This window comes from Cucurbita pepo, chromosome 6 (assembly GCF_057944985.1).
Source record: "Cucurbita pepo subsp. pepo isolate OVF chromosome 6, ASM5794498v1, whole genome shotgun sequence".
NCBI classification, from domain to species: domain Eukaryota; kingdom Viridiplantae; phylum Streptophyta; class Magnoliopsida; order Cucurbitales; family Cucurbitaceae; genus Cucurbita; species Cucurbita pepo.
This window is the reverse complement of record NC_141803.1, coordinates 6431540-6503628: the sequence shown is the minus strand read 5'-3', so window position 1 is coordinate 6503628 and position 72089 is coordinate 6431540. Positions and strand designations below refer to the sequence as shown.

Below are 72089 nucleotides of genomic sequence, written 5' to 3'. Positions count from 1 at the left end.
TAAATCTAAAGTCTTAAATTTGACCCATTTACCTATTTGAAGGACCGGATGGAATATGATTTTATTAGGTTGTTATATGTAACGATTCAGATTTTCCATTTTTGCCTTATTTTGTTAAGATTTTATTTTTATTTCTATAAATGACAAAATATTATGTTATGCATTTATTCCATTAGTGGTGGAAATTGTAAGGTTTGGGTTCTGGAATAAAATAAAATCAAATAAAAATAGAATAAATAATTAAATGTAATCTCCTCGAACAAGGATTTACTGCCAGGCCTAATAGAAACATTTCTATTTCTCTAAATTTCCTTATCCTAAAACAGTGGTATGCCTTATTGGAAAATGTCTTGAGATTAGTTTTATATTCTTATCCCCAACCTTTTACATCCCTTGAAAACGATCTCTCCAAACTTTTCTCCGGAACGTTGGGGTTGCTCTTCGGAGGAAGAATCGAGTGGAAGTAAAGTATTGATGTCAGGATCATTGTGTCAAAGAAGGTTGACCGTCGGAAATCGGTGTTGAGGACGTTGTGGGATCGTTGGCGTGTCGCCGGAATCGGGGAGGCGGAAACTAAGGTTTCGTCGCTTGTCGGGTAAGGAAGGCGAGGTTTTTGGAATTGGGTCGAGCCGTAGACGCACACCCAATAGCTCCGGCAGCTTCGCACGCATACACAGTGCGGCTCGGATCGCACGTATACGAAATCGGCTTGGTTCCGTCAATTTCCGCAGCTCGACTTGGCGGCTTAGTTGGCCAGCTTGGCAGCTAGGCTTAGCGGCAAGGTATCACTATAATATATCGATTCCAAGATTTTTGGTCATTCCGGAAGCATTTCTACCCTTAGTTTTACCATCCGAGGTCAGTATGGTTCCTAACCGTCAAAAACAGGTTGTGTTGGGGGTTTATTTTAATAAATAGCATGAGGTTGAGCTAGGGTATGTTATGAAAGGTTCGTAAGTTTTTATGTGGTTATCATAGAACGTATTTAACTGCTGGAATTAGCTCGTTGTGAGTGACTTCAACCAAGACCATCGAGGTAAGTGATCTTACGATTGGAGTTAGCTTACTACGTGTTGTATGATGGTGCATGCCCTGTGGCCCCTACATGCACCATATTTATGTGATATGACTTTTATGTGATATGACTATGTGATGTATAAATTATGTTGACTGTTGACTGTTGATTGTTTATGTTATGTGAAGTTATAATGATATGTTAGTAGTATATGTCATGAAAAGGTTGATCGATGTCATGTATACAAGTAGTATTCTTGAGTCATGTCATGAGATGTTTATGCAACTGGAATGCACTTTCATGTTATGTAATATGTCATGTAATGCAAGTCATGTGAGATGTCATGTAATGTAAGAACGTATATGCGATGTTAGCACTGCTTATGTAATGTCATGTTAGATATGTTAAGGGACCTCATGCATATATGTATGTCACGTGCATCGGGATTCTTCCCCGTTATGTTACGAAAGAATGAAATACGATATTTATGTTCGTCATGATATCATGCGGGCTTTTTTCTGTTTTGTGGTGTCCGGCTACGTGTAACACGTTGTGCTCAACCAAGTCAGGCCCAGGGGGTATGTTTACGAGCCCGCCTGGTGGGTCCATGTACACGTACATGGGTCGTGTGTGAAGGAGTACCACACACCCAACCCTACCCATAATAGGAAAGCGCCCAAGGGTATGGAAAGTTTATGAAAAGTTAGTTCCCGATCATATGTTGCATGTGTTTGCATTCCTAACTCCAACAGTGGGGTGACTTACTAAGTATTTCATAAAATACTCAAGCCACGTGCTACCTACATTTTTCAGGTAAATGCAAGGCGCCAATGTACGGTTGACGGTGGAGCTGAGGCCACCATGGAAGTTGGAGAGGGGATATTTTTAGGAGTTTACCTTTATTGAAGTGTTTTAAGTTATATTTTGGAGATATGTTGTTTTGGATTTATGAACGTTTATGAATGACTTTGTTTTGTTTCCAAAGTTATTTATGATGAGCTTCCGCTTAATGAGTTATATATGCATGGGTGACATCACTAATTAGGTTAAAGAAAATTAGGGGCGTTACATTATAACTCTTTGCTAGGGTCGAGCATATCGGGAAATTATGTTAAAAGAAAAGCTTTAGAAGAAGAATTATGTCTAACCATTCAATTACCTTCCAGAAACCTTAAGCATATAATTAGGGGTGTTACATTATAATTCTTTGCGTCTAGAATTGCTTCAGCACCACACAGTTCAACATATTGGTTCAGACATGTCATCACCAACAAATTTGCTTTAATGGTTCAGCTACTCGGTAAAATAAAATAGATTAAGCATATAAGCAAACCAGATTTACGTACTTTAATCATATTGATTCACATTGAACTATTTCAGGTTAACTAATTAGGGGATCGTTCGGTTGATAAATGTTCTTAGAATTTTATATATTATATTATTTAATTTTAAATAATTAATTAAGTCAAATTATTAAAATAATTTTAATGGTATTTTTTGAATTTATTTTGTTATAAATTTTAATAATTATTTTCAAATAAATGAATTATATGGTAAATTATATTAAATGAGTTAAGTATATTGTAAAATTATAGAAACTTTATTTTAACTTAATTTTTATTTATTAATACATATATTTAGCGGTCAATATTTCAAATAAATGATTTTAATAAAACTGTAAATAAATAGTAGGATAATCTAATTTAAAAATTAATTATAAATGCCATATTTAAAAAATTATATATAATTTCATTATTTCACTCCTTCCAACTCATTTATAATAATTTGAAAATAATTGATAAATAAAATAAAAAATAAATAACTAAAAGGAAACCCTAAAACTACACACAAAACACAAATAATTGAGCAATAAAAAGTTAACAGAGTTATTAAAAAAGAAATAATAATCGAATTTTTTTTAAAAAAAAAATCATATTTAACAAAACATCAAAGAAAATAAAAGAAAAATTAAAAAATGAATCGAAAAAAATAAATAATTGGAAGAAGAAATAATACAAAATAAAAAGAATTAAAAAAAAAAAAAAAAAAAAAAAAGCAAAGGAGGTATGAGTTTTAGGTGGGGTCTCACAATTCACCTCTTTTTGGGGGTCTAGTGTACTCGTTGGTATTCGTTCCTCTTTCCAATCGATGTGGGATCTTATGATCTGTTGTAGAAGGGAATGAAACAATTTTTTATATGGGTGTGAAAATCTCTTACTAACATAGGTGTTTTAAAAATCTTGAGTGGAAGCTCAGAAGGGAAAGCCTAAAGGAGACAATGTCTACTAGCGGTGAGTTGAGCAGTTATAAATGGTATTAGAACCAGACACCTGGCGGTGTGCTAGCTTGGACACTGGGCCTCGAAGGCAGGTGGATTGTGAAATCCCATATCAATTGGAGAGAAAAACGAAACATTTCTTATAAGGGTGTGGAAACCTCTACCTAGCCGGCGTGTCATAAAAATCTTAAGGGGAAGTCTGAAAGTGAAAGTCTAAAAAGGACATATCTTTGTTCTTGAACTTGTAAAATGAGTTGTACTACGATTTTACATTGTTCCATGGAAAGAGACAATAAGATTTTTATTTTAATTCTCAAGAGCTGCTTGGGAAATAGAGCAAGTCGAGTTTGATCGAACTACTACAAAACTACGGTGTTATATTATTTACCTTCTTTTCTATTTAATTGTAAAATTATTATTGTTATTTATGACATATTATAAAATTTTCATTTTATTTTTTTGTATTTTGAATTAAATTATTTTTTATATACTTATGGTATTAATTATCATTTTTAATTATCATTCTAAACTTTATAACACTGAAATTATTAGTAATTAAAAGTATTTTGTTATCATCAAAATATCAATTAATTAATTAAAATTTATTAATTTTAGAGATTAAGGGTCGAAAAGCCAACAAATCTTTGAATCTTAAATATTGAAGACATACTCGATTCTAGTATATCATCCACAGACTAAAACCAAATCAATATATTTCTTGGAGTAACACGGATCTTTTTCACTCCCATTGGAAACCAATCTTACACATGGAGGAGTCACACTTCTTGTACCTTGTCTCAGTGCTTGCTTCAGTTCATACAAACTCCTATTGAGCTTACACACCATATGTTCCTTGCCTAAGGCTGTAAACTCTTTTGGTTCTTGCATGTAGAACTCCTCATCTTGATTTTCATGTAAAAATGTTGTTTTTACATTCGTTTGCTCAAGGTCCAAAATCTCTGATGCAAGAATACTCCGCAAAATTCGGATATTAATTAATTGATATCTTTCCTTTCCTTTGTGAATATCACTTAACTACTAACCAATACTTGAACCTCTTTAATCCATCTGGTTCAGTCTTGATCTGAACGCCAATTTTTTCGACAGAGCTCTCATTATAGTAGGAAACTCAGTCAATGCCCACGTATTATTCTTTTCAAGTGAGCTCATCCCATCATCTGTGGTTTGTTCCCACTTGGTTGAAAATCCTCCGTCTATAGGATCTCATCAAAGAACTTTGGGTCTCATTCATCAATCAATAACAGACAGCGTAATGAAGGTGAATATCTATCTAGTGCTCTAATACTTCTGGATGATTTCCTCAACATCTGCTTAGGTGTCACTTGCTCCACGTCTAGTTCTTCAGCAACAGTCTCTGGAGTTTCTTGAGTTTTTGCTGTAACATCACTAGGTGAGTTTTTCTACAACTCAAGCTCAACTCCCATTTGCTTTCTAGTCTTAAAACTTATCTGATATGAACCACGACCAAGGAATTTTCATACCTCAAGGTCCAATTACAAGGATGAGAGCCAATAAGCTACAACAAACCTTATACAGTTATATTCAAGCTATGGTGAGCTCATCAAAGGAAATTCTAGAAGACGTTGGAGACCTCCCTTATATGTTATGCAAAGTTGAGCTTCAAGAAAGAGATGAATTAAATGCACTTTAAGGTGCATTTAATGAACTCCGCTCAGTTTATGAAACTAGTCCAAGGATGACTAATAAGCACATTTTATTAATTGCATTATTTAATTATAGTTTAACTAGTTGTTTTTCATATTTAAGCTAGTTTTAAATATAGGAGTTGGTTATATTGTAACCCTTACAGGTTACTATATTCCACCATTAACTAACCATTTTAATATGAAGGTTATGGATATTTCTCATTTACTAGCCCATTTAAGTTGGGAGTTATGTATGGTTAAGGTCGGGAGTTATGTATGGTTAAGGTCGTTTTACTTTGATTAGACATCAGATTTTGGATTTAAGAATAGAATTTCTATTTTAGCTTTGTTGAGAGCTAAACTTTCTTTGCAAGTTCTTGTGTTTAGAACTTGTATGCTAGAGTTGGTATTGATCAAATCTCTTGTGGAGTGATTCGAATCACAAGTTTAGAAACGAGTTTTCTTTACTTTTGATCTTGATCATCAAGGTAATCCGTTCCATACTTTCCCTTGGGTTGATTTCCATATCATTTGGTATCAGAGCTTCAGGCTCAAGATCGGATATATGTTTCATTGCGCTTATCTCTTTTAATTCTCTTATAATTTTTTTTTCTTCTCAGTTTGTGTAGAATGTTCATATTCTATCACAAAAATATATAACAAAAAAAAAAAGAAAAAAAAAATATTTCTTATGTTCTTTAAAGTGTTAGATCTCGATCTTATCAACACTTTGTTCTTCTTTAAGATCTTCTAAATCAATTTTCTTGATGGTAAATTGATTAGATTTTGCCAATCAGAAAAAGAAAAAAAAAACCATTCAAAAAAGAAAGCTTATTGATGTTAAATATCTTTCTTTTTTCCTCTAGATTATTATATGTAACTCTCATATGTTACTACGTCTAAATTAGTCCTTAATCATTTTCTTTCTTTAATTCGTTTCTTTGTCGTTATTCGGATTGCTCCTTTAATACCCTTGTTTATGTGTTGAGTGTGCTGTCTATTCACTTTGAATTACACTTTGCTCTATAACATAGCTTATCTCACATCCCGATTTGTTTTTTGGAGTGTGATTTGTGTGTGCTCAATTGTGAGGGTGAGTTTGTAAGGGAATGACACATTGATTCGAGTGTTGAGTGCTAAACACGAGTGAACTACATTTACGAGTGAATACACGTGAGGGAGCGCTTGTGAGGTCCTTTTTTTCTTTTACCTTTCTTTTGTAGCATGGAAAATCCAGACGACAATACTGACATTACTGATGCACGATTGAGAGAGGCACAACAACGAACCATGAAAAGACTAATTCGAGGAATAGAAGAGTTGACTGATCGAATAGGAAGATTGGAGATTCAGAATCAAGCTCGACAGAGGATTCCACTACCTGCACCCTCAACCGATACATATGAGGGCGACAATTCTGATCACCATGAGGATAATCCACATGCGGTTGGTTATGGCTTGATGCGAGGGAGAGACCATGGAAGAAGGTATCATAATTTACAACAACGAGTTCCTTATGATGATAGAATTGATCGTAACGTGGGGAGCATCAAATTAAAACTTCCCAAGTTTTATGGCAAAACCGATCCAGAGGAGTACCTTGAGTGGGAGAAAACGATAGAGTCGGTGTTCAAGTGTCATAATTTTGTGATGAAAAGAAGGTACTGTTATGCATTGCTCAATTCAAACAATATGCTCAAATTTGGTGGGATAAATTGATATCAAGTAGGAGAAGAAACCTTGAAGCACCAATTGATGGTACGAGTTCAAAGAGTCCATGAGGAAGCATTTTGTTCCACAATATTTTCAACGGGACATGGCGCAAAAGCTTCAAGCATTGAAACAAGGACGCAAATCTGTGAAAGATTATTACAAGGAGATGGATACATTGATGGATCGACTTGATCTCGATGAGGACATGGAGGCTCTCATGGCGCGGTTTCTTAATGGGTTAAACACAGAGATTGCAGACAAGACTGATTTACAGCCTTATTCTAATATTGAGAAGTTGTTGCACATTGCAATTAAGATCGAGAGGAAAATCCAACAAAGGTCAAAACGATATTCTTCTAAAACTTTTCCCAATTCTACTTCTACATGGAAAAAGGATAGTAAGAACATTGATTATAAGCATAGAAATCAAGAGATTAATGAGAAGCCTCAAGCTAAATTTGAGAAAGGGGAGAGTTCTAGAACAGGGAAAGAAAAAGTAGAAAATTCTAATGTTCGAAATAGAGATTTAAAGTGTTGGAGATGTCAAGGGGTAGGACACTATAGTAGAGATTGCCCAAATGCAAAAATTATGACCATCAAGGAGGGAGAAATTGTTACGGATGACGAGGCACATGACGACATAAATGAGGAAACTGATGAGAGTGAGGAGTTTAGTGAAGAGGACCCTACACATATATCTTTGGTTACTCGACGAGCTCTAAACACCCACATTAAGGAGGACAGCCTAGACCAACGGGAGAACTTATTTCAAACTCGGTGTCTTGTTCAATCTATACCTTGTAGTGTTGTCATTGATAGCGGTAGTTGCACCAATGTTGTGAGTTTCATTCTAGTCAAAAGACTTAATTTAAAGACACAACTACATCCGCGACCCTACAAGCTTCAATGGTTGAATGATCATAGGGAAGTACGAGTAACTCAACAAGCTCTTGTTTCTTTTACTATTAGAAAATATGTTGATGATGTTTTATGTGATGTTGTATCCATGCATGTTGGAGATTTACTACTGGGGAGGCCATGACAATTTGATCGTCGGGTAATGTATGATGGGTATGCAAATCGATACTCTTTTACTCACAACGGTAGAAAAACTACTCTTATTCCATTGTCTCCAAAATATGTATTTATTGATCATTGCAAACTTGAAAAGAAAAGGCAAGAGGCTGATGCAAAAGCAGAGATTGAAAAAGAATCAAGTGAAAAAAAGAGCTTGAGTGAAAAGCAAGAGAGTAACACTCAGCCTAGAGAAAAAAAAGAGAGAAAAGTCAAATCAGTAAGCTTGTATGTTAGATCAAGTGAGGCTAGGAATGTTTTGCTCTCTAACCAGACTATTCTTGTACTTATGTGTAAGGGGTCTTGTTACTTTACTAACATGCTTAACCCTTCTTTGCCTAGTGATTTTGTTGTGCTTTTGCAAAAGTTTGAAAATTTATTTTCCGAGGAGATGCCTAGTAGTTTACCACCACTTAGAGGGATTGAACACAAGATTGACTTCATTCCTGGCGCGCCCATTCCAAACCGACCAGCTTATAGGACTAATCTAAAGGAGGCTGAAGAGATACAAAGGCAAGTAAGAGAACTCCTTGCTAAAGGGTATGTACGTGAAAGTTTGAGTCCTTGTTCTGTTCCAGTTATTCTTGTACGTAAGAAAGATGGTTCTTGGCGTATGTGTGTTGATTGTAGGGCTATAAACAAGATAACTATAAAGTACAGGCATCCAATTCCTAGATTAGATGATATGCTTGATGAATTGCATGGATGTAGTCTTTTTACTAAGATTGATTTAAAATCGGGTTATCATCAAATTCTCATGCATGTTGGGGATGAGTGGAAAACAGCTTTTAAAACCAAGTATGGTCTTTATGAATGGTTGATTATGCCTTTTGGATTAACTAATGCACCTAGTACATTCATGAGACTAATGAACCATGTCTTACGATAATACTTAGGTAAGTTTGTGGTTGTTTATTTTGATGACATCCTTGTTTACTCTAAATCTTTAGATGATCATATTATCCATGTACGCAATGTTTTGACTACTTTAAGAAACAAATGTTTGTACGTAAATTTAAAGAAATGTAGCTTTTGCATGAAAAAAGTTAACTTTCTTGGGTTTGTAGTTTCATCTAATAGTGTTGAGGTTGATGAGGAGAAAGTGAAGGCTATAAAAGATTGGCCTACACCTAAAAATGTAAGTGAAGTAAGAAGTTTTCATGGTCTTGCAAGTTTCTACCGTAGGTTCATTAAGAATTTTAGTACAATTGCTTCACCCTTGAATGAACTTGTTAAGAAAAATGTATCTTTTATATGGGAAAAAGATCAAGAACTTGCTTTTACTACTTTGAAAGAAAAATTGAGTTATGCTCCCTTGCTTACGTTACCTAATTTTGAGTCTACTTTTGAAATTGAATGTGATGCTAGTGGAGTAGGGATAGGTGCTGTATTAATGTAAAATCAAAGACCTTTAATGTTCTTTAGTGAGAAGTTGACTGGTGCATCTTTGAGGTATCCTACTTATGACAAAGAGCTTTATGCTTTGGTTCGTGTATTGCAAACCTGACAACATTATCTTTGGCCTAAAGAGTTCATTATTCATACGGATCATGAAGTTTAAAGCATTTGAGATACAAAATAAACTCAACAGACGACATGCTAAGTGGTTAGAATTTATTGAAACATTCCCTTATGTCATAAAATATAAACAAGGTAAGGAGAACATTGTTGCAGATGCTTTATCACGAAGGTATGTCCTCCTCAATACTTTGAATGCTAGGTTGTTGGGTTTTGAACACATAAAGGATTTGTATCAACATGACATGTTCTTTGCTCCTTTTGTTGAATTTTGTGAAAAATGACTCATTGTGGATAATTACTTGTTAGATGAATTTTTGTTCCGAAAAGGCAAACTTTGCATACCATCTTGTTCCATCCATGGTTTATACTCCCCATTACCGGTTCCTAATGGTCCTTGGATTGATATATCAATGGATTTTGTTTTAGGTTTACCTAGGACTAGGAAAGGTTATGATAGCATCTTTGTTGTGGTTGATCGATTTAGTAAAATTGCTCATTTTATTCCTTGTTACAAAACTGATGATGCAAAACATATTGCTGACTTGTTCTTTAGGAAAGTTGTACGATTGCATGGCATTCCTAAAAGCATCGTTAGTGATCGTGATGTAAAATTTTTAAGCCACTTTTGGCGTGTTTTATGGGGTAGGTTAGGAACTAAGCTAGTATATTCAACTACTTGTCATCCTCAAACGGGTGGACAAACTGAAGTTGTTAACAGAACCATGACTGCTATGCTTAGGGCTATTATTAATAAGAATCTTAAGACTTTGGGAGGATTGTTTGCCATTTATAGAATTTGCATATAATAGGCATGGCACTACTAAATGCACACCTTTTGAAATTGTTTATGGCTTTAATCCTTTAACCCCATTGACTTGTTACCTATACCGTCAAAAGAGTTTGTGAATTTTGATGCAAATGTCAAGGTTGAGTTTGTTCATAAACTGCACAAGCAAGTAAAAGAACAAATTGAGAAACAAAATTCCAAGGTTGCCACTCGAATTAATAAAGGACGTAAGATTGTCATCTTCAAGCCAAGAGATTGGGTTTGGGTGCATTTTCGAAAAGAAAGATTTCCTACTCAAAGAAAATCTAAGCTTTTACCACGAAGAGATAGACCTTTACAAGTTCTTGAGCGCATCAACGACAATGCTTATAAAATTTATTTACCAGGTAAGTACGGTGTTAGTGCAACTTTTAATGTTGTTGATTTCAGTTCTTTTGATGTAGGTGATGGCTTGGATTCGAGGACGAATCCTTCTCAAGAGGGGGAGAATGATATGAACCACGACCAAGGAATTTCCATACCTCAATGTCCAATTACAAGGACGAGAGCCAAGAAGCTACAACAAATCTTATATAGTTATATTCAAACTATGGTGAGCTCATCAAAGAAAATTCTAGAAGACGTTGGAGATCTCCCTTATATGTTATGCAAAGTTGAGCTTCAAGAAAGATATGAATTAAATGCACTTTAAGGTGCATTTAATGAACTCCGTTGAATTTATGAAACTAGTCCAAGGATGACTAATAAGCACATTTTATTAATTGCATTATTTAATTATAGTTTAACTATTTGTTTGTTATATTGAATCTAGTTTTAAATATAGAAGTTAAGGTTATATTGTAACTCACATAGGTTACTATATTCCACCATTAATTAGCTATTTTAAACCTATTATTCCACCATTAACTAGCCATTTTAATACGGAGGTGATGGGTATTTCTCATTTACTAGCCCATTTAATTTGGAAGTTATGTATCACATAGGTTAAGGTTGTAAAGGCTATATAAAGCCTCATTTTCTTTGATTAGACATCAGATTTGGAATTAAGAATAGAATTTATATTTTAGCTCTGTTGAGAGCTAAACTTTCTTTGCAAATTCTTGTGTTTAGAACTTGCATGCTAGAGTCATTCAAGTGGTATTGATCTAACCTCTTGTGGAGTGATTCGAATCACGAGTTTAGAAACGAGTTTTCTTTACTCTTGATTTTGATCATCAAGGTAATCCGTTCCATACTTTCCCTTGGGTTGATTTCCATATTATTATCTTTTTTTTTTTTTTTGGTTCTTGTTTAGGACATTTTTATCAAAGGTCACGTCATAATTTCTTAGAACTTTTTATTCTTGTCATCTAAAAATCTGTACTCGAACTTGTCAGAGTCATAGTCAATAAAGTAGTACTTAACAATCTTGACACCAAGCTTGTCTCTCTTCTCTAGATCAACGTGAACATACGCAGTGCAATCAAAAGTTCCCAAGTGATAGTACTTAGTTCTTTTCTTGTTCATATCTTTTTTGGCAATTTGAACTCCAAGGTACTGACAACCCTCTATTGATCAAATAGGTCATTGTATTCACAACATCAGCCCACAATATCTTTGGTAGTCTAGAATGAATCCTAATGCTCCTTGTCCGTCCATTCAATGTTATGTCTTTGGTAGTCTTGTCTATCAGAAACTATCATCATTAATTTAATTCCCTCAGTTGCACAGAATGTTTTAAATTCTTACTTGTCGTACTCTCCTTGTAATAACCCAAAAATTAGAAGGAAAAAAAAAAAAAAACAGAGAAGTTGTCTCACATCGCTTAAAACTTAGAAGTTGGGGTCTGGCCTCCACTATAAAAGGGAGGTCCCTCACTTCATTTTAGCATCCCACTTAAACGGTTAAAAAAGAATACCGTTTTTTACGGCTCAAGGCCAGCATTTTTGGCTTAACTGGCTTGGGTCTGATACGCATGACCCCTTTCCTTCTAGTTTCAATTCTTTGGAAGCATTTAAGGTTAGTACGACTGCCCTTTGGCTAGTTAAAAATTTGCAATCGAGTTTAAATTATTTATGCATAATTAGGCTTAGTTAGTTTAAATTATTAGGAGTAAGTTTTGTTAGGATCGCACAACAATGCACACACTCGATCTAGATGAACACAGAGAACATGATAGAGAAAATGTAAGTAGAACTCTGGCTAAATGATTTATATTGATGACTTAAGTATGTACACAAAGAGAATATAGAGAATACAAAAATTACATCTTCAAAGCTCTAAAGATGAGATATATATATATATATATATATGGTTTAGCTTGTTATATTTAGCTTTACCAGATATAACCATCTATTATATATAACTATTTATGACAAATAATTTTAATTCATTTACCAAATATAGCTTTACTATGTATAAGGTTCACTTAGTTATAAATAAGCCGAAGTCTCCCTAACCTAACAAGTTTTATATAAGGTTCACTTAGTTATAAATAAGCCGAAGTCTCCCTAACCTAACAAGTTTTATGCATAATTAGGCTTAACTAGTTTAAATTATTAGGAATAAATTTAAAATTATTTTATGCAAAATTAGATTAGTCAATTATCACAATAGTTCTAATTTATGATTGTTGGACTTCTTAGGTAGAATTAAATTTCAGAGAGCAGCGTTAAGTAGCGCTAGCATCAAGTAGTCATAGTAGCTTCGGCCTAGGCCAGCCAAGTAAGTGGCCCTATCATCGTTTGGTTATAATTGTGTGCTTTATGATGACATGTGCCCGTGGCTTCGCATGTGTTATATGTCCGTATATGCAAACTATTATGAAATGATATGTATATGTTTTATGATACGTGAATGTTATGTTGTACTTGATGAATTGATATGTTTATGATATGAAATGTTAAGATATGATATGTTGAAGACATGCTCATGATATGTTATGTGACTGTTATGATATATGATAGATATGTGCATGATCTAGATTGTTATGTTTGAAAGCATGAAAACGTTAGGATAGTCATCATAGGAAAATAGACTGATATGCATAGGTCTCATTCATGAAATTGTATGTGTTTGCATTGAACCCCAATAGAGGGGTCACTTACTGAGTATTTCTTAAAATACTAAAGCCACATGCTACTTCTATTTTAGGTAAAGGCAAGACATCCCTGTATGGCTGACGATGGCATCACACGAGACCATGACACATGCATAGGGTAGATTCATTTATTTTTCTAGACTTAGTGTAACGACCCGAGAAAAAAAAAGAAAAAAGAAAAAAACTGAGCACCGGAAAACTCGCGAGTTTTCCGGCGACCGCCAAGTTGCACGGACCCCATGCGAAATGACAACCACACCTCGCTCAGCCTTCAGCCCACGACTCCTAGAATCGATCAGAGTACCTGGAACATAGAGAAAAGGACGAAAATACGAGAGAGATAGAAAGAGAGAGAGAGAGAGATTTCGAATAACGTTGGCGAGTTTCCAATTCCTCCAACGAGCCCCAAACCACCCTAAAAACGACGCCAAATGCTCAGTTACTACCACGAGAAGGATCCCTAACGAAAGAACAATAACTCAAGGTACGTTTTGTGCCTTTTCATAAGCGTTGTCGTCGGTAACCGAGGTCGGAAAATTGGATTTTCCTAAATGTTCTTAGATATGTGGTTTTATGAACTTTTAGGTCGCTAAACTCCCAGAAAGAAAAGAAGGACGACAAACAAAGAGGAAAAGGAAGAAATAGGACTGAAATCGGCAACGAAAACGCCGCAGAAAGGAGAGAGAAAACGTGTCGAAAAATCTGCCGAGTCGAGTAAGGAAGACGAGATCCACGGATCCGGGTCAACCCAAACCCAAAACTCGAGAGAGCCATCCCGACTTCTTTCCCTCGGCCTTTACCTTCGGCCTAGCCCAACTACAGCGACCCAAACCTCAAACTAGCCTAGAAGCTACGGTTTAGCTGAACCAACCCGAGACAAGACCCACGGTCCAATCGAACCCGCCTACAACCCAAAACACTTGCGACCCAGCCAAGTAAGCTGAGACCCAACGTTTAGTCTGGCCCAGTAGCCTTTTGCAGCCCGCGACCCGAATCGGACTGTGACCCGCGGCTCTACCCAACGTTACCGTACGACGTGGCTCATTCTACTGCTGCCACGTGTCACATAGCGACACAAGCGGTCCTTTGGCTCGGCTTGGCGCAAACGGCTCGGGCTCCCTCCAGTGACGCTCCGGCAGCTCCCAGCGGCTGTCAGGCTCAGCTCACCTATTTTTGGCCCGGTTTCCACTGTTTTGACGCTCTCGGACCTTGTTTCGACCCCGATTAAGGTATCCGAGGCTGTTGTAGAGCTGTATTTCACATTTATTGAATTATTGGTAAATTAATTGTGAAATACTAATGGAAGGTGGTGAACGGTGGGATAAGAAACAAACCCCGGCAACGTAGGAAGCAGCTCTCACGGAACGGGAGCTTACGTTTAGCTAATTAGGGAATACTTCGGCTAAGGCCAACCAAATAAGTGGTCATACTATAGGATAGGCTAAAGATTGTTTGAATTATGATGATGTGTGAGTATGATGTTGTGATGTAATGTCTGTTAAATGTACACTATTTAAGTTTCGATGCATGACGTACATGTTATATTTGATGCACCTAATGGCTTCTATGATGAGTATGATGTATGCATGACGATGTTATTAACATGATGATGTTTTCCATGTTGAACATGCCTTATGATGTTGTTTGCCATATTGCATCATATCGTTAGATCGACATAGGACACAACCCTAAGAGTATGAAAATGATATTAATGTAAATATCCACGAGCACGTGTTACATAGTGTAACCAAGAGATGAGACTAGAGGGTTGGTTCAGAAGAGATGTATAATAGGACTTAGAGGGACCTCATGCATATTGTATGTTCATAAGCATAGGGCTACTTTCCCTAGAGATGATGAGTGCGAACGCGCACCGTATGATGAGCGCGAATGCGCACAGGTGCGAATGCACATAGATGAGAGTGTTCATGAGGCGCACGACACTATGGGATTCCGCTGACCTCTGAACGTCGCTACAGATTAGCTTGACTAGAGGGTCCAGGGGGTGTGCGAACGCCCTGGAGATTCACACTCGCACGTGTGAGTCGTGTGTAGGGAAGTATTACAGATCCAATTTGTCCGAGACTTGAGACCACCCTTAAGATGATTAGAGATAGGTCCCTAATTCAAGATTGCATGTGTTTGCATTAGCATGGCCCCTATAATGGGGTCACGTACTGAGTATTTCGAGAAATACTCAGGCCGTGTGCCATTTTATTTTTCAGGTAAAGGCAAGGCTCCCATGTACGGTTGATGGTGGCATCGTGATTTGAGACTGTGGCGCGTGCATAAGATAGTTGCATATTTAAAATTCCTAGTCTTGGTTAGGATGGGGTGTTTATGATAAGATAAGGAATCAATACAAGGGGAATAAGATTCGGATTACCTTGTTGATCTAATATCTCAAGACAAGAACATTGTTTGAGATTCGAACCACTCCACAAGCAAGATCGATCATGTCTAGCTCGAATGATTCTTGTTGATCAAATATCTCAACGCAAGAACACTTGATTGAGATTCGAATCACTCCACAAGCAAGATTGATCATGTCGAGCTTGAATGATTCTACATGCAACCTAAACTACATAGAATTGCAAAGAAACTTAGCCATTGGCTAAAGAAAAGCACAAATGCTTCTTTTACTATATTTTCCAAGTCTTCTTACAAATACAACATACATGGCTTTATATAGCATCAAAATGAAACTACTAAAGGCATTCCAAGAGTTGTAACATTCATAATTAATGCCATAATGAGCCATTATGTAAATGTAACCTAAAAAATCTTAAAATACAATAACTCTAAATTACTCTAAATTGTAACCCACCCAAAATTTACAACAATCAAACTTCATTCTTCTTCAATGTAGCATGAGTTGAAACATCTTTTGATAATTTTGACAACCTTTTCTTCACATCTTCATTGAAGTATATTGTATGATTGATGTCTCTTGGTTCATATCAGTTTACGTTTCATTTATTTAAATTATTTAAGTTATAATTATTTTATCTTATTTTGAACTCCAGCATGATGTTTGAAACACGTAAGTTCGACGGTGTTTTCTAATGTTTTAACGTATTTGGAAGTTTTAAATTTTTCCGCTAATAAAGATGAGCATTCTTAGAGTTATATTCTGCATTAGAGATGAGCATGAGACGTTAGTAGCGACTCTAGATATGTGGAAATTTAGGGTTGTTACAGTTGGTATCATGATATGTGGAAATTTAGATTCTGTAGACTAGCCTACGATGTAGGCTTGGCACGTTCCATGGTCCCAACGTCGATGCCCCGTCACCGTCAGGTACGCCTTGCACAAGATAAGAAAAGAGACACATTTTTGAACTCGCATGCATTATTATGTTAATATTACTGAAATTGTTGTGATATTTCACGTATTTTTTTAAGAGTATGATGTGATGTGTTGCATGCTGAGTGATTTTATTTCCAATATGATGTGAACTTAGTATATGTGATGTATAGCATAAGTTCATAAGTAATGAGCCTTAGACTTAAGAGATGCTATCTTGGTTTCTAGGACCATGCTACCTAGATCACACCAAAGAGTAAGATAAGAAAGGGGATCGCCTCCTGTTAAAGGTAGAGGATGAGGTGAGGCTGAAGAGAGCCAACCTCGAGAAGGATCAGAGACATAATTTGAATTAGAATCCTTATTGCATGTATGGTTGGCAAGCACCCCTGCGAGGGTAGACCTAGTAACTAAGGATAAAGTAAAGAATGACCAAGTAATAGAAGTCGACCAAACTCTAAGCGTAGACCTAATAGTAGTAAAGATGGCCGACTTCGACATAATACTAGGCATGGATTGACTAGATTCAAACCGTGCTAGTATAGATTGTCGCAAAAAAAAAAAAAAGTGATATTCTCACCACCGGTGAGACCTAGCTTTAAATTTAAATGCACAAGTACCGGGACTACCCCAAAGGTAGTCTCGATGATGAAAGTAAAGAGATTAGTTCAACAAGGCGGTTGGACCATATTAGCAGGTGTCGTAGACGTAAGAGGAAAAGAAAAGACCCTAGAAAACGTGCAATAGTAAACTAGTTCCTAGATGTACTTCCTGACGAACTACCTGAAATACCCCTTTCTCGAGCGGTCGACTTTGTCATCGAACTCGAACCAGGAACTCAAGGCGCCAGCAGAGTTGAAGGAACTCAAGGCGCAATTACAAGACTTACTGGATAAAGGGTTCATTCGACCTAGCGTATTCCACTAGGGTGCGCAAGTGTTGTTTGTTTAGAAGAATGACGGATTGATGCATTTGTGCATCGATTAAAGAGAGCTAAATAAGAGAACCATAAAGAACAAATACCCTATGCTAGAATATAAGACTTAATCGATCAACTTAGAGAGGCAATGCTATTTTCTAAGATAGATATGCGGTCAGGTTACCATTAAATAAAGAGTAAAGGAAAAGACGTACCAAAGATAGTAGTTAGAACAAGGTACGATCACTACGAGTTCGTAGTGATGTCATTTGGCCTCACCAATGCTCCAGCTGTGTTAATGGAGTTAATGAACCGAGTGTTCAAGGACTGTCTAGACACTTTTGTGATCTCATTGATGACATCCTAGTGTACTGGAAAATAGATCTAGAACACCAGGAACACCTCCAAAAATTCCTAACCACCCTAAGAGAGAATAAGTTGTACGCCAACTTCTCCAAGTGCGAATTTGGCTATGACAAGTCTCTTTCTTAGGACACGTGGTGTCAAAGGACGGAGTATCCGTAGATCCCACTAAGGCTGGAACGGTCACAAAGTGGGAACGCCCAACTACGGTAACAGAAGTAAGGAGTTTCCTAGGATTGGCGGGATATTATGGAAGGTTCGTGCAGGACTTTGTTAGAATATACTCGCCTTTAACAAAGCTAAGAAAAAAAGGGGTACCATTTAGATGGGATGATGCTTGTGAGGCAAGCTTGCAGAACCTAAAAGAGAAATTGGTAACTGCCTTGGTACTCACAGTACCCGAGAGCTCAAAAGGGTATGTGATTTATAGTGATGCCTCCATGAAAGGACTGGGATGTGTATTAATGCAACACGGCAAGGTTGCCGCATATGCATCTCGTCAACTTAAGGAATACGAAAAGAACTACCCTACCCTCGACCTAGAGTTGGCCGCTATAGTGTTCGCGCTGAAAATCTGGCGACATTACCTGTATGGAGAGAAAACTCAAATTTTTACCGACCACAAAAATTTAAAATACTTCTTCACCCAGAAAGAGTTAAATATGAGGCAAAGAAGGTGGTTAGAATTGGTGAAGGATTATGATGTAGATATCCAGTACCACCCTAGAAAAGCAAACGTGATCGCAGATGCCTTGAGTAGGAAGATGGTCCACTCGTCGGCCCTCATTACGAGGGAAGTAAGGATTCAAAGAGAATTTGATCGAGCCAACATAGCGGTAGCGACCGAGGGAGTCATAGCACAACTGACCTGACTCACGGTACAACCTACGCTTAGGCAGAGAATTATTACCTCCCAACGAGAGGATCCTAACCTATAGAAAGTCCGGTAGATGGATTCTCGAAGTCCTCAGATGAAGGACTATTGTATCAGGAATGCTTATGTGTTCCGGCAATAGAAGATTTAAGGAAAGAGATATTGACGGAAGCTTACAACTCGCCATTTTCCATGCATCCAGGAGGTACTAAGATGTACCAAGATTTATGTAACGCCCTTAATTTTCTAAACCTAATTAGTGACGTTACCCATGCATACATAATTCATTACGTGGAAGCTCATCGTAAATAACCTTAGAAAAACATAACAAAGTCTTTCATAAAGATTCATAAATCAAAAACAACCTATCTCCAAAAATAAACCTTCAATAACTGAATTCAAAGATAAATCTAAATATAGCAATACTCAATGCTATAACTTAAAACAGTCCAATAAATGTAAACTCCTAAAAATATCCCATCTCCAACTTCCATGGTGTCCTCAGCTCCGCCGTCAACCGTACATTGGCGTCTTGCCTTTACCTGAAAAAATGTTGGTAGCACGTGGCTTGAGTATTTTATGAAATACTCAGTAAGTCACCCCACTGTTGGGGTTAGGAATGCAAACACATGCAACATATGAGTGGGACCTAACTTTTCATAAACTTTTTATAGCCTTGGGCGCTTTTCTATTCCGGGTAGGGTTGGGTGTGTGGTACTCCTTCACACACGGCCCATGTACGCGTACATGGACCCACCAGGCGGGCTCGTATACAAACTCCCTGGGCCTGACTTGGTCGGGCACACGTGTTACACGTTGCCAGACACCACAGAACAGAAAAGGGCCTGTATGATATCATGGTGAACATAAATATCGTAATTCATTCTTTCGTATCATAAAGGGGCTGATGCACGTGACATACATATATGCATGAGGTCCCTTAACATATCTAATATAGCATTACATAAGCAGTGCTAACATCGCATATACGTTTCTTACATTACATGACATCTCACATGACTTACATTACATGGCATATTACATAACATGAACGCACATTCCAGTTGCATAAACATCTCATGACATGACTCGATAATACTACGTGTATCCATGGCATCAATCAATATTTTCATGACATATATTACTAACATATCATTCATAACTTCACATAACATAAACAGTCAACAGTCAACATAACCTATTACGTTTCATAGCATAAACAGTCACATAATTCATACATCATATAGTCATATCACATAATAAAACATGGTGCTTGCAGGGGCCACAGGGCACGCACCATCATATAACACATAATAGTAAACTAACTCCAACAGTAAGGTCACTTACCTCGATGGCCTTGGTTGAAGTCACTCACAACGAGCTAATCCCAGCGGTTAAATACGTCCTATGATAACCACAAAAAAACTTAGGAACCTTTCATAACATACCCTAGCTAAACATCATGCTATTTATCAAAATAAACCCCCAACACAATCTGTCTTTGACGGTTGGGAACCATACTAACCTCGGATGGTAAAACTAAGGGCAGAAACGGCTTCGAAAGGGCCAAAAATCAAGGAATTGATATATTATAGTGATACCGAGCCGCCAAGCCGAGCTGCTGAGCCGACCAATCAAGCCACCAAGTCGAGCCGCGGGATTTGACGAAGCTGAGCCGCGGGGTTTAACGGAGCCGAGCCGCCGTACACGTCAAGCCGAGCGGAGAGCATGCGTGCGGAGCTGAGACCAAGGCCGCAACGCGCGTCCGTGTTGGGTCGAAATGCACAGGGCCCGCGTTCGTTCCGTGGGCTGGTTTAGAGGTCGAAAGTGAAACCTGACCCGTTTCCTTCGTCTTCCTTACCCGAAATCTCGTGAAAACCCTAATCATTGCTGCGCCGCCAACGACGACGTCACAACCCCGATTCTGACGATGCGACGACACCCCTCCCCTATTCCGAAGAAAACCCAGCGAACCACCCCACACGTTTTTCTTGGCTAACCGTCTCGATTTTTCCGTACTCTCAGATACCCTCGAAGACTCAAAAAAAGTTTGGAGAGCAAAAGTCGTTTCCAAGGAAGGAGGAGAGTTGAATATAGAATATAAAATGTCTTTATGTCTTTTCCATTAAGGTAATAACTTCCTTGTTTAAAATTGTACCTTTTCCGGCGAGAATAAATGCAGAACATAATATCTTGTCATTTATAGAAATAAAAATGAAATCTTAACCAAATGAGGTAAAAATGGAAGATCTGAATCGTTACAATTTAAAACAACACTTTTGGTGGGAGAGCATGAAGAGAGATGTGGCCGAGTTTGTGAGCAAGGGCTTAGTTTGTCAACAAGTGAAAGCTCTAAGACAAAAGGCGGTGGGGTTGTTGCAGCCCCTAAGCATACAGGAGTGGAAGTGAGAAAACATAGCGATGGACTTCATAGTAGGATTGCGCAAAATGCCCAAAGACTATACAATGATTTGGGTAGTTGTCGATAAGTTGACCAAGTCGGCACACTTTCTACCTGGGAAAGCTACATATACGGTTGACAATTGGGCACAACTATAAGTGAAAGAGATAGTAAGACTACATGGAGTCCCAGTGTCTATAGTGTCGGATCGGGATCCACGCTTTATGTCAGCGTTTTGGTGCAGACTTCAAAAAGCACTGGATACCTGCCTCGACTTTAGTACCGCCTTTCACCCCCAAACATATGGACAAACGGAGCATTTAAACCAAATTCTAGAGGACATGTTGCGCGCTTGCGTACTAGATTTTAAGGGAAGTTGAGATTCCAAACTCCACCTGATGGAATTCTCATATAACAACAGCTTCCAAGCAAAGCAACTATTGGAATTGCACCGTTTGAGGCTCTGTACGGGAATCAGTGTAGGTCCCCACTATGTTGGGACGGAGTAGGAGAGAGAGAGTTAGTAGGACCCGAGCTGGTTCGACTCACCAATGAGACTATCTAGAAAATTCGAGCGAGGATGCGTACCGCTCAAAGTAGACGGAAAAGTAAGGCGTAAAAGCCTGGAGTTTGAGATAGAGAACCCAGTATTGCTCAAGGTGGCACCTATGAAAGGTGTGTTGAGATTCGGACTTAAGGGCAAGTTAAGTCCTAAATTCATTGGACCATTCGAGATCCTAGAGCAAGTTGGTCCAGTAGCGTATAAGTTAGCCCTACCTCCAGCCCTCTCAGGAGTACATGATGTATTTCACGTGTCGATGCTGAGAAAGTACATTATGGACCCTATCCACGTAATAGACTACGAACCACTCCAACTCAATGAAGATCTGAGCTACGAGGAAAAACCAGTAAAAATCTTAGCTAGAGAAGTAAAAACCTTATGCAACAAGAGCATTGCGTTCGTTAAGGTACTATGGTGGAATCACCACAGTGAGGAAGTCACGTGGGAGCGTGGGGACGAAATAAGAGAAAAATACCCAGAGTTAGTACAAGATTTTGAGACTTTCGAGGACGAAAGTTCTTTTTAGGGGTAGATAATGTAACGACCTGGGAAAAAAAAGAAAAAAAAAACTTAGTCGTCGGAAAACTAGTGAGTTTTCTGGCGACCGCCAAGTTTCACGGACCCCATGCGAAACGACAGCCACACCTCGCTCAGCCTTCAACCCACGACTTCCAGAATCGATCAGAGTACTTGCAAACAGAGAAAAGGACGAAAATGAGAGAGAGAGAGAGAGAGAGATTTCGAATAATGTCGGCGAATTTTCAATTCCTCCGACGAGCCCCAAACCACCCTAAAACCGACGCCAAACGTTCAGTTACCACCACGAGAAGGATCCCTAACGAAAGCACAATAACTCAAGGTACGTTTTGTACCTTTTCGTAAGCGCCGTTGTCGATAACCGAGGTCAAAAAATTGGGTTTTCCTAAACGTTCTTACATCTGTGGTTTTAGGAACTTTTAGGCCGCAAAACTCCTAGAAAGAAAAGAAGGACGACAAACAAAGAGGAAAAAGAAGAAAGAGGATTGAAATTGGCAACGGAAACGCCGCGAAAAGGAGAGAGAAAATGCACCGAAAAATTGGCCAAAGTCGGGTAAGGAAGACGAGATCCACGGATTCGGGTCAACCCGAACCCAAAACTCGAGAGAGCAAGCCCGACTTCTTTCCCTCGGCCTCTGCCTTTGACCCAGCCGAACTACAGCGGCCCAAACCTCAACCCAGCCCAGATGCTATGGTTCAGTTGAACCAACCCGAGACCAGATCAACGGTCCAATCGAAGCGACTTGCAACCTAAAACACTACGGCCCAGCCCAGTAAGCCGTGCCCCAACATTAGTTTGGCCTAGTAGCCTTCTACAGCCCGCGACCCGAATCGGATTGTGACCCGCGACTCGACCCGATGCTACCGCACGACGTGGCTCGTTTTGCTGCTGCCACATGTCACATAGCGGCACAGGAGGTCCCTCTGGCTCCCTCTAGTGACGTTTTAGTGGCTCCCAGTGGCTGTTCGACTCGGCTCACCTGTTTTCAGCCCGGTTTCCATTGTTTCGACCCTCCCGGACCTGGTTTTGGCCCTCCCGGGCCTAATTTCAGCCCCGATTAAGGTATCTATTCTAGTGGCTCCCAGTGGCTGTTCGACTCGGCTCACCTGTTTTCAGCTCGTTTTGCTGCTGCCACATGTCACATAGCGGCACAGGAGGTCCCTCGGGCTCCCTCTGGTGACGTTCTAGTGGCTCCCAGTGGCTGTTCGACTCGGCTCACCTGTTTTCAGCCCGGTTTCCATTGTTTTGACCCTCCCGGACCTGGTTTTGGCCCTCCCGGGCCTAATTTCAGCCCCGATTAAGGTATCTGAGGCCGTTTTAGAGCCATATTTCACATTTATTGAATTATTGGTAAATTAATTATGAAATACTAACAGAAGGTGGCGAACGGTGTGATAGGAAACAAACCCTGGTAACGTAGGAAGTAGCTCTCACGGAATGGGAGCTTACGTTTAGCTAATTAGGGAATACTTCGGCTAAGGCCAACCAAGTAAGTGGCCTTACTATAGGATAGGCTAAAGATTATTTGAATTATGATGATGTGTGAGTATGACGTTGTGATGTGATGTCGGTTAAATGTACGCTATTTATGTTTCGATGTATGACGTACATGCTATATTTGATGCACCTAATGGCTTCTATGATGAGTATGATGTATGCATGACGATGTTATTAACATGATGATGTTTTCCATGTTGAACATGTCTTATGATGTTGTTTGCCATATTGCATCATGTCGTTAGATCGACATAGGACACAACCCTAAGAGTATGAAAATGATATTAATGTAAATATCCACGAGCACGTGTTACATAGTGTAACCAAGAGATGAGATTAGAGGGTTGTATCATAAGAGATGTATAATTGGACTTAGAGGGACCTCATGCATATTGTATGTTCATAAGCATAAGGCTACTTTCCCTAGAGATGATGAGTGTGGACGCGCACCGTATGATGAGCGCGAATGCGCACAGGTGCAAATGCACATAGATGAGGGTGTTCATGAGGCACATGACACTATGGGGTTCCGCTGACCTCCGAACGTTGCTATAGATTAGCTTGACTAGAGGGTCCAGGGGGTGTGCGAGCGCCCTAGAGATTCACACTCGCACGTGTGAGTCGTGTGTAGGGAAGTACTACACATCCAATTTGTTCGAGACTGGAGGCCACCCTTAAGATGATTAGAGATAGGTCCCTAATTCATGGTTGCATGTATTTGCATTAGCATGGCCCCTATAGTGGGGTCACTTACCGAGTATTTCTTCGAAATACTCAGGCCGTGTGCCATTTTTTTTTTCAGGTAAAGGCAAGACTCCCATGTACGGTTGACAATGGCATCGTGATTAGAGACTGTGACGCGTGCATAGAATCGTTGCATATTTAAAATTCCTAGTCTTGGTTAGGATAGAGTGTTTGCATTTCATTTATTTAAATTATTTAATTTGTAATTGTTTTATCTTATTTTGAACTCCAGCATGATGTTTGAAACACGTAAGTTCGGCAGTGTTTTCTAATGTTTTAACGTATTCTGAAGTTTTAAATTTTTCCGCTAATAAAGATGAGCATTCTTAGAGTTATATTCTGCATTAGAGATGAGCATGAGATGTTAGTGGCGACTCTAGATATGTGAAAATTTAGGGTCGTTACACTTAGGCTAGAATATAATGTTTTAAATTTAAATGTTTATTTATTTTATTTAGTCTTTCATTGTGTCGTTTTGAAGATATTTTTGAACAGTTAAGTCCATGACAGTGTTTTAGGATGAAGTTTATGTTTTATGAAAAAGTTTAAATGCTTATTTCTGCATAGAAATGATTACTCTATGATGATGGTAGCAACTCTAGGTAAGTAGAAATCTAGGGTCGTTACACTCCTCCACTATCAGACCTCAAACATTTGATTTTTGAGCCGATGTTATTTTTCAATTCAGCTTTTCACTTCTTGAAGGTGGCAAACACATGTGACTTGTGTTTCAAGAAATAAACTCATACCTTTCTGATGAAATCATTGATAAATGTGATGTAGAATTTTGATCCACCAAGTGATGGAACTGGAGATGATTTCCAAGCATCTATATGAACCATTTCCAACCGCATTTTCTTCGATTCTTTGACAGCCTTTGTGAAGCTAACTTGTTTCTGTTTGCCAATAACGTAGCTCTCACAAAGACTTATATCAACAGATTTCAGACCTTCTAAAACTCGTTTGAACCAGCATTTTCATTCCTTTGATGCTCATATGTCCAAGTTTATTGTGTCATAGACATGATTGGAAGTACTCTCCGCAACAACCATGTTTATATACCCTGTCGTGATGTATAAGGTTCCAGATTTTGTACCACGTGCTATCACCATGGCACCCTTCACAATCTTCCACGAACTCTTCCCAAGCTCTGTCACATAACCTGTGCTATCCAACTGACCAATAGAGATCAAGTGCTTCTTTAATGTCCCTTGATTTATTAGTAGAGTTTGTATGCTGACGTTCCCTTCCCTTCAATTTCCAAGGTTTTGTTGTTGACAAGATACACATTCCCAAAATTTGGTGATTTTAAATTTTGAAACAATTCTTTACTTGGAGACGAATGAAACGATGCACTTGAACCCAAATCCCAAGATTCAGCCGGGCTATCCACACCAAGAACTAGAGCATCCTTAATGTCTTCGGTTGAATTTGCAGAATCATCATCATCTCCAGATTTGTGATTTTGTTTCCTCTCTAGGTTTTGATACATATTTGACAACGACTTCAATAAATCTGACGTTGTCTTCTCATTTAAGATGTTGAATGCCACATTTCTGAACAACGTTAATTGGATCAACACTAAAGCCTGTCGATCCTTTTGCTTGCACTATTTCGTGGTCATGGTATCCAGTTTCACCCTCGGTTTGGTTCGTGAAGATCTTTATGATACAGATAATTTTCAATCTGCATCTTCAAAAAAATCGAAATCAAATCCATCAAATTTCTCAATTTTAATCTTTGAGCTTTCCATCTTCACAGATCGTGATAATCTCACCTAACACTGATACTAGTTGTTAGGATCATACAGCAACACACACTAGATCTAGATAAACACAAAAAACAAGAGAGAGAAAATGCAATAAGGTATATTGGTTAAAGGTTTATATTGATGACTTCAAGGATATACGATAAGAGGGAATATTGAAAATACAGAAAGTACCTCTTCAAAACACTACATAAGAGGTATATATGGTATATATATGATTCAGTTTAGTGTACATAGTTCTAACAGATATAATCATTTATATGTATAACTATTGACCATATATATAGGTTGATATAATCATTTATATGTATAACTATTGACCATATATATAGGTTGATTAGATATAGCATTTTACTATAGATGGTTGTTTACTATATATGACCATGTACTTTAGATGTGAATAACCATGCACATTTTTCTAGATTCTAACTTAGAAATTCCAATGCACTTTCAATATATGTTCATGGCATTGGGATCTTGCATCGAAGGGTATTCGAACTATTGTGGTTGGCGTTAACTTACCTTCTAAAATATCGCCCATCTCCACCCACGATCCCAACATCAGAATTACAGTTTTGTCTAAATTCCAGAGTAAGCGGGATTCTAGAGGTGGGATTTCGTTAGTGATTCTTTTAGACCCACATTTTTTATACAAAAGAGCAACCTCTGCATAAAAAAATTAATAGTTACGATGCTACGAGAATTTAACCTTGAAACTTCTAAAACCATAAATCGTCAAATTAAAACTAAAGCATAAGCTAGAACCAAAAAAGCAAAATTGCTGCCAACAAATAAAGATCGAAGCAGGCAATTAGTAGGATGAACACCTGCATAATATTAGAGAAAGTAGAGAAAGAGGGAAGCAGGTTGGCTATCTTATTATTGAACATCCTCGAGTGTAGTTGCAATGAACACTACTACAACTACTACCTCACTCGGGCCAACCCATTGCTAAAACTTAATCAACCTAAAAATGAATGCACAAGACAGCTGCACCAAAAATCTGTCTTAAATGCCCTAATAATATGAAACATTGCCTTCCCATTGCAAATTCGCATTAACCCGAAAGTGATGCCTAATGCTTACATATCGCTTTGTTGGTAACCTGTACAAATTCTTCAAATAGGGGTTGAGTTGGGTTGGTGTGTTCGGAGTATCTATCTCTAGCCTCTACTATTTTACCTGAAACATCCTGTAAATTAAACAAAAAGATAAGTGACCACACTATAAACGACTTAAAATGAAGAATCACATCCAAAATAACTTTAAAAATAAACTTTGGGGTAGGTTTTAGTTACGCAAGAAGTTTCATTTATACCGTTAAAATAAAAAAAAACGTGACTATTAATGTGTAAAAATTGGAAAGCATTCGCATCATTCATATAAAATTGTAAATTGACATGACATTTATGTATAAAAATTAATATTGAACACGATTTCAATGATATATCTTAAGATATAATAAATAGTAACAACAATCATAATCTATCACGTACGCTTTCTAATTTTGACACATGAGTTGCCATGTCAGTTTCCATTCTTTATTTTAACAAAAAAGATATTTTCAGTACAATTTTAAAATATAAAGTTACTTTTTAAAACAAATTTCATACGTAAAAATATAACTTTTGAAAGTCTAAAGGCATAGTCGAAACCTATACTAAAGTTCGAGAGCATGTCCTATCATTTCACCCCAAAAACAAAAAGAAAAGAATGATATGCTAGGTAGAATTGTGTTCTTGGCTTCTCTAAATGAGCTACCTAGACCAAACCCTACGCCAATCATCTCCCCTTTTGCTCAAGCAAATTGGAATTTCGTAAAAAAGAAAGGGAAATAAAGGCAGAGATTATTTGTTCTGTACTTGTTCTGATCAGTAAAATTATTTATTGAAAGTATATGTAAATAAATAGATATTATCACAAAACGCATTGTAATATGGCATTAAACCTAGGGATATAGGAGCTGCGAAGGGTTAATAGTTACCTCTGCGAGTGGCTTGGCTTCTAGCTGCCTTTCAGATCCTTCCACAAAAAGCAATTAAGGAAGGCATCCAATTTAACCAACCAGAACGCAAGAGCAGAGGTCGTTTGAGGCAAGGACGCAAACGACGCTAAAGTATCTCGAAAATCGACCGAAGAACCTTCTGGGAAATTATAGAACCAATCTTCATTCATGGCACCAACAAAATCAGCAACCACCTGTTCAAATCAAACATAAAAAACCAAACTATGTTTACCGCATATTATTGACACTACAATTCCTAATGATTACAAGCACAAACAGAATATTAAAAATATAAGTCAATATTAAACCAGAAAAATAAATAATAAAAAACCTGCAAAAGTTCTGTCAAAGAGGAAGTGCGCCTTAGCCGTTTGATCCACAACTTATGAGCTGATTTAGTCCAAGCTCCAACCATGGCACCCTCCGGCATTACAGACTACAAGAAAAATAGGCGGATCAAATGATTTAAAACCACTAGCAATTAGTTATACACATCAACCGAAACATAAAAGCAGGACGACGCAAATGCGTGGCAAACAGAAATATTCGAGACCGTGGAAAACGAAGAAAAATTAAAGAATGATGGGTAGTTTCTTCTCTTGTAGAGTTTTGTTTTCTTTGTAGCACGCGGGGGTTGTCTACCCGGACCGTAATGGTTCTCCTTTTTGTGAGTAATATAATATCCCCCCCCCCCCCCCAAAAAAAAATTTGGAAAACAGACTTTCTTCATATGTTGCACGATAAAAGTCATGCCGGTAACAGCCACAAGAAAGAGAATACCTGAAAACTTCTTTTTTTCCTTAAGAAATATGAAGAAAAAAAAAAAGAAAAGAAACAAGCGCACCAAAAAGAAGTCATTTTTAACTACGAGAAAGAACTACAATCTAAGAGAACGACTAAGGTGAAAATTACAAAAATCCTCAAACAAATGCCCAACACAGAAGAATTAAATCTAACCCTCGCGAAGCACGTCTCCAAAACTCCCAACCTCTCTATAAATCCTATTGTTCTGCTCCAACCAAACACCCTAACAAAAAAGAAAGTCTACCACCTTTATCACAAAAAGGAGGGTTCATAAGCACCTCCTCAATCATAGAGTGGCAACCTCTATTCTAAGCCAATACACATAGGGACGATTCTAGATGTTCACTCTTCCATGTAGAACTTGCCGAGCGAAAAATTTAACTTAGAAATTTTATCCTTCTAAAGAGAGTTGATTTAGGGACCAAGGAAGGGATTCAAGGTTTGGGATTGCATCACGATGGGAACAAGTGTGGCATTTGCCAGAGTGTTTTTCTTTTCCTTTCTTTTTCACTGTAGTTTTCTTTATAGATTTTTCTAGAGTTCAAGTTTTTATTGTTCATCGAGTGGTTGATCTCAGCTTCCAGTGGTTTATCTCATTAGCAATCTGAGATCACATAATGAGCCTTTTTTGGCAAAATGGTTGTGGCATTTCTTCATGGAGTCGAGCGTTGTGCAGCTCAAATACTTGAAAACAAGTTGATCCCCCAAAAATACACTGAAATCCAACACCACAAACCAAAGCTTACAAAGGGACACCGGCTGACCTTTTTAAAATTAGATCCAAATAGTGCATCTTCCCATGATGCTAAATAATGCATGAAATCATACTTTTAGCTTGGCCTTGATATATGCATCCTCAACTATATTAAAAGCTGTGGTTTCTTAGTTAAAAATAAATTTAAAACATTAGAAAACCCTTTTATTATCCCTTTGTATATACTAACAGGTGGACTTTTGGTGCCTATCTTCAAAGAATAAGACCCAATTATGCAATCATATATATATATATATGTATGTATATTATATCAACACAACAATTATATAAATTTAATATCAGTTTATTTTCTTATGTCCAAAAGCCAAACAACTTATTCGTTGTTCCATATATAAATGGGGTTGGGCTTTTCGTCTAGTCTTCCCTTGACATGCGAATCATCCAAATGATAGATATGTTTCTTACTAAAATAATAATAATAATAAAATGACATACCTCGATTGCATGAACTGCAGCTTTCAACGATTGGAACTGTGATGATAAAACCTTATGCTTTGGAAATACATCATCGTCCTCTTTTTCTCGGCAAGTTGCCCTATGAATGGTATATCTTTCCTCCAGGTTGAAGTCCAGCTCGAAGGTCATATGGCAAACTTTACAATGTTTCTCATCTCTCCAATACAAATCATGGCAACTTTCACATCTAGCAAGTGAATCGAGATATGACCTTTTACCATGCCTTACAGCATAAAGCGCATGGTAGAAGAAATTCCATACCCATGAATCAAATTCCTGGAGACAATTCCAGCTTTGCTTTTCTTCTTCTCCCTTCCGTTTAACGTCAAGAACTATAGCACTACATGAAGGCAACATATCACCGGTAGTCTCAGCTTGGTTTAGGCTATTATCGACATCAGACACAGGAGAATAACTGCTTTCTCTAATCCTATCCATATCAGATTGTTCAGATTGTGTAAAGCTCCTGCTCACAAGATTCGTAGTGCTATAATTTGACATGGCTTCACATAGAAATGCTACACGCTTTTCCAGAGATTCAATGAGGTAAGCTTCCCGCTTACCTCTATCATCCAACACAGATAACAAGGCCCACAAAGCCTACATTAAGAATAGAAAATAGAACAATAATTAAAATAACACTAGTGCTTAAGATTGAAAAACATTGAATCAGCGAAAAGTAAATGTCATAAAATTTTCAGTATAATACCTCTTCAGTATCGATCACTTCCCAATGGCCATCCTCTGAAGATTCAAAATAAACCCTCCTATGACCAGGATCAGATGCATTACAAGGACCAAGAAAAAGCCAATATCTATTGTACCTACGATCCGAACCTAAAAAGATAGATTGCATTGGATGCAAGTAAATAGAATCTCCCATTTTGTTTGCACCATTTCCTTGACATACTGAATTCTCATGGAACTCTGAGATTGTTGTTGTTGAATCAATAGGATGATGTTCTAATGAAGCATATCTGATATTTGCACCATGCAACTGTCCTGAACTAGTCAAGAATGACCCTGACAGGTTGTGTCCCCTGACAGATGATTTCTTTATTTTTGCTCCAGAACCATAACGTCGTATGTCGGAAGCATAATCAATTGCACAAGATGTAGACGTACCCTATCATATTGAAAATTCTTAAGAGTACTACACCTTAAATCATGAAACAGTATGCCAAAGAAATATAAAATGGACACATTTCTAAGAAACACTGCCTGCAAGCACCAAAGTATAATAGACCTAAGTATACTGGAAAACTGTCCCTGCAGGCTGCAATGAATAAATTCTTCTCCCAAATAAAATAAAATCTCATATAATAGGAGGAAGACTAGGTGTTCTTTGATTTCTAAATATGTGACATTGCTAGAGAAAAATCTCACGAAGGTAAAAATAGATTTTGATCTTCAAGATATAAATACAAATACTCATCAATATCTTTCACCATTTACTAAATATTTAACAATTTATGATGTAAACATGAAAATACTAGGAAATATGACCCTTACAAGATAGAATAATGTACCTTTGGCTTAATACTTGATCCATAAGAAAGAAGATCAATTAAAGCCACCAATGCATTCAACTTCTCTTCAATGCTTAATCCTGAATATTCATCTTCCATCAGTCCTAACAGCCATGCTTCACCTGGATGGCTTACATCAATCTCCATGAAAACAGTTGGGTTTTCGTTATTGGATTTCTGAATTTTAGTTCTTTGAGAACACAAATTTTCTGAATCACATTCAGAATCATAACTGCTGCTGCATACAGATGCATTAGCTACTATATCATCTACACTTCCAAAATCAGTATCCGACTGAATTTCATCAACATCCATTGTAGCAGGACTAGGCCGGACACGATATGCAGATGAAGATATCTTTTCAAATAAAGTTATATCACTGGACAAAGTGGAACATATTTGAAGCTCCAGTTCTTCAGTAGTGCCAGCAACATTCAGATCAACAATCTTCAAGAAAAAATCAATGTCAAACAGATCAATATGGTAATTTGATGTCCACCTTTCCAACAACTATAATAATAATGACAATGAAGTAATCCACATTTTTCACAACATTGTCACATACCTTTGATTCCCTTGTCAAATCAGAAACTTTGATCCCATTGTTTCCTTGCTCTGATAAAATTATAAATAATTCACCCTTCAAAGTTCCACGTTGCAGACCATATTTAACAATAAGGTTCATTTCCTAGAAAAAAAGTCCAAAAAATGGAGGATACTCATGAAAGTTTATAATAAAGCAGAACAATGTAAACCATTCACAAGATCAAACTTGCCGATATTATGCTTACAATTAAACAGAACAAAAGGACAAGAGTGGTTCAGGTTCTGGATCTCCTAGGTTCAGGCACTTCTTTGGTTTCTGGTTGGCCTTATTGTAAGCTTTAGAATTATTTGGATTGCATTATAATTGTATTGATCCAAGAGCATTGGAAAAGCTTTGCATACCTATCAAATCAAATTTTATACAAAGCTAAACGGAACCTCCAAGTTTCCAAGATCTGACAAGACATTCAGGATAGTCTTGAACTCCAAAATAAATAAATACAATTATACTTGGGTATTCTGTACTTCAAAAGTCACACTAGAGCAGAATATAACCATATTCAAATCTCCGTAACCAATTTATAGGTCATTTACTTCAGGGGTACTGGGTGAAGATGGTGCTGACTTTCCTACATAACCTATCTAATATCATTTTAATTGTAGATATGTATACGACCTATACTTATACTAAATCTGAACACTTCAAGGTAAAAGCAAGGTTACAAAACTATGGGTCAATTACATAGGATATGATCAAATCAAATCTACTTTCATCACATAAAACAACAAAATGCCTAAATATTGAAAATAGTAAAATTGTGGTTACTCTTAACCTTTTGAGACCTATGTTCTATCGGCTCCTATGAAAAAACATAGAATTTCTGGTGCATTGAAGCAGAAAAGTACGAAAACCGAATACCTTAGAAAGGGTCTCCTTTTGCAATGCACCTTGCTTAGAACAAAAACCAGCTGCAACAAACACTTGACGTAGTATTTCTGTCCATGTTAAAGGGTTCAATGATTTCTTCCATATATCAAGAGCAAAATCTCGACTTCCAAGCTTCAGAATGATGAAAATAAGATATAAGCACAGATGTTTTTTTTTTCATATTTTCAAAAGCAGAAGGCAACTAAAAAACATGCAGAACTATATGATAGATCTTGCACTCATCTTAGTCCTAGTTAGAAAAGTTTCCTATCTTATTTGCTGATTGAATTGGCTTTTACATATTAATAAAGCAATGAGGGAAAGTTTTTCAAACAAGGGGAAAAAAAAAAAAAAAAGACGAGTGGAACAAGAAGGGTATTTTGAATGATTGTGACCATCTTTGGTCTTGGTTGTTCTGTCTATATGATAGATCTTGCATATCATTTTATTCCTAATGAGAAATGTAATTATTTTCTACTTCAATCAGCGCCGCATGATTTTTTTTTTTTTTTTTTTTTTTTTTTTCCTGAACAAGAGACGAGGTTTTTCATTGAAATAATAAAAAGAGACTAATCCTTAGAAGATGCAAACTCCATACAGAGCCACAAGAAAGAAAAATCAGCAAAAGGCTTGCAAAAAGAACACCATGAGGAAGCCTTTAAACGTGTAGATTTGAACCGATCAAACTAAGGGAGATGCTTATCCTAAAAAATTCTCTGATTCCCTTCCATATACAATTCTGATCAAAGAGCTTTGACCGCATTTAACCAAAGAAACTTCAATTTAGTGGACAAAAAAAAAATCGAAGTAAAAAAAAAAATATAAATATATATAGACTTAATAGCATTCCTATCAAATTATACTATAATAACTTCTTCAATTCTCTTTTATAATGAAGTTCCTTTGTGATAGTCAAAGATTAAATAAGCTAGGAGCTGATTACTATTTGTTGCTATAAAAAAGGATGAACTGTCCTCAAGAGGCAGTGCCATTGTCAAGGGCTTGGAGTTTCTTGGTCATATCGACTTAGATGTCTCCCAGGTCTGGGCCTTGGGGCAGGCATAGGTGACCCTGAGTGGGGAGTAAAGCTTCGAATCCCGGTTATCTAGAAAAAGGATGAACTGCAAAACTAACAGTTGAGAGACACTATTTAAATCTGAATTGCCGCAATTCAAATCAGATTACATTTCATTAGAAAATCTGGAATTCAGAACCCTTATAGCCCAACTGTCCATGACCTAAACGATTCTGTACCTAACTAGCTGAACCAAAAATTGGATCTAATCGCATTCGCACCTTCTAAAGTAATTTGTAAGCTGAAGTTGACCTAATACTACGATAAAATTCACCTTGACCTATTACTATGATAAAATTCACCCTTCAAACTCAAAACAATCTTCCCCTCCATAAAACATAAAGATAAAATCAAGCCAAGCAATTTACCTATCATCCTCAGCTAGCAAATCTAAATTAATAGTGCACTTAGAAAACAAGGTGCTAATAACCAAATCAATCATGAAATACTGACCGAATGAACTAAAGCAAGAAATTTGCAAGACTTGCTCAAAGGAGTCAAGTACGCATTGCTAAACTCAGCCTCGATATCACAAAATAGTAGTTTGAGAAGAGCCATGTGAATCTTTCCAAGTAAGAATGAATTCTGCATATGCAAGAAAAACAAAGCCAGAAGAGGGAGTAAATGTCAAGACCAAAATATTTTACCGGACATTATTATAGGAAGATCAAAGAAAATATTTAACCTTGTCATAAAATGCTTGAGCAAACTCATCAAGGGTGAAGGGGCATATGCCTAATGTTATGGCGTATGTATAAAGAAAATTGAAGGCCTGCAAAAGTTAAAAAGCCCAGAGTTAAATCTTGACATTTCAAATAACTTCATAAACTTCTTAATGCAATCGCGCATAGAACTTTTAGTTTTCTTGTAATTATTTATGCTAATTGGAGGAACGTTTTATAATCCCTTTGGTTTTTCTTGTTTATTAGTTATTCAATGAAATTTGTTTCTTATGTTCAAAAGATAATAATAATAATAGAACAAATAAAAATACTACCCAATCAAAATTATCTATCGAACGCTTTATCCTCACGAAAAGGTTATTTAGAAGAAATGCTATTTTTCTTTGATATCCATGAATGTTTGAATGAGTTTGTACACACCTCGACTATTCTCACCAGACAACCGTTGACCTTAAAACATTTGGTTGCCAAGGAAACTCATAAGATGTTAAATCATGGACAAGTGACCACCATGACTTGAACACATTCCCTCTAAGTCCTTTATTATTTAGATAGCAACTTATGACATTTAGAAATGCTACTTTTCTAAATATGCAAATAATCAGGATTCCCAGTTACTTCATGGAAAACATATCCTCTTACAAAGGAAATTAATGATCAAAAAGACCATAGAGAAGAAATTCATGGAGGTAGTAAAAGAAAAACCGCAACAGGAAGGGAAAAAAAATTATATCTAACATTCTTTTATAATAAGTGAAGCACAATAAAAAACATTTACAAGGGAAAAAATTAAAAGGATTTGAGCCCAATGGGTGTTTCCAAGAAAACCCAAATTAGTATCTATGCTAGCAAATTAAAATTGCAATTGAAGATAAAATGGGGTATACTAGAGACACCTACTGATCTTCCCATACCAAAAAGACAGAGGATCGACTCCATAGTCTTTAATACGAACCTTGAATAGTTTCTTGCCAATGTCTAAAGATGAATCCCAAGATTGAATGCCAAATGGTTGCTTCATCTTCACAGAATTTGGAGGGAACTTGGCAAGCATATCTGAAAATATAAAATATATTAGAGATGATATTCCAAGGATCTCCTTCATACTTTAAATAGAAACAACTTTTCCTTCCAGGAAAAACAGATTTAACCTTAGAAAAGGCATACAAATGGAACAACAGGTGGACAAGTTCAACCCTGAGATCACACAGCCCATAAAAAAGACCAAAAGTCTAATTATCTAGTGTCAGGTGAGTGGCTTTCCTAAATTAATAGTAGAAGAAAATTAGTAAAATATGCAAAAGGACTTGCAACCTTTTCAGTGTTATAACACCATTGGTTGGAGAGTAAGCAGACTGGTGGCACATCAAAAAGATCAAATTATCAACCTACCTCTTGACAACACAATTCTTTTTTGAACTTCTCAGTTCTTCACCAACTTCCCAGAAACGAAGTCTGCTAGATAGTCTTTAGAAGAAAAAAAAAAAAAGAGGAAAAAGAAAGAAAAAGAAAAACAAAGAAGAGGAAGAGGGAACGGAAAATTCGTCTTTCATGACCCTTAAAAATTCGCCTAAATCTCACCAAGTTACAAAAACGAAAAAACTAAAACCAGCTCGACTAACAGTAAATTCTCCCATGGACTAGGGAACACTAATGAATTAACAAAAAAGATGACCAACTGAACCAGGGTGCAACTAGTGGAAGCCAATAATTTGTAGGAAATTTCTCCCAGAAAGCTCTATTAGAAGGTTAGCGCCCAAAAAGTGAATGAGGTTTGTGAGAACCTCGTTCAGATGGATCGTAGTTTAGACAACTGCAAAAGACAAAAGGGAGGCGGTAATGAAAAATGCTAATAACTTTGGTCTAAGAAGCACGGACACAACGACATGCCTTCTAAAAATGTTGGACACGAACATGTTTGGGACACATTATTTTTTAAAAACATTTTAGATAATATTAAAAGATCAAACTCAAAATACTTCCGTTTTCTTTTACTATCTATTATAAATAATTAAAATTTTAAAAAAATAACGTGAAGAAAAATTTGAAGGACAGTTGAATCTAGTTCAAGTTTTAAATGGTGCATAAAACCCAATAAAGACAAAAACACACCAGCCCATTGAAGACCCACAAAATAAGTTCTATTAAAATGCCAATCAGCCCCATTTAAAAAAAGAAAGGAAAAAGAACCCTAACCCTAAAAAATTCCCTTCCCCCTTCCCATTCCTGAAGGTACCACCCTCAACTTCCTTCCTTCCTCCCAAGGGAGGCCAAACAACACATTCAAAATATGAACCTATTTGGGAGATAAATTCCAACTGACGAAATGTTCAAGAGGAGTCTATATCTTGCTTGAGGATGTACAAAAACATAGGCGAATACAGAAGCTCAGCCAAAAACCTCGGGGATTACCTATTTATATTTCATATCTTCAATGAAGAACATATCACTCTCCCCAAAAGAAAAATAATAATAATAAATTGTTAAGAACGCAACAACTCTTGACATCCATTAGAAAATCAGATAAAACCAATACCGATGAGCAAAAAAGCTAAACAAACGACTAACCAGAAAAAAAATTTGAGGTAGAGAATGATGAATGAATTATAACACATCACCAATAAACCAAAATCAATCGGGATGAAAATGGATGAAAGGCTACATCACACCGCTAATAATCATGATGCAAGAACAAAAAGATGGTGAAGAAATAGCACCGGCTACGGATGGATTTTGGCTGGAAAGGAAAGGGAAGGGAAGGAGGAGAGAGGAGAGAGCATTTCCTTTACTTAAAAATTCCATTGAAAGGATAGTAAAAAATGATGTAGATAAATATTGTCATGTTCTTCCTTCACCTTTGCAAAGTGAGCAACTATTAACATCATTTGCCATGAAGTGATCACAAGAAGCCATAATATGCTTTCCAGCTTGCAACTCTCTCAGCTCCAACTCTTCATCATCTACCAGAGTAGCAAATTGGTCTATGCATCCTTGAGATTTCTTTCTTTCCCAAGCAAGTTCACATTTTTCGTAGCAAAATTGTTTTTGACTCTTTTCTCCATTGCGTTCCACCTGGAACATAAGAGGAACTCAAACAAACAGGAGAGGAAAAATTGCTAAAGGCAACAGAAATAAATAAATATACGTACGTATACATATAAATATACATACACACATACTATATATATAAATATACATACACACATACTATATATATATATATATATATTTGTATGTATATATGTATGTATGTATTTCAATTTACCCGTCTGTTTTTTGTTGAAGGCTTTCTCTTTCCCTGCACTTTGGATGCCTGCCTTCCCTGTTTATAAGTAGGAGAATTCCCATCAGCAACCATTTTTATTTCAACTGTAACAGGTATTGTAATATTCTAAATTAGATATAGTAAAGGAAAAATAAATACCAAAAATACTCAAGTTACCTTCACTTTAGCTTGTCGTGGTGGTCGTTTTCCTTGCCGCAATGATTCTTCCGATGAAGAAGTTGAAACTGAAGATGCATCCATAAGTTCTCGGCCACTAAAATTTATTCCAGCAGGAAATTTGCCAGCATCAGGATTTGTTGCCTGCCAAACTGTCATCAAACCCTTTCCAATACCATGAGTTTTAATCGGAGCAGCCATCTTGCCACAGCAATCCACATGGACCGAACTAGTTTGCTTTGAAACCTAAAATTATAGAGTACCAAAGATGTGAAAAAATAAGGATATGGAAGACGGCAAAAAAGCTGGAGCAAGAGTCAAGTATCATAAACATTTTAAATACCTTTCTCACTTTGGTTTCTCTTTGATTCTCTTGAAGCCACTCACCTGTAAAATAATGTACTACACATATGAATCCTGAAGCCACTCAATATGCAACATTCATTTAAATTTGTCAACATGTCTTTTGATAGGCTCATAGAGAGAAGGAAATAGGATATGAAAAGGGGTCAAGAAAAATTCTTTCACTTTCCTCTGACAAAATAGCATATATCAACTCAATAGAAGTGTCTGAGACATAAAAATGACCAAGCCAAGTTAGATTTCAGGCTGATAAGTCTTGCAACTAGTTTGTACAAAATCTTAGTCTTGTACAAAATCATTGCAAAAACGCTGACAGATAGGTTGAGAACCATCTCAAACTCCCAAGGAGCTTTTATTGCTGGCAAACAAATTTTAGATCATGTTGATAGCAATTGAAGTCATTGAGAATTATAGGAATAGGAAGAAGGTAGGTGTGATTTTTAAGATTGATTTTGACAGCCTACATCCATTTGCATTGAAATTTCCTTGATATGATCCCGTGGAAGAATAGTTTTGGCTACAAATGAAAAGCTTGGATTTGGAATTGAATAAGATCGGTGAATTTCTCCATTTTTGTCAATGGTAGACCGAGAGGTAAAATTTTTGCTTCAAAAGGTATTAGACAAGGCAACCCTCCCTCACCTTTTATTGTTCATTTTTGTGGTCGATTTTCTAAGTCGGTTAGAGTCAGTGGGTGTGGATAAGGGATTGATGGAGGGGTTTAAGGTGGGTTGGATAGTTTTCATTTGTTGCACCTCCAATTTGCAAATAACACCGACTTTTTTTTCTCTAAGAAGGAAAGGTCCTTCACAAATTTTAATGGTTTCTTGTCTTCCTTTGAAACTATCTCAGATATTTAATCATCAGAAGGAAAGCTCCATCATTGGTCTAAACAATGAGCCATCTAAGTTGTCTACATGGGCCTCCTTGCCCAGTTGTGAGCTGAGTCAACTTCCTTTTTCCTACCTTTGTTCCCTTGGGGGGAAATCCGAAGAGTGTGCGCTTTTAGATCCCTTTTAAAGGCCTTCTTCCTCAAGGGAGGGAGGGTTACTTTGATACAATTGGTGCTAAGTGGGATCCCTATCTAATTTCTCTCCATGTTTAGGATGCTTGTCTGGATTGGTAAGAATATTGAAAGCTTCCTGAGAACCCTTTTAGGGGAGGAGATGGAGTGATGGGGCACAGCTAGTCGAGTGGGTAGGTTGTTTTGAAACTAGTGGATCATCGGGGTTTAGGCATTCTCAATCTCATATCACACAATGAGATTTTTTTGGCAAAATGATTGTGGCATTTCTTCATGGAGTACAACGCTTTGTGAGATAGAGTTATTATGAGTAAGGACCACACCCTTTTGAGTGTTTTTCCGACTGTAGGTTTAAGGGTTCTAGCGAACATCCCTAGACTGCTACTGCTTCGAGCTTTCCTTTGTTCCCCCTCTTTATCAACTATCCAGTAGAAGATGGATCAAATACTTATTTTCCGGAGGGAACTTTAGGTGGGATAAAAACCCCTCTATGCTCTATTTCCGCAACCTTATTATTGGTCTGATAAGAGGATGCTTCAATAGCTCTACTTGAATATCCCCCCATTTCGATCAAGAGGCAGTTGAGGCTGTCAACCTTCTTTTATTGTTTCTAACCAGGGGATCAGTCAAGGCATTCTAGGTTTTGGTCTCCAAATTGTCAGAGTTTTTCTTACAACTCCTTTTTACTTGTTTTGTGCTCCCCTTTTCAGTCACATGATGTCTATGAGTTCTCCTTTCTAGGTTACAACTCCTAGGAAATGAATTCTTTGCTTGAAAAGTTTTACATAGAAGAGTGACACACAAAACCGTCTTTGGAGACGTTCTTCCTATGTGTTGCACCTGCAATAGTGTGTTCTTTGTAGGAAGCAATTGGAGGACCTCAACAACTTTCTATATTATTTCCCCTTTGCATTCTCCCTTCGGCGTCAATTTTTTAGTACTTTTGGTGCTGCTTTGGTTCGTAATAGGGGATATTGTTCTATCATCAAGGAAGTGCTTTTGTATACTCTTTTTCATGATAAATGAAGAGTTACATAGCAGGCTTTCTTTTTCACCATCTTTTGGGGGATTTGGCTAGAAAGGAAGAATAATGTTTTTAGAAGGATTGAGAGACTTAGAGATGGATGAGAGCTCATATCAGACTTATGGGACTGAAGTCCTTCACCTTGTTGACCTTCTTTCTTAGGGATAAGGCAAACATAAGTCTCATTCGATCCCACTTCAATAATGCATTTCTCAAAGAACTCACAAAACACTTTTCACGAGTCCTCTTTTCTGGAAGATAGCCATGGTAAATCCATTTGCCTTTGTACAACCTTTTGAATCTCCTATACAATAAAAAGGGCTTCCAACGCAACCCTCTCCAATATGAACCAAGATGTCTCCACTTTACCTCTAGGACTAATCACACGTTCAAGAGCCAAAAAGCAACAATTAGCTTTAAATTCCCACATAATTGAACAGTTCCAAGGAACGAAAACCGAAAGAAGTTCTATGCATGGTGTCACACAAGGTTAAAGGATGAAACTGATAGAGCATTGCCAGAAACTTCACTATTGTAATTTTTTGCAAGCATACTTTATTTTAGGTGCTTATGTTTTGGGCTCTCGAAATGGCTTAACTAGAATTATTATTTTATTATGTATTTTTTTAGTTATGGGGTAGAAAGGTCTTTTAGCTAATTGGCTATGCAAAATAGGTTAAAGGGTTTGAATGAGACTTTACGTTCAATTTTTGGTTTTTAGAATGAGGTGTTCTCCGTGCTTAATGATTGAGCCTCATCACCAAACTTTGTAGTCCTTTATCTAGGATTGCATGCTTGAGCATTCAGGTAAGACTAATCAACTTGATTGTGGAGCAATCAAACCATGAGTAGGGAACTAGTTTTCCTTACCTTCTAGTCTTCAATCACAGGGTAACCTTCTCTAACTCTCCCTAGGAGTTGTGCTGATTGATTTTTAGGGGTTTTAGTCTTTGATAATTAGGGGCTCTCATAACAAAAGAGTTCCTAATTCAAACTACTAGGGCCATATCACTCTCCCTCTCCGAAATGGGGCTCTAGTCTTAACCTTCCAACTTTATTATTTATATGCTTTCCCAGGTTACTAGGAGAATGGGCAAGAGCAGGTGACTTGCAGAATACCTTTGCAATAGAGAAATGCTCCCAAATGAGAGACAATTGAAATCTCCACCGAGAGGAGGGTCATCCTTACAAAATACCTTCATATGAAGAAAGCAAACTACGAATCGAATCTAACTTCTTCCTTCTATTAACAATGTTACCCTCAACCATAGTTTTACATTTACTTTTTGAATTTAGACCAAACCTTGGTTGAGACTATATTCATTACCAGTAGATGATACTGTAGTTTCATCCTCACTTCTGTCCCTCCTCCTCTTCTGAGCAAACCATCCTTGTACCTGCCTGTAGGTCAATCCTAAAGTGGCCGCATAAGTTTTCAATCTGCTTTGCGTAGGATATTTTTCCTCTGCAACAATAAAAAGTCAGAAGAGGTAACAATATCTTGGAAATGAGACAGGTCAAACTTAATTTGAGATTTATGACAAGTAACTAACTACGTTAATCTAAATGGTCAAACTGGCATGAAAAAATTCTCAAACTACATTCACAAGCCTACCTGAATAGAACGCATCGAGTGCTTGAAGCTGTTGAGGCGTTTTCCGCCTAAATTCCATTTCGCTAGATTCTATAATGCAAGGAAATTAGAAAAACAGCCAACAAAAAAGAGTAAAACCGAGTGTTAGTTAACAAACACAATCCAGCCTTCAAAGAGAAACTAAAAACATCAAAAACAAATAGAACATGAATCGGCTCCACTTCATACCAACCACGAACAGAGCGAAGAAACACAATCACCAAAATCCACATACAAAACAAGTTTCACATACACATAAGCCACAAGAAATGAAAAATAAAATGAATTACGAAAACTACCTCTGAAACAGAAGTGCAACAGCGGTTCCTTGCATGATTACGCTTGGTTGAATTTAGCCATATCCACTACCAGTGGTTGAATTGAAGCGGCACAGAGATTGGGAAGAGGAATCAAGAGTGTTTGTAGGGTAGCGGAAGAACAGAGTAAGAGAATTTTGAAGAGTGAAGGTTAATGGAAGGGAGGAGAGAGAATAAGGAGTAAGAGATAACAGAGGAATAACAGTGGAAGAGAGAGAAAGAGGGAGGTAGGGTTTTGGGTTTTACACAACAAAGGGAAATATCGCTAATGCTTTAAGCCTCCCTCTGCCCGTACTGACCGCGAATTTTATCGGATTATAAAAATATCATAATTTTATGCGCACTTGGACTAAAATACCCTTGACAATTTCTCAAAAATATTTTTAAAATTAATATAATTTGGGTTGATTATTATTATTCACTTAAAATTTACTGTTTTTATTCTTAGAATATAATTCAATATTTTTATGACTAATTTATTAATTATTATATTAAAATTTTCAATTTAATCTTTTATATTCATCCATGATAAGGGACAAAATTGGAAAAAAAAGTTAAAAATATAAGAGATTAAATTGGAACTTTCCAAATTATAAGAATTAAAATTAGATTATCTGTGACTGTGACCCGAACAACACAAATTGAGTTCATAACCCAACCCAACAGTTGGGTTGGATTGTTGGGCTGTCTTATTCTTAAAGTAGGATAAGGTTTGATTGTAACCTTATTCTCGAGTTGGTTGAGTTAACCCAACTCAATTTTGAATGACCGACTTTTTTCAGTAAAATGAATGACTTGCTTCTTCTGTGTTTCTTGCCTGCACTAACGCCCCGCTACTACACTGGAATATATAAAGGAAGGCCTTACCCAGACCAATGGTTTGTAGACTTCGAGTCAATTCTTGAGTCCTAAGGCCCTATGCGTAGGTGTCGACTCTAAACCTTTTTTTCTCCTCTTTTGATAGGACTTTGTGGCCTCGTGATGATGTGGCAAGCGGTGGCAAACAAAATGTGAGACCAATAAGTGAAGGAGAGAAGCTGTGAGACAATAAAGCATATGAAGAGGATTTAATTTACTCTCGTGTAAACGAGAGAGTGAGATAAAGAATATTCTCGTAATCCAAGGAATTTTCATCATTTTGTTAGGGAGAAGATAGACCAAATAAGCACAGTAGAGTTTAGAGTCGAAGGTGCGAAGTTGGATGAATCTCCCGTCCTTCTGACTCTATTACCTGACCTGCTATCCTCGTAAATTAAGTCATAATACATCACTAACATCGATTACAAACATTAAAACATTCTTAATCTTCCGAATAATCTTAGTTCTTCTAACTCTATTACCTGACCTACTATCCTCGTAAATTAAGTCATAATACATCACTAACATCGATTACAAACGTTAAACATTCTTAATCTTCAGAATAATCTTAAAGTAGGGTAAAGTTTGATTGTAACCTTATTCTCGAGTTGGTTGAGTTAACCCAACTAAAAAAAATGTCACCCGTAAACCTACTAGAATTTTTTACTTTTCAAAAGTTTAACCCAATATATATGGTTATTATAAATTTAATCAAACTATCTTAATTATTATTTTAAGTAAAAAAAAAAAAAAAAAAAAAAGTTAATTATTAGTTTAAAATTATAATATTTTTAAAGAATTTGAGCTCTTTTAAGGTTTTTGTTGTCCTAATTATATTATATTATATATATATTAGTCGGTTTAAACAAAATTATTAATTAGTTTCATATTATTAACGTTATGCAGTATTTATTTTAATTAATTAGTTTAAATATCAAATGGAATTTCTAAGAAGACTATTTATTTATCTTCATTACTAAAATTAATTAAAAGTGTTTTTAGTTGGATTTTTATTTTATTTTATTTTATTAGTTTGAGGGAAAAAAATGTTTTTATTCAATATATTGTACTTGTTTGAATTTAGTATGCTTGTATTTTTTTTTAATTACTAATTTTAATACATGGAAATAAACTTATTATTTAGTTTTCAAATAATAATTTGTCTATAATTATATTTTTTTTAACATATTTTAAAGAAGATTATTTCTTTATCTATTGCAGTTTTATTGATTAATTATTTTTTATTTCTTTAGTTTGAGAAAAATATATATTTTTTATTTCATGTACCCTACTTATTTGACTTTTTGTTAATTTTTTTAATTACTAACTTTAATACGTATACGTGTTCCAAATGTTCGTATTACAAGATTAAAAAATGTCAACAATTTCAAATCTGTCTCTTAGCCACTTAAATATATCAACGTTTGTTGGAAAACTTTATTATTTTTAATTTCATAAAGTTTGTAACCGTCCAATGTTCAAATTGACCTCATTCTTTTGTCGAGATTTAAGGGGATCAGGATTAAATCATGGCCATAAATTGTTAGGTAAAAAGCAGATCCATGGAGGAATGAAATTGAGATCTCAAATGAAACGTTTCTCTTAGGAATCCGAGTATCAATTTTGTTATTTCTCAAGTTTAAAGCAATTTTTTTTGGTAGAATTGCATAGTCATTCAATCAAGTTTTGATCAAGTTTGATTGTGGGGTGACTCAATTTAGAACAATGTTCCAAATCTTGATTCTAAATGTTCGATCGTAAGACGTAATCTAATTCTAACCTTATTTTTTGGTTAATCCGAACTTTGTATTCTTTGATTCAATGGTTCTTGTTCAACAAAAGCTCGGGTTCATAGGGTTGCCTTATCAAAAATAAATAATTTATTACTTTTCAAATAATAACTTATCTATTATAACATTTTTCAACACATTTTTAAATTGTAGTGTTATATTCTGTAATTGCAATTACTTGATTTTTAAAATGTCAGGGTGAAATATTATTAATCATAGTAATTTTCATTTTATGACATTATTCGAATTAATAGGATCATTTTAGTTGGTTCAATATTTGGTCGGGCAAACCCACTAAACCTAATTGTAGGCTCGAAACCGAGCCACAACTCGAGCGACTCACTCAATAACAACCCACATTCCAAACGCCCTTAACGTAGAAGCAACCTAGTCGTGTGTTCTAACCTAGCTACTCGACCCACAAACACAAGCCTAGATGCATGTGAACACTTGCCCCACCCTACATGCGCGTATCCCTCGACCCAGTAGTCCATAGATACACCTAACCCACACTGACTCACGACCAGACCTACATCGATCCTCGAATTGACCTTGCATTACAACAGACATGCGACTTAGCTTGACTTGCCCGTTCCCTCAGCTCGGCTTAAGCAACTTATCATATCTTGGCTCGTCTTAAACGACTCAATTTGACATTTTGGACACTTGAATATGCATTTTCTTTTCGACCACTTTTTGAAAAACTGTTTTCGAAATAAAACACTCATACTGGTTACATTTTATCGAAAGTGTTTTTATGTTTGTTCGGTTTGCTCTATACTAAATAAATGTTTTTATGAAGGCAATTTGAGACGAAGTGGACCGACGAGCTTGAAAGAAAAATGAAATAACTTCCCATAAATGAAATTTACAATATTGAGGAAGAAACCAAAATGAAATAACAACCATAGATCGAGTTTCCATGCGAGGGACACAATCGGTACTTATATAAAAGTTCTAGAAAAAGAAGGCATGTGGGAAGTACGTGCACATGGCCGAAGGTGTACGAGCGCATGGAGGCATGTGGTCGGGTCCATCTCATTAAGTTCGACTCATGTTTGCCTATCCTTTAATCCTTCTTCAATATTGACCGATTAGGAGCAATTTACACTAGAAAGGAAATTATCCATACAAGTAAGAGGCGGTTCCGAACTTTCAAACAATTATTAACTTGTAGTATGGTGAGCATTTTGATTACGTGAATAGGGACTAAGTCATTTGGTTCCTCTGGCTATCTTATATGTTATGCTCCTCTAGCTTCTACTTATTGGCCTATCGTGACATGTGTAGTACACGATGTGGGGACTATTACAGGTCCGCTAGACGAACTCAAGCGGTAGTTATTTCTTGAGCGACACAAACTTACATGTACACCATATAGATTAATAGATGGTAGGTTGAAGTGGCACTTTGCTTATTAGTCTACTAAACCCTACGGAAACACCTTGCTTAGTTTTAAGTTAGGACCATGAGTATGCCTAACTTTTAGGTTGTTAGCTATTTCAGATTGCTAGAGAGCATAGTGGAGAGTCATATTTGACCGAGAATGAGTCCTAGATACAAGTTCAGAGATTAAGTTAGTCCAAATACCCTAAAAAATCCATCACAACTTGAAACAACCGTATAAAAAAAATTAATAATAATAATTAATAACAACTAATCTCATCCTCCACAAAACTTAGGATAGTATTCAATTGTTAGCACGTTTATATCCTCGAAACACTAACGGTAGAAAATGAGATCCTTAATAAAAATGTTAGCACACAAATAATGAGGAAGATGAACTTATTACTACCTAGAATTTTTGGACGACTCTAATAGAGGAAACAAGGAAATTAACCTCTTTGAGACTTTTTGAATTATGACTGATGCAACTTTTATAAATCGTTAATTTTAATTATAATTTAATTAAATAGAATTCCTTCATAATTCAAATACAAAAATCGATGACAGGTTGACATGGATTTCAAAGGATAAAATCGAACTTTCATTAAGAATAAATTGGTGACACCAACTTAAACTAATCAGGTAAGTGACCTTACTATAGGATATGTTAGAAATTGTATGAGTTACGATTTATGATGTATGAGTTGTATCGTATGATGTCTTATACTAGTATATGATGATGTATGATTCTTGAGTTATGATGCTTGAGGATGTGTGTAATATATATAGTTTGATATATGACGTACTTGATATGCTTGATGCACTTTATGGCGATATGATGAGTATGATGATTGCATGACGTTTGTCATAATATGTTGATGTTTTCCATATTAAGCATGCTAGATGATGATGAGTGTCATATTGCATCATGTCGATAGATCGACATAGGACAAAACCCTAGGAGCATGAAAATGATATTAATATAAATATCTAACGGACATGGGTAATTTAATGTAACAAAGAGATGAGACTAGAGGGTTGTGTCAGAAGAGATGATGAGATGAGATTTAGAGAGATCTCATGCATGTTGTATGTTCATAAGCATAGGAATACTTCCCCAGAGACGATGAGTGTGGACGCGCACAGTATGATGATGAGGGTGTTCATAGGAAGTATGACACCAAGGGGTTCTACTGACCTCCGGACGTCACTATAGATTAGCTTGACCAGAGAGGATCCAGGGGGTGTTCTCGCACGTATGGGTCGTGTGTAGAGAAATACTATACATACAATTTGTCTAAAACTGGAGGCCAGCCCTAGATAGTGGTGTACATCCAACCTGGAAACCCGAGAACCCAACTCGACCCAACCCAAAATATAAGGATTGAGTTGGGTTGGTTGGATTTCGGGTTTGGGTTGGGTCCATTTTTTTTAACCCAATCTGATTTTGGTTGGGTTTGGGTTCCAAAAGAAAATGATTGGGTCAACTCGGTCCAACCCGAAAATATTAAAAAAAAGAAAAAGAAATTGAAGCCCAAAGGCCCAAAGTCAAAGCCCAATCTACGGTCTTCTCTTGTATCTGACAAGCCTGACACTTCAAAACCCAATAATTACTTAATTAGGAAAGAAATTTAAAATAATTGATCTCTCCCTCCCTCTCTACTATCTTCTCCCTGCCTTAGGTACCCTCCTCCCTCTTTGCCCTGTGAGTCCTGTCCTGCTTCTCTATGCTTCTCTCTCTGGCCTTAGCTGTTGCCTCTCTCTCTTCGGTTATTCTCTTTTAGAGGTGTACATGGTCTAGGTTAGGTTGGATTGAGAGATTTTTTTGACCCAACCCAAAAGTTCGGGTTGGTTGGATTAGTAACCCAACCCGACCAAAAAATTTTCACAACCCAACCCTCTATTTTCGGGTTGGGTTCTAGGGTTGCAACTTTTTTTTAATGTTTGTTTAAATTTATTTTTTATTTATTCATCATTCATAATTATTCAATTTAATCTTAGATAAAAAAAATGTTAAAAGTTCACAAAAAAAAATACAAATCAATCTATAATTATTAAAAAAAAAAAATCATCGACAACAATAAAAAAAAATTGTAGCATCCAACGTTATTTAACAAAAATTGGTTAGTCTATACATAATAATAGAAATTAAAAAAATAATAGAAATGAATAGTTTAAATAAACTAAGTAATTTAAAAAAAAAAAATGTAGGGATGAATTATAAAATTAAAAAACAATATAAATGATTAGTTTAGAGAAACTATATCTAAACAAAATAAAAATACCTTTCAAAATATGTAATATTTGAGTGATAAAAAAAAATTATAAAAGAAACAAACAAAATAATGATATAAAATAATATGAAATAATAAAAAAATAAATTTGGCTGGAGTCAAACCAAGCATAGAGTATTCTAGTAAACCGAGATTGTCAGACAGACCTGTATATACAATAGAGTTCTTAATGTTATTTATAAGTTTTATCAGTTTCAGATCCGAGTTTTTTTATCTTATGAACCGAAAATTGAACCGAGTCACTTCGGATTCAGAAAAAACAACCCAACCCAACCCAAAAAACTAATCCAACCCAACCCTTATCATTCAGGTTGGGTTGCTCCGGGTTGTCGGGTTGGATGTACACCCGTACTCTTCTCTGATTCTCTCCGTCTCTTCTCTCTCCTTTCTTAGCCATACAAACTTTTGTCTTTCTCTCAGCCCTTTCTCTCACCGCCTCACCTCACTGAGTTTTTTTTCTCTCTTTCGGAGCCTCACACCAAAATACAAACATTCAGCCAAAATACAAATCTCTCTTGATACTTAGTCTCTCACAAGGAATTTGATCTCAATAGCATTCTCTCGTGTTCTTTGTCTTGTTTCTCTCTCGCGCGCCGTCTTTCTCTTTTTAGTCTCCTGGAACGCCATAATGGTAAGCTTTTGCTCTTTTTGTTATATCCCCTTGCAAAGACCGATTGTATATGATGCATTCTATGGTAATTGTTCATATTGAGTTGAATGTTTCAATCATAATAGTTCTATTTTACTTTTTATATATGGAAAACAATAGTCCAACTGTATGTCCAAGTAGCTCTAGTAATTGTAATGCATGCAAGCCACCATTGGCTGCACAACATGAATTTAAGTAGAAGAAACCCAATAAATCAATATTTGTGAGATCACGTAAGATTAGAGAACAATAATAAGAGTGTAAAACAGAATAACAAACCAACAGAATAAAAAACAAATCAACTCCTAAATTAGCTATTTGAAAACCAATAGAAAACTATTGCCTATTAATTAGCTATAACTTTGCAGACTAAGTAAAAAATTCCAACAAATTCCTCTAAACTGGAGTACGCTGAAACAGTGTCACTTTACAAGTTGTCAAAACTCCAAGCATGCCTCTGAATTTCACAAATTGATCTAGCTTAATTGGTTTAGCGATTATGTCTGCCACTTGATCTTCCGTTCCACAAAATACTAACCTCACAGTCCCATTAGTTGACAAATTACGCAAGTAATGCTACCTGACATCAATATGTTTTGTCCTTTGAAGCATAACTGAGTTCTTAGAAAATTTGATTGCTGAACTACTGTCACACATGATATCAATGCAGTCGCTGCTTAGAACACTTAGCTCCTTCAGAATTCCCTTAAGCCAAACACCATGACATGCACTTGCAGTGGCAGCTACATATTCAGCTTCTGTAGATGATAGTGTGACAATTTCCGGCGTCCTTGAACTCCAACATATTGCTGCTCCATTTAGAAAGAAAACATAGCCTGAAGTGCTCTTCCTGTCGTCAATATCTTGCGCATAATCATTGTCTATGTATCCCAAAAAATTTACATCCTTACTCCATTTGTAATAAACTCCAACATCTAATGTGCCTTTTAAATATCTCAGTACCCTTTTAGCAATCAACATATGTTCTTCTTTGGGATCAGCCATATAACAAGAAATCAAGCAAACCACAAACATTAAGTCGGGACGAGTTATCGTAAGGTACATTAAGCATCCTACTAGTTGTTTGTACAATGTTGTATCGACACTTTTGCTGCCTGACTTTGACAAGAATGTGCCAAGGACTATCGGATTCTTTACAGCATATTGAACCTTTCCAATACTTCCTTAGCATACTTCCTTTGACACAAATGAATTCCTCCTTCGTTTTGATAAACTTCAACTCCAAGGAAGAACTTCATTTTTCCTAAGTCTGTCATCTCAAACTCCTGTTGCATTGATAACTTGAAACATTTGCACATATTCTCATCATCTCCTGTGTAAATCAAATCATCAACATACAGGAAAACCAACAACAATTTTCTTCCATTTCTCTTCAAGAACAAGGTGTGATCATAATTATTTTTTTTCAAATCCTTCCTTCTTAAAATAGCTCTCGATTTTGCCTAACCAAACCCTCGGTCTTGTTTCAGGCCGCAAAGAGCTTTCGTTAGTTGATAAACCTTGTTCTCTTCTCCCTTTTTGACAAAACCTTCAGGCTGATCAACATATACCTCCTCGTTTAATTCACCGTATAGAACAGCACTTTTGACGTCAAGTTGATAGATGCACCATCCACGTTGAGCTGCTACTGCCACCAGAATTTTGATTGTATCCCATCAAGCTATTGGTGCATAAACTTCATTGTAATCTACTCCAGCCTTCTGCAAGTATCCCTTAGCGACGAGTCTCGCTTTACATTTGTCTACTTTGCCTTCTTCGTTTAGTTTTGTCTTAAAGACCCACTTGACACCGATTTTCTTTGCTTGATGCGGCAATGTCACAAGCTCCCATGTTTGATTTCTTTCAATAGCTTGAATTTCAAGCTTCATGGCCTCCTACCACTTCTTTTCTTTTACTGCTTTTTCAAAGTTCACAAGATCATCATTGGAGATGTGAAAAGCAAACCCCTCATCGGCCTCTTCTTCTTCAAATAGGTGTTCACCTGTTTCATAATCGCGCATCCAAACTAGCTCTCTCCTTTGTCTTGTTTGTTGAGGCAACTCTAGGGAAGATTCATCCATTTCTTGGATTTATTCTAACCTGTCATTTGCTTATTCATTTGAATCTCATTCTCCATCAGTCTCTCCTTCTTCCGATTCTTTTACAGCAATATTATCATCATCTCCCCAAGCCAACGCATCCTGCTCTGCATTTTTTGTACTTGAATTCCAGTCCCATTTTGCATCTTCTTAAAATATGACATCCCTACTCATAATTATCTTCTTTGTTGCTGGGATCATACAGGCGTTAGGCCTTAGATTCATCACTAACTCCAAGACACGTTTAAGACTTCGATCATCAAGTCTGGTTCTCTTCTGTTCGGGAATATGGACATGTACAATTGAACCAAATACTCTGAAGTATTCCACATTTGGTTTTATGCCCGACCACTTCTCCTCAGGAACCATGTCCTTGATTGCCTTTGTGTAACTGCGATTCAGAACATGAGCTATCCATCTAGCTGCTTCAGGCCACAACTTCTTCGGCATCTTTTTCTCAGATAAAAGACACCGTACCATGTTCATGATGGTCCGGTTCCTTCTTTCTGCAACTCCGTTTTGCCGGAGAGTGTAAGCAACTGTTAGTTGTCGCTTGATCCCATTATCTTTGCAGAACTTGTTGAATTCATTTGACGTAAATTCTCCTCCCTGATGAGTTCTGAGTCCACGTATGGCTGTTTTTGCTTCATTTTCAACAAGATTTTTGAAGTTTTTGAATATTGTTAAAGATCACGTGTTTGTTTAGATTGATGTCAATTAGTATCTGATTAAATCTCTTATAGTTAGGAGTTGATTTAGTTTTGATTTGGTTTAGTTTGATTTGATTTACAGGTTTGTTATCAGATTTTCAGCAGATTTTTAGGTAGATTTTCTAAATATCTTTTTATATTCTTGGTATATATATAGAGTCTTCTTGCTCTTCATAATATAATCATCTTATCAACCATTCAATCATTCACTCTTTCACTAACAAATTGGTATCAAAGCTATCTTCTTAAGGGATCTGTGAGATCAAAATGGAAAGAGAATCCAGTTTTTCAACTGTTGCACCACCGGTCTTCGATGGAGACAATTATCAAATGTGGGTAGTTCGTATGGAGACTTATCTGAAGGCTTTGGATCTTTGGGAAGCAATAGAAGAGGATTACGAGGTCCCTCCACTTCTAGCAAATCCTACTGTAGCACAAATCAAAGTACATAAGCACAAGAAGACAAGAAAATCAAAGGCAAAAGCTTGCCTATTTGCACATGTATCTCAAATGATCTTCGAATAATGTCCCTTAAAATAGCAAAGTAAATCTGGGATTATCTCAAGGCTGAATATGAAGGAGATGAGAGGATTCGTGGAATGAAAGTCCTGAATTTGATTAGGGATTTCGAGTTGCAGAAGATGAAGGAGTCTGAGTCGGTGAAAGAGTACTCTGATAGACTTCTCAGCATTGCCAACAAGGTGAGATTGCTTGATTATGTGTTAAATGATTCCAGGATCGTTGAAAAGTTGTTGGTCACCGTTCCAGAGAAGTTTGAAGCCACCATTACTACCCTGGAGAACACAAAAAACTTGTCAAAGATTTCCCTTACAGAGCTCTTGAACGCTTTACAAGCACAAGAGCAAAGGAGGTCTACGAGGCAAGAAGAGGTGATTGAAGGTGTCTTACCTGTTAAGCATCAAGACAACCACAGGCATAAAAACAAGAAAATTTTCAAAAATCAATCGACGAATGGAGATTCATCGGCCAATTATCAGAAGACAAAAGGAGGAGGTTTCAAAAAATCCTATCCACCTTGCTGCCATTGTGAGAAGAAAGGTCATCCACCATACAAGTGTTGGAGAAGACCTGACGCCAAGTACTCCAAAGGCAATCAACTTGGACATGAAGCTGTGATCTGCAAAGTCAAAAGTCAGGTGAAAGAAGTAGATGCACAGGTAATTGATCAAGAAGAAGAAGATCAATTGTTTGTGGTCACTTATTTCTCAGACAAAGAATCAAGCGAGAGCTGGTTGACTGACAGTGGGTGCACAAATCATATGACATATGACAAAGAGTTTTTTGAGGAATTAAGAGACATTGAAGTCAAAAGAGTGAGGATTAACAATGGTGATCACTTGGAAGCCAAAGGAAAAGGCACAATAGCTATAACAAGTTATGAAGGTACAAAATTTATTCTAGATGCTTTATTTGTACCTAAAATTGATCAAAATCTGTTAAGTGTTGGTCAGTTCCTTGATAAAGACTAAAGTGTTGTTTGAGAATAAGTAGTGCTTAATCAAAGATGCTAGTCGCAAAGACTTGTTCAATGTCAAAATGAAAGAAAAAAGCTTTGCTCTAAATCCGATGGAGAAAGAGCTGATGACCTTTATATCTAGAGCTACTGCCACTAAGATTTGGCACAAAAGACTTGGGCACTTTCATCATCGAGGTTTGCTTCAGATTCAGTCAAAGAAGCTGGTAGAAGGACTCGCTGACATTGATGATGACATGCCTCCTTGCCGTACTTGTAATTTTGGGAAGCAAACCTAGGCAACCCTTTCCTAAACAGGCATGGAGAGCCTCGGAAAAACTACAACTGGTTCATTCTGATCTTTATGGTCCTCAGCAAACACCATCATTAAATGATAATCTTTATTACATTATTTTTATTGATGATCTAACAAGAATGCGTTGGATCTTCTTGCTGAAGCGAAAGACAAAAGTTGCGGGTGTATTTTGAAAATTCAAAGCCAGAGTTGAGAATGAAAGTGCATGCTTGATTCAGACTATAAGATTAGATAATGGCAAGGAGTACACTTCAGAAACTTTTAACAAGTTTTGTGAAGAGGCTGAAATTGAACATCAATTGACAGCACCATACACTCCTCAAAAGAATGACATCAGTGAAAGGAGGAATAGATTCATAATGGAGATGACAAGAATCATGCTTCATGAGAAGGATCTTCCAAAATCGAATTTCAACAAAAGCAGTGAAGGACTTAACACCATTTGAAGTTTGCTATGGTTACAAACTTTCTTTAAAGTTCCTTAGAGTATTTGAGTGTCTTTGCTTCACTTACATTCCACAGATCAAGCGTGATAAGCTTGACAAAAAGGTAGATGCTGGCATCTTTGTTGGGTATAGCACTATATCCAAAGCTTACAGAGTTTTTCAACCACACACTAGTAGTGTTATTGTGAGCCGAGATGTTCAATTTGTTGGAAATGAGCAATGTAATTGGGAAGAATTGATGAAGGTGAATAAGATTTCTAATGCACCAAACAATTTAATCTTTGGTAGCATGTTAGAAGAGTCTGAAGATGAACAACTAGAAGATTCTGAAGATGAATGACAAGAAGAGTCTGAAGATGAACGACAAGATGCTTTGGTTGATGATGCACTTGTTAGAGGAAGAGCTTTCAGTGATCCAGAAAAACAAAACATGGGAGTTGGTTGATCGACCTCTAAACAGAAAAATAATTGGAGTAAGATGGGTGTTCAGGAAAAAGCTTGGAGTTCGCAGCATCTAAACAAGGAGGAGTGTTAAAGATCACGTGTTTGTTTAGATTGCTGTCAATTAGTATCTGATTAAATCTCTTAGAGCTAGAAGCTGATTAAGTTTTGATTTGATTTACAGGTTTGTTACCAGATTTTCTGCCGATTTTTAGTTAGATTTTCTAAAAATATCTTTTTATATTCTCTCTATATACAGAGCCTCCTTGTTCTTCATAGTATAATCATCTTATCAACCATTCAATCACTCACTCTTTCACTAACAAATGTTTCAAAAGCTTCTGATTAATGTGCAAGAAAATAAATCCATGTCTTGCGAGAAAAATCATCTACAAGTACCAACAAGTATCTTTTGCCACGGTGAGAGGTTGGAGTGATGGGTCCATAAAGATCTCCATGAACCAATTCCAGTTTGTTTGATGCTCTCCATTTGCTTTTCTTTAGAAATTTTTGCCGTTGTTGCTTCCCAACATTGTAGACTGTGCAAACTTTGATATCTTTCTTCAATTTGGGTAATCCTTCCACCATTTGTTTTTGCTGCATGATTTGAATTGATTTACTATTCAAATGCCCATACCTCTTGTGTCACAGAGCCTCCAAGTCTTCATCTTCTATTTTCAAACATCTGTCAACGAATGGCTTCAGCTTTGCATTTACTGAGAACATGCGATTCTCCGTTATTTGTGTGTTCATTATCAGGTCCCTTTGTTGATGATAGATTCTACAGGTTCCTTCTTTGATTAAGATCACCAAGCGCTTCTCCTGTAGTTGCCTTATGCTTAGCAAATTTTTGGTGAGATTGGGACATAGTAGACATTTGATACCTTCAACTTCGAATCTGACACTGCCTCTTCTTTCAACTGTCAATTTTGAGCTATTTCCCAACCTGACAGTGTGGTTGAAATTTTCGTCAGCTCAACGAACCATGTTTTGTCCCCTGTGATATGATTTGAGCACCCGGAATCGAGAAACTAAATGCCTTCTCTTTCAACTTCGCTTTTCTTTGTGTACGCCATCAATAGCAGTTCTTCCTTCTCATCAAATTCAACATAATTAACAGCTTCTTTTTCTAATCCCGGACATTCAAATTGTTGTGCGCCGAAAGCGGAACAAATGTACTCATAACACCAATGTTACTCAAGACATACAATGTGACACCCAAAACTTGATGATTTCAACCGCAGAAAGAATGGCATTACATAGCCTTCTGCTAAACCTCAAAATATAAGCTAAACTAACCCGCCTAAAAATATTAGCAAGACCTTGAGAATAGGTCCTATGCTAAACCTAAAAATATAAGCTAAACTAACCAGCCTAAAAATATTAGCAAGACCTTGAGAATAGAACTTATGACAATGTACAACAATCTCCACCTTGTCATAAGATCTCCAAGTTGATAGTTGATTTGGTTGCTACCACGTCAACACACTACTCCTTCCTTCCAACGTTGATGAAATCCAAACAATGTCAGAACTTTTCACGAGTGATCACCTTTGTCAACATATCAGCAGGGTTATCAACAGTTCCAATTTTTAATAAATGAATATCCCCTTTGCTAATAATTTCTTGAATAAAGTGAAAACGGACATCAATATGTTCTGTACGAGCATGATGGACTTGATTTTTTGACAAGCAAATAGCGCTCTGGCTATCACAAAACACATCTATATGTTCCTGCAAAATACCCAAGTTATTGATCAAACCATGCATCCAAATAGCTTCTTTAAAAGCTTCCGTTACTGCCATATACTCTGTTTCAGTGGTAGACAATGCAACAGTAGACTGCAATGTTGAACGCCAACAAACAGGTCCACCAGCCATAGTAAATAAATAACCCGTAGTAGATCGTCGCTTATCCAAATCACCAGCATAATCAGAATCCACATAACCAGCTATTCTTGTTTTTGAAACTTAATACCAACATCAATAGCTCCAAGAATGTACCTAAGAATCCATTTGACAGCCTGCCAATGCTCTTTACCAGGATTATGTATATAACGACTCACCATGCTTACTGCGTGTGAAAGATCAGGTCGAGTACACACCATAGCATACATCAACGCACCAACAACATTTGTATAAGGAATATTCTCCATATACCTTTTGTCATCGTCAAAACTTGGACACATGGAAGCACTAAGCTTGAAATGAGGAGCAAGTGAGTACTAACGGGTTTGGTTGAATTATTCAAACTAAATCTTGTCAATACCTTGCGTAGATATTGAGACTGAGTCAACCAGACTGTATCTTTTTTCCGATCTCGCTCTATCTTCATTCCAAGTATTTTCTTTGTATTGCCTAAGTCTTTCATTTCAAATGTTTTAGAAAGCTGATCTTTGAGCTTATCAATCTCCACCTGTCTCTTTGAAGCAATTAACATATCATCAACATATAAGAGCAAATAGATAAATGATCCATCATCGAGACACCGATAATACACACAATGGTCAAATTGACTATGAGTATACATATGTTCTACCATGAAATGATCAAAGCTTTTATACCATTGGCGAGAGGATTACTTCAGCCCATACAAAGATTTCTTCAATCTGCATACTAAATGTTGTTGTCCAACTACTCGGAAACCAACCGGTTGCGCCATATATATTTCTTCTTCCAAATCTCCATGCAAAAAAGCAGTTTTTACATCGAGTTGTGCAAGCTCAAGATTAAATTGAGCAACCAAAGCCAACAAAATTCGAACAGAAGAATGTTTTACCATAGGTGAGAAAATTTCATTGTAATCAATACCTTCTTTTTGTGCGTAGTCTTTAGCCACAAGTCGAGCCTTATAACGTATACCAGAAGAGTCTTCATTTTTTGCAAAAACCCATTTACAACCAATTTCTTTTTTACCTTTTGGAAGTTGTACCAAATCCCAAGTTTGATTTATCTCCAATGATGCTATCTCCTAATTGACAGCCTCTTGCCAGTGTAAGCTATCCGAGCAATAGCTAGCATCTTTGTAACTGTTAGGAGCTCCATCAATCAAAGAGAAAACATATGCTATCGTATCATCAAACCTTGCAGGTTTTCGAATTACCCTTCATGATCTATTCTTGGCGATAGACTTAGGTTCCTCCACTCTATCATTTACAAGGCTTCGCTCTTTCGGTTCTAAGACATCAAAGTTATTATCTACCTGATCAATAGGTTCTTCAGTAGGAGCAACCATATCAGGAGAGAACACCACCTTCTCCACTTGCTTCAATGCCTCGTCATTATTTTCAATTTTCTGCAAAAATATTCCAGACTCATCGAATGTCACATCTCGACTATTAACAATCTTACTTGTTTCTGGACACCATAACCTATAGCCCTTCACACCTTTGCTAAAGCCCATAAAATTGGTTTTTTTGGTTCTAGGATCCAGCTTTGAGTCTGTCACATGATAATAAGCAGGACACCCAAACACATGCAATTTATCATAATCACTAACAGGACTACCTGACCATACCTCAAGCGGAGTTCTCCCACCATTTCCAGAAACAGGTAAACGATTCACCAAGTGAACTGCATAACTGAGAGCCTCAGCCCAAAATTTCTTACTCAATCCTGCTTGAGACAATATGCATCGAACCTTCTCTATTAATGTCTGGTTTATTCTCTCAGAAACTTCATTTTGTTGTGGCTTACCAGGAACAGTGAAGTGTTGAACGATCCCTTCATCTCGGCATACTTTAAGGAATGGATCATAAGTATATTCTCCCCCGTTGTCTGATCTCAGCTTTTTGATTTTTCTGTCCGTCTGATTCTCTACCATTTTCTTTCACTCTAGGAAGATTTGGAGAACCTTGTTTTTGTGCCTCATGGGATACATTCAAACTCTCTTCGAGTAGTCATCAATAAAGGTGACAAACCACCTCTTTCCTCCCAATAAGACATTCTTCGTGGGACCTCATACATCAGTGTGAACATAATCTAAAATGCCCTTTGTTTGGTGTATAGTTGGACCAAACTTCACATTTTTTTGTTTACCAAATATACAATGTTCACAGAAATCAATTTTACCAGTTGTGGTACACTTAAGGACTCCTTGGTTCACTAATGTCTGAAGCGCCTTCTCACCAGCATGCCCGAGTCGCAAGTGCCATAATTACGATATGTCTTGTTCTTTCGACCTTGCCACAGCAGCATGCCCAATTATTGTGGTTCCGTTGAGGTAGTATATGCTACCTCTTCTAGTTCCTGTAATTGCCACCAAAGCTCCACGAGCTACTTTCAAATTCCCTCCTTCCAAAATGATGCGATAACCACTCGCATCCAAAACGCGAAGTGAAATCAAATTTTCTTCAAGTCAGGGACATGCCTCACATCTTTGAGTTTTCGTATAACCCCATCAAACATCTTGATTTGTACTGAGCCGATTCCCATCATCTTGCAAGTACTATCATTGCCCATATAGACAACTCCACCATTGAACTTTTTGAAGTCCAAAAACATCTCTCTGTTGGGACACATATGATAGGAGCACCCAGAATCAAGAATCCATTCATTGGTTTGGCTGGCTGATAGGGAGATTGTGAAGGCATCATCTGTATCAGTGTCGTCATCTCTAACCACATTGGACTTCGACCCCTTCTCTTTTAAGATCGAACAATCTTTCTTCCAATGGCCTTTTTGTCGACAATATGCACACTCATTTTTATCAAGTTTTCTCCAATTATCAGATCTACCTCTCGACTTTAATCGGAACTCTCCACATTCGTTCCTTTTCCAAGTAGAAGTCCTGCCATGAGCAGTGAGAACATTTGAGCTAGAGCCTTGATATGTCTCATTTTCCTTCTTTTGCATCTCATTGTTTATTAAGGCATTTGAAACATCTTCAAAATCAATATTAGTGATTCCATATAGTAGGGTTGTTACTAAAAACTCATAGGATTCCGCCAAAGAATTTAATAACAACAACGCCTTGTCCTCGTCATCAATCTTAACATCAAGATTGAGCAAATCAGTGATGATTTTGTTAAAATCATCCAAATGCTCAGCCATTGAGATACCTTCCTTGTAGTCAAAATGGAAGAGTTTCTTCTTCAAATAGAGTTTATTTTCCACACTCTTCTCCATATATTTCGCCTCAAGCTTGTCCCATAATTCTTTTGCCATGGTAACCTTCATAAATGGATATTTTTTATCCTTGCCAAGACAGGATCGAATAATTCCACAGGCTTGCCGATTTAATTTGTCCATTCTGCTTCTGTCATGTCTTCAGACATCTCCTCTTGGAGAGAAATATCGAGGTCTTGCATGACCAGCAAATCGCTAACTTTGCCTCGCCAAACACCAAAATTATTGGTTCCATCAAATTTCTCTACTTCGAGATTGGAACTCCACACTCTTGATCCACATCGTAATGATTTTGCCATTTGCGATAATTAATCTGGATGTAACTAAAAACACAATTCTTGAAAATTGATTTTCAAGAGAATAAGCACAATTGTGAGCACGTCTAACGGTCGATGAGGCCCAAACTTTCACAATACCCCCAAATACCACAATAAGGCTCTGATACCACTTGTTGTGCGCCGAAAGCGGAACAAATGTACTCACAACACCAAAGTTACTCAAGACATACAATGTGACACCCAAAACTGATTTCAACAGCAAAAAGAATGGCATTATATAGCCTTGCCTTCCGCTAAACCTAAAAATATAAGCTAAACTAACCAGCCTAAAAATATGAGCAAGACCTTGAGAATAGGTCCTATGCTAAACCTAAACATATAAGCTAAACTAACAAGCCTAAAAATATTAGCAAGACATTGAGAATAGGTCCTAAAGAATAGGACTTATGACAATGTACAACAAAAATTGGTAATGTCCTTGCTTTCCACATCGAAAACAGTTGATGGCCGACTGGTTCACAAAAGATCTACCTCTTCCCCGTCCTCTAGAGTAACCTCTTCCTCTTTGAAATGTCTCTCTCTTCCTCTTTGAAATGTCTCTCTCTTCCTCTTCCTCTTTGAAATGTCTCCCTCTTCCTCTTCCTCTTTGAAATGTCTCTCTCTTCCTCTTCCTCTTTGAAATGTCTCTCTCTTCCTCTTCCTCTTTGAAATGTCTCTCTCTCCCTCTTCCTCTTTGAAATGTCTCTCTCTCCATCTTCCTCTTTGAAATGTCTCTCTCTCCCTCTTCCTCTTTGAAATGTCTCTCTTTGAAATGTCTCTCTTTGAAATGTCTCTCTTTGAAATGTCTCTCTCTTCCTCTTTGAAATGTCTCTCTCTGCCTCTTTGAAATGTCTCTCTCTCCCTCTTTGAAATGTCTCTCTCTCCCTCTTCCTCTTTGAAATGTCTCTCTCTCCCTCTTCCTCTTTGAAATGTCTCTCTCTCCCTCTTCCTCTTTGAAATGTCTCTCTGCCTCTTCCTCTTTGAAATGTCTCTCTGCCTCTTCCTCTTTGAAATGTCTCTCTGCCTCTTCCTCTTTGATATGTCTCTCTGCCTCTTCCTCTTTGATATGTCTCTCTGCCTCTTCCTCTTTGAAATGTCTCTCTTTGAAATGTCTCTCTGCCTCTTCCTCTTTGAAATGTCTCTCTTTGAAATGTCTCTCTCTCCCTCTTCCTCTTTGAAATGTCTCTCTCTCCCTCTTCCTCTTTGAAATGTCTCTCTGCCTCTTCCTCTTTGAAATGTCTCTCTGCCTCTTCCTTGTCCATACCTTGGTACATTCTCCACCTGCAAGACCTGCTCTTCACTCCTCTTATCAATCATCTTTTGTTCATGTACAAGCAAAGATGCCTGTAATTCATCGACTGTTAATTGGTCAATGTCCTTAGATTCTCCACAATTCCTCATGTCATTAGCAGACATAACTCTTGTAAAATACTTAGAAACACCTTCTCCTACTTTCATCTCTAAAGTTTCGAATGTTCTGCGAAGTCGTTGTAGCTGGGCTCGCTTCAGTCTAGCATTTCCTTGATACTTGAGTTTCATTGAATCCAATTGCTTGGCAGTATCCTTTTGAATGATAGTTTCTAGAATATTGTTATCAATGGATTGAAAGAGATAATTCTTTGCTTTGAGATCTTTGAGCATTGCTTCATCGATTGCCTTTTGTTGGGCTGTGTTTTATCTAAAAAATTGCCTTTTGTTGGGCTGTGTTTTATCTAAAAGGCTGCGCTTAGTGCTTCGTTTCATTTTGGTTCCTCGAAACGAGATTAAATAGCACTTCAATATTCCTTGGAACGCAAGAGATTTTCCATGACCAAACTCCAATGCTCGTAGTCTCCATCGAATTTAGGAACACATGGTGTAGTAAAGCTTCCTGAATCACTTGCCATTTGTTCAGTGTTTTTCCTCTCAAACACTCAATTTGTGTATTTCTTCTTTCAGGTCCTTACTAGCTCTGATACCAAATAAAGGGAACTCATTATCTTTATTCAAGGATAAGTACGACTTTTATAAAGCCTTACAAAACAGAATAACAAACAAACACAATCAAAAAACAAATCAACTCCTACAAATTAACTATTTCAAAACAAATAGAAAACTACTACCTATTAATTAGCTATAACTTGCAGACCAAGTCCGAAACTCCAACAAGGTGCAAGTGCAACTATTGTTCTAAGAAGTATGCTTGTGATACTAATTCTTGTGGAACTAGCACGTTATGGAAGCACTCAAAAAATCAGTATAGAAAGTACACATATAAGGTGGAGGACAAATGACAAACCACTCTAAGTTTTCAACGTTCAATAGATGGAAAGGGTGGTAGTAATATTGTTAATTCATTATTTAGACAAACAAGATGGAGAGCATCATGTGCCAAGATGATAATTATGGATGTGTTGTCATTTAAGTTTGCAAAGAATGAGGGTTTCAAATTGTTTAGTAGTATTGCATGTCCTAAGTTTGACCCTCCATCAAGAGTCACCATTGCTAGAGATATATTTAAGTTCTATCTAGAAGAAAAGAGAAGTTGAAATTTTTTTTAGTCCATCATTTCAAGAGGGTTTGTCTTACCACTGACACATGGACTTCGTAGCAAAATATTAATTACATGGTAATAACCACACATTTTATTGACAAGAATAGAATTTGCATAAAAGAATTCTCAATTTTTGTCAAGTTGCTAACCACAAGGGGCAAAATTATTGAGAGTTGTTTATTGGAACGGAGAATCGATAAGGTTTTCTCTATCATAGTTGATAATGCACGTTCCAATGATATAGCTATTTTATATATTATGAAGGCTTAGAAGTTGGAATTCACTTGTCTTAGATGGAGAAATATTACACATGAGGTGTTGTGCTCACATAATTAATTTGATTGTGAATGAAGGGCTTAAAGAAATGCATGACTCCATTTCTAGTGTTCGCAATGTCGTGTGGTATGTTAGATCATCCCCGAAGAGATTGACAAAATTTAAAGATCGTGTTGAACAAGAAAAAATTAAATGTAAAGCACTTATTTGTTTGGATGTGGCGACTCGATGGAATTTCACTTGATGCTTGATCATGCCTTGAAATTTGAAAAAGCTTGCAAAGTATTAAAGGAAGAAGAATTAGATTATGTTGATTACTTCAAAGAGGGGATCATGGAAACAAAAGAATAGGACCACCAACCATTGATGATTGGAAAAACGTTGGAGTGTTTGTAAAGTTATCATAGAAACAAAAGAATAGGACCACCAACCATTGATGATTGGAAGAACGTTGCAGTGTTTGTAAAGTTTTTGAAGGTTTTCTATGATGTCACTAGGAAGATAAGTGGTTCTTTAGATGTGACTTCTAATTCTTATTTTCATGAACTTTGGGGTATTCAATAACTTTTAATTCAGTGGAGTACAAATGTGAACTCTGTTTTAAGTAACATGAGTTCAAATATGAAAGTTAAGTATGACAAATATTGGGGCTTAGTGGAAAGAATTAATAAGTTGATATTCATAGCAGTGGTACTCGATCCTCGTTACAAATTGGATTACATATCATTTTGCTTTTCGAATATTTATGAAGATGCTATGGCTAAAATGATGGTGGATGACATAAAGAATTATTTAATTCGTTTGTATGATTACTACAAGTTTTATGATAATGCTCGAGATCATCATCAATCTGAATCAAGACTCACTTCTAAGTCCATGAGCATGGAGATGGACACAATTGATGAAATGAATTTGAGTGGTTCAATATTAGTATTACAAAGATACAAATGAAGAAGAGAAGAGAAAAATTCACTCGAGTTAAAGAATGATGTGGATCGATATTTATCTGACCCTAGTGAAGAACTTGATGATAATTTTGATGTTTTGGCAGGGTGGAAAGCAAATGAGTTTAAATACAAGTTTTATCGAAAATTGCCCAAGATGTCTTGGCCGTTCCAGTGTCGACTGTATCTTCGGAATCAGCATTTAATACGGGTGGGAGGATTCTTGATTGTTTTAGGAGTTCTTTGACACCTAAAACAGTGGAAGCTCTGATATCTATACAAAATTGGATCGATAGAAAATCTATATCATTAAATATTTCTCAACTTGAAGATTTGGAGCTTTGTTCTAATATTGAGAGAGGTAACTCCAAATCTATTTATTGTCTATTTGTTAAGATGTATTCTATATTATTATATCACAATTTATATTTTATTTTTAAGATGATTTAAGACCCTTAAGCTATGTCATGCCAGAATAATTATATTTCAATTTAAGTAAAATATTTGAAGTTACAATATGCTTTCTCAAAACAATCTTGAAACGTATTAACTTTCAAGATGCTATTTTTCTTTTGCAGGAATTAAGAATGCAACAGAGGGTTGGATAGTTTTAAATTTTTAGGCATTTTGTTGAATGTTGTAACTTTGGAATTAATTCATTGAATATTCTTTACATATTTATAGGTGAATTTTTAGGCATTTTGTTGAATGATTATATATTGTGAAGGTAGATAATTTAATTAGATGTGGTAACTTTGGAATTGATTCATTGCATATTCTTTACCTATTTATAGGTGATAATATAAATACAACAGAGAGTTTGATACTTTTGATCTACAACTTATAGGTAGTTATTGTTTTATCATTTTAGGTCATACAAATTTTTTTTTTTTTTTTTTTTTTTTGGACCAACCCGAACCAACCCGAAAATAAAGGGTTGGGTTCGGTTACCAATCCAACCAATCTGAACTGTTGGGTTGGGTCGAAAAAATTCTTCAACCCAACCCAACCCAACTCAGACCATGTACCCCTAGAGATAGTCCCAGAGCATGATTGCATGTGGTTGCATTTGCATGGCTTCCTATATTGGAGCAACTTACTGAGTATTCTTCGAAATACTCAAGCCGTGTGCCACATCATTTTTTAGGTAAAGGCAAAACGCACATGTACGGAGGACAACGACATCGCAAACAGAGACTGTGGCACATGCATAGGGTAGACCCATTTAAATTCATAGTCTTACGTTAGAATAGGTTGTTTTGCATTTGATCGTTTTAAATTATTTTATTTTGTATTTGTTTCTATCTTCTCTAAATTTCAGTATTTCGTATTTAAACACGTAAGACAATGGCTGTATTTTCCAGAGAAATGATGTTTTAAATGTTTTCGACATTTATATTATAGTTTTTTTTTTTTAAGAGTTATATTTCCACATTAGACATGAACATGAGATATTAGTAGCGACTCTGAGTATGTAAAAATTTAGGGTCATTACAGTTCGTTTTCGGGGCTCTAGGTTTTAGATTATGTAGACTAGCGTACGATGTAGGCTTGACACGTTCCTTGGTTCCAACGTCGATGCTCTGTCACTGTCAGGTATGCCTTGCATAAGATAAGAAAAGAGAAATGTTTTTGAACTTGCATGCATTTTTTTTTTTTGTTGATATTACTAAAATTGTTGTGATATTTCAAGTATTTATTAAAGAGTATGATGTGATGTGTAGCATACTGAGTGATTTATTTTTGGCACATAATATGACTTTAGTATATATATTTTATAGTATATATGCGTAGAGATGAGCCTTAGACTTAAGTAACTTTATCTTGGTTTTTAGAACCATGCCGCCCAGACCATGCGAAAGAGTAAGACGAGGAAGGGGACGACCCTTATTACAGGAAGAGGACGAGGTGAAGCTGAAGAGGGCCCACCTCGAGGTTAGAGACAGAGTTCAAATTAGAACCCTAGTCACTAAGTATAGAGTAAATAATGACCAATCAATAATAGCCGACCGAACTCTAAGCATAGACCTAATAGTAGTAAAGATGACCGATGTCAACGTAATACTAGGTATGAATTGACTAGATAAAAATCGTGCTAGTATAGACCGTCGCAAAAAAAGGAAGTGGTATTCTCACCATCAGCGGGACCTAGCTTCCAGTTTAAAGGCACAAGTATCAGGACAACCCCAAAGGTAGTCTCGATGATGAAAGCAAAGATATTAGTCCAACAAGGCGGGTGGACTATATTAACACGTGTTGTAAATGTAAGAGGAAACGAAAAGACCTTAGACAACGTACTAGTAGTAAATGAGTTCTCGAACATATTTCCGTAAGACCTACCAAGAATACCTCATCCCCAAAGCCCATATAGCATGACATCAATAGGATTAAAGGAACTTGAGACATAATTACAAGGCTTATTGAGTAAGGGCTCAACATTAATGGTCAAGTAGAAAGATGACTCGATACGTCTAGACATCGATCATATGAAACAGAATATAAGGACCCTAGCTTAAATAAAAATTTCGAGATAAATTAACGGAAACTCTGGTGGCATATAGGCTAGTACTACCTAACAGACCTCATGAACCCCGCCAAATTAACAAAGACTTGTGTTACACGAAGAAGCCTATGAAAATATTAGCCCATGGGATGAAAACCATACGCAGGAGAGGTATTGCCTTCGACAAAGCACTAAGACGAAATCAACATACAAAAAAAAAAGTCACATGCAAACGAGAAGATAGGATAAGAGAAAAGTACCCCGATTTAGGATAAAAGTTCCTTTTAGGGGTATATGAGGTAAGGATTCGAAAGAAAAAAAAATCCTAAGAGGGCAATGTAATGCAAGAAATTGATTAAATATTGATCTGGTTGGTAAAAAAAGTGAGTCTGGAACAAAGTGAGAAAATTGAAATTAAGGTTGAGTTAAGTATTTAAAATTTTTCAATCTTAGTGACTACATAAATATTGATTTCAATGAAATGTCGAGCCACAAACCTACTAAATGAATTATGTTACACATGAAATTTAGTCGAAGATTCAATATGACATGATAATGTTACGTATAAAATTTGGTGATCATTAGGTCATGATAACGGGCTAAACCAAGGGTAGGTGTAAAATGACTAAAATGCCCCTTAATTATGAAAATTTATGAGAAGCCTTATATCGAAGGATTATACAAAGTTACAAGGTCATTAGAATATGATGAGGAATTAAACTAAGATTTGGGATAGTAAATGACCAAAATACCCCTATGAGAATTCTAAGATATTTTCGATACTACGATATGAGACTCATATACGATACTAAGGGTAAGTATGAAAGATCTTAAGAAGATTAGAACAACTTTGGAATGTGAACCTTGAGCAAAAGTACGAAACTACCCCTTAAGACATTTAATAAGAAATCAAGGTTTTCATGAATACCAAGTGACATACAGGTCAACGCTACCACTGTCCCTCTTCGCAATGCGTAACATATGCCACATATCCATGTTTCACAAAACACTGGACTCACTCGATGTACGTTCTAGACTACAAATCTCTCTAGATAGACAAAAACCCAAGTTATTCCGAGATTAAAACACTTTCGACACGAAAGATTCTTCTAGATGTATATAATGTAACAACAATAATTTTTTTTAATAATAATAATTAATTAATAACAACTAATCCAAACTCTCACCACACCTCAGTTAAATACTCAATTAACTCCTCACACAACCATAAGTCATTCTTGCAAAGAAAAAAAAACAGAAACGGAAAGAAAAGATTTTTCGAGAAGAAAAAACTTATGCAGATAATGGGAAGAGAGACCTCATTTGAAGAGGTCAGTAGTAGTCTAGCCCGTGGGTGTCACTGGTGTGGGCTAGACAGCCAAAGATGGTGCAGGTCTAGAAGGCTGGGCTGTCGAAGCTGAGGTCGGAAGCTTGATTCGATTCCGAAGGCTAATTCCAAACCTGCTTCTTCTCCTTTCATTCTTCTCCTTTCTTTCTTCTCCAAATTGGTGAAAGGATGGTAGGGAGAGAAAGATCCAAATGGGTTGAAGGGATGGTAGGGAGATAAAAGATTGTTTATACTAGAAAGAGAAGAAAAAGTCGAGAGAATCGAGGAAAATGGGTGAGGGGGTTGTGGTTGAGAGACGACGGGAAGAGATAAGGTTGGTGAGTGAAGAGATTTATAGTCATTTGTTTGACATTTGAAGATTTTATTGACATGACTAAGTTTAGGGCATGACTCTGATATATCATAGATGAACACGACTCTCCGCAATAGTATGATATTGTCCACTCTAAGGATAAACTTTCATGACTTTGTTTTGAGCTTCCCCAAAAGGCCTCCGAGCCAATGGAGATAGTATTCTTTGATTATAAACCATGATCATTCCCTAAATTAGCAAATGTGAGACTTTCATCCAACAATCACAAAAAAATAATTTTGCTTAAGAACTATTTTTTTTTCATAATTTAGTACGAACACAATCTAAAGTTCAAAATAGTTTTTTGCTTAATACGAAATCAAATAATATGATCTTTTATTACATGCGGTATTTTCGATTATCTTTGTATAGTCAATGATTTTTTACGACTCTTGTCTCATTGGTTTCGTGTTAATGAATGGTAAAAATTTGACAATGACAAAAGGAAGGGAAAATGTGTTGTATACAATTTGATGAAGGATGAAAAAAAGTTCATGTGAACCATTTCAACCGGTTCACTCGGGTCGGTCCAATTCAATTCGATTGAACCAGTTTGTTTGATCCAATCGAACAAATTTGAGTTATTTTGGCTGGCTTGACTTTTATTTTTATTTTTGTTATACATTTTTCGAATTGGTTTCCGGTATGATAAAATTTAATATGATTTGAGGGGCTAATTAAGAGAACCTAGAGATTTTGATGAATGACAAGACCCTATTGCTAAAACTCTACTGTAAACTCAGACGAGTTGAGCATAATCAAACTATAACTCGAGTCTCGATAAAAAATTAAATATCTAATTTTTCTAATTTTTCGGATTTTAGTGAGGGTATTAGAGGAAGAATTTCAAGATGAGAGCTCAACAAAAAAAAAAAGCTAGAGGAAAATGAAACAAAAGCGGTGATGATAAGAAGAGCCAAGGAGGAAGAGAAACAAACATGTATAGACGAGAAAGTGGTGCACAAATTGAAAAAAAGTCCGATCAAGGGGTAAAATTGTCATTTTGACTTCATTCCCTAATAAGAGGCCTGGTTGAACCCTAATAAGAGGGTTAATGAATGGAAATGGAAGTAGGAGTTTTGGTGTAAGTCAAGAATGGTAAGTTTTTTTTTTTCTATTTTAGGCCAACTCTCGACTTAATTGATTAAAAATTAGAAGAAAATATCTTTATAAAGACAAATGGAAAACTCACTCAGGGCATATCGGGATATCGGGCAGGCTAGGAGTAAGTAGAGTAGCTCCTCTACAACATTGGTGAAGGAACCAAGTTTATTCGAGTTTTACATGAAAATATATTAAAATCAAGCGGAGGCACGTGTTGGCTATTGGGGAAGGAAGTGTGGCTGGCTAGGTGTGGAACGTGTGTCGACATCTGATTGGCGTATTCGGATCCACAAAACAAACCGACCCGATCCAACAACCCACGCGTCGAACCTATTTGCATCCATCCCGACCCGACCCGATCCAACCCAAATTGATGAACCATTTTGCTTGGGCCACGTATCAGCAAATTAAAAATCCAAGAAAAAGGAAATGCACGCTTGATTCGAACTCAAGAAGTTGAAGGCAGAAGGACCAATTTGAAGTTGCCATATGTCACATAACAGACACACATACTCCTCCCCTAGGCACGTTTGTACTCGGCGCGTGGGACTTCTTCCTAGCGTGTGAGAGCGCGTGTGTAGCGAGTGAGGTGATGTTTTTGCCCTGTTTGACCTCCAATCGACTATTTTCCCTTCGATTTCGATACTAACTCTATTAAGACATGAATTAAGACATTCCAAAGAAATTTCAGAAATTTGAAGCTCCTAACATGTGAAAAAGGTAGCTCGGGGAGGTACGTGCCATCCATATAAATAGTCACTCGGAACTTTTTAAAATAATATTGGTAGGAATAGCTAAGATTTGATTCCTTACCTTAGGTGGTTAGAAAATGCATGGTTAAGACATCATTGGATAAGAATGTATTGTATGTATGTTATGACAAAATTACCGTTATGCCCCTAGGATGAGATTTCCGAGATGCATGTTGAATTTATATTTTCCGCAAAACTAGAAAGGGAATATGCATGACTAGAATACGAGTTGGGCAATATAGACAAGTAAACTATGTAGAATGTAAGAAATTACCAAAATGCCCCTATGATAGAATTTGTGATAATGTTGTTTTAAATACTTCCCGCTATGTTAGAAAGGAGGATGAGCTATTGTGATTGAGCTCTAGGAGATTGATGAACGTTATCTCTCTAATGAGCTTGTTTGTTTACATGACTGTTTTAGTTTATGTTTTTCAATGTTACGTGATTGATAGGATTATCTGCTTAATAAACGTGCACGAATATTTAGATGATGCATACCATGCTCTAGATAATCAATTGGATAATCTCCCTAGCGTAACATGCACAAGAGAACCATGTTAGGACTAAGGCACAAGAGTTAGAGTTGGATGAGTTGGTACATTCAAACTCGTAATTATGATTGGTGGGTCAAAATGATTAATTTGCCCTTCAGAGTTGACTTTGACCAATTTTCTTAATTTTTCATGATTTTCCTAATTTGCTCCTCCCTCGCATCTTAGTTGACACTCGAAGTCATTCTGAGTCATGATAGTTTATTGTTACATTCTATATAACATATTTCCTAAAGATTCAATACTCTACTTATCACTAAAAACAAAGTCAACCACTACTTATCACTAAAAACAAAGTCAACCACCCTGTCTTTCAAGCTTGTTCTAACGTGTACTACAACTCTAATGTAATAACCAAAACTTAGAAAACAAACGTGTCACATCCATTCTATTGAGGAAGTGGAGAGTTGGGCTCCACTATATGAGTGAGGTCCATTGCTTCCTTTTATCCCATTTTAATGGTTCGAAGCCAGTGAAGAATACACTTTCTAACGGTTGTAGGCCGACATTTCGACTGATCCATCTTCGGTATGATGTGTTGGGATCATTTTCTAATAGTTTTAACTCTTCGAAAGCGTTTAAGATTAGTATGACTCCTTTTTAGCTAGTTTAGATTATTTAGAGTCAGATTTAAATTATTTTATGCAAAATTGGTTGATTATTTAGAGTCAAGTTTAGATTATTTTATGCAAAATTAGGTGAACCAATTCTCAGGGTAGAATTCTAATTAGGGGAGACTCCTTTGATAGAATTAAATTTAAGAGATCAGCATTAAGCTAGCATAAAATGGTCGTGGTAGCTTCAGACAAGGCCAACCAAATAGGTGACCTTACAATTGGAGATGGAAGAATTGTATGATGTATGATGACACATGCCTCGTGGTCCCTAGATACGCCATAATATTATGCTATGTTTATGTGTGCTATGTAATAAGTATGATGCCATGTTATGTATGTATGTGATATCCATTATTCCATGATATGAATGAAACGAAACACTATGTATGTCGTGCTACATTTTGTCATATAAAGCTATGTAATAGATTATGTGATGATATAAGATGAAAGTCATGATGATTACCATGTATACATGACACATATATGTA

At 36.6% G+C, this 72089-nt stretch overlaps 3 protein-coding genes and 1 pseudogene across 5 annotated transcripts; 2 read left to right on the top strand and 2 right to left on the bottom strand.

Moving 5' to 3' along the window:
- The first annotated feature begins 6737 nt into the window (after positions 1-6737).
- LOC147792208 (uncharacterized) lies at positions 6738-7885 on the top strand. Its single transcript, XM_087124800.1, has 2 exons — positions 6738-7007; positions 7197-7885. Exons 1-2 carry the CDS (start codon positions 6738-6740, stop codon positions 7713-7715), a joined length of 789 nt encoding a protein of 262 aa, XP_086980926.1. The 3' UTR covers positions 7716-7885.
- Positions 7886-26957: 19072 nt separating this feature from the next.
- Positions 26958-42967, bottom strand: LOC111805321 (Homeodomain-like transcriptional regulator). Of its 3 annotated transcripts, none has more exons than XM_023690350.2 (18): positions 42694-42967; positions 42377-42445; positions 42089-42226; positions 38694-38737; positions 38351-38596; positions 38174-38230; positions 37764-37980; positions 35864-35964; positions 34911-34997; positions 34679-34810; positions 33142-33282; positions 32242-32364; positions 31677-32123; positions 30857-31273; positions 30127-30747; positions 28444-28548; positions 28092-28306; positions 26958-27299 (listed from the first exon to the last, which is right to left on the bottom strand). In XM_023690350.2, the coding sequence occupies exons 2-17, from the start codon at positions 42432-42434 to the stop codon at positions 28112-28114; spliced, it is 3129 nt and encodes a 1042-aa protein (XP_023546118.2). In that variant the 5' UTR covers positions 42435-42445; positions 42694-42967; the 3' UTR covers positions 26958-27299; positions 28092-28111. The 3 variants fall into 3 exon arrangements, with proteins under 3 accessions (XP_023546118.2, XP_023546109.2, XP_023546135.2); XM_023690341.2 differs by having other exon boundaries at positions 26958-27289; positions 42694-42966; XM_023690367.2 differs by lacking the exons at positions 38694-38737; positions 42089-42226; positions 42377-42445; positions 42694-42967 and having other exon boundaries at positions 26958-27289; positions 38174-38277; positions 38351-38490.
- A 7117-nt stretch (positions 42968-50084) lies between these two features.
- On the bottom strand, positions 50085-50693 carry LOC147792207 (secreted RxLR effector protein 161-like). The gene is made up of 2 exons (XM_087124799.1): positions 50269-50693; positions 50085-50145 (listed from the first exon to the last, which is right to left on the bottom strand). The coding sequence occupies exons 1-2, from the start codon at positions 50691-50693 to the stop codon at positions 50085-50087; spliced, it is 486 nt and encodes a 161-aa protein (XP_086980925.1).
- Positions 50694-63002: 12309 nt separating this feature from the next.
- LOC147792206 (zinc finger BED domain-containing protein RICESLEEPER 2-like) lies at positions 63003-64993 on the top strand (annotated as a pseudogene).
- The last annotated feature ends 7096 nt before the right edge of the window (positions 64994-72089 follow it).

Coding starts and splice junctions, on each gene's coding strand:
- LOC147792207 (XM_087124799.1), bottom strand. CDS start 50,693: ATGGCTGATCCCAAAGAAGAACATATGTTGATTGCTAAAAGGGTACTG. Junction 50,146..50,268: donor ACAAAACATATTGATGTCAG/GTAGCATTACTT, acceptor TGTGAAATTCAG/AGGCATGCTTGGAGTTTTGA.
- LOC111805321 (XM_023690350.2), bottom strand. CDS start 42,434: ATGGAATTTAGGCGGAAAACGCCTCAACAGCTTCAAGCACTCGATGCG. Junction 33,283..34,678: donor TTCTTGCTTTAGTTCATTCG/GTCAGTATTTCA, acceptor ATCATTCTGAAG/CTTGGAAGTCGAGATTTTGC. Junction 32,124..32,241: donor ATTTGACAAGGGAATCAAAG/GTATGTGACAAT, acceptor TTTTTCTTGAAG/ATTGTTGATCTGAATGTTGC.
- LOC147792208 (XM_087124800.1), top strand. CDS start 6,738: ATGAGGAAGCATTTTGTTCCACAATATTTTCAACGGGACATGGCGCAA. Junction 7,008..7,196: donor AGATCGAGAGGAAAATCCAA/CAAAGGTCAAAA, acceptor GTTCGAAATAGA/GATTTAAAGTGTTGGAGATG.